General features: G+C 40.0%; 1 protein-coding gene across 1 annotated transcript; it reads left to right on the top strand.

Moving 5' to 3' along the window:
- Positions 1-15,021: 15,021 nt before the first annotated feature.
- Positions 15,022-67,834, top strand: TXLNB (taxilin beta). Its single transcript, XM_009242305.4, has 10 exons — positions 15,022-15,220; positions 18,234-18,671; positions 30,009-30,100; positions 36,303-36,473; positions 44,137-44,331; positions 46,456-46,575; positions 51,252-51,326; positions 58,909-59,001; positions 63,209-63,304; positions 64,581-67,834. The coding sequence occupies exons 2-10, from the start codon at positions 18,248-18,250 to the stop codon at positions 65,367-65,369; spliced, it is 2,055 nt and encodes a 684-aa protein (XP_009240580.3). The 5' UTR covers positions 15,022-15,220; positions 18,234-18,247; the 3' UTR covers positions 65,370-67,834.
- The last annotated feature ends 4,255 nt before the right edge of the window (positions 67,835-72,089 follow it).

Raw genomic sequence — 72,089 nt, 5'->3', positions numbered from 1 at the left:
GAGAACTAGTAGTGTGCTCTGGGTTCTCTGCTCAACCTGTCTTGGTCAATACTTTTGTCAGTGAAGATACAGCCATAGGCTTATCAAAAGTATAGGTGGCAACAGTGTGAGATTTAAAACGTCTAATAGTAGACGTTTTAATGTCACAATAAGCTGGAATAATGATCCAAATAGAGATACCAGTTAAATCCTTAGGTTCAAAATAGCAACTACATAAGCACAGAATTATAGAATCATGTTTTAAAACATCACAGAAAGAAACAACATAAAGAAAAACACAGGGGCTTGCGTTGGCTGCAAGTATGGTGAGAATCAAGAACATGATAAGGCCACCAAGCAGATAATGGCTGTTGGCTGCTGTAGAAGTGCAGTGCCCAGAAGCAGAGTAGGGTCCCCTGCTGCCTACCTTGGTCAGGCTACGTCCCACATGCTGTGCTAGCTTCTGCATCTTTGCAACAATACAGGGATGAACTGTAGCAGGAAAATCAGGCTGAGGAAGGGTTTGGAGACTATATCATATGAGGAACAATTGAAGAAAGTGGGAATATTTAGATCAAAGGCCCATATGGTTTTCAGACATGCGAAGGGCAGTCATGAGGAAGTCGTTTGAAATATCTTATCTGTGACTCCTGATGACAAATGCTTAGGCAGGGTCTGAAAGAAAAACTGTCTTCGTGCCTCAACCATTTGCCATTCAAGCCCAGTTGCTGGCAGGCACATTTTGTATAGCACATCCTTTCACAGAGAATGTCAAGGGCTGTGTCTCTGGAGCGTCCCAGAAGTTTGACCCTTTCCATCTGTGAGCATGCCCTGGAATAAACATCAAAAACATCAGAGAAAACTTTTCCTCTGTCTCTAGTACTTTCTGAAATGGCTGCAGGAGGGAGCATTCAAAAATAGGAGCAGCTCAGTAGGACTGGAAGGAGACAGACTTTTCTCTGATCTTTGTGGAAGGAGACGCTGATGGAAACCAAATCTCGTTACAACCTTAAGGACCTCATTTATTCATTCATAGTTACTGGGCACTGACTCTGGGCCAGGCACTGTATTGAGTATACTGAGATAACATACACCATTCTTGTTTCTAAGGAACTCACAGTTTCCTGGGGATGTAGGCAAATAAATCATTGCAATGAAAATTGTTGAAATGCTACAATCAGGGCTATTTTCTAGGTAGATCTTCTAGTTTCCTACTTTACACAAATATTAATAAATCATTTTCATTCCTTTAAATTGTTCTATACTTAATTCCAAATGTTCTGTGGATTAAAAAAAATGCAAACTCATTAAGGAAGATGAATATCTTCCTAATTAATTGAGATTATTTACTATCAGAGACAGATGGAGGATCTGGATCCTTTCCCAAGACCTAATGATACATGCAAAAGTCTACTCATAGTTATTATGTTAATAATTCCACAACTCTGATAGAAGTTATCACTCAGCCCACTTCCTTGGACTTACATTATACATAGTACCTAATTCTTCTATCTTCGTATAGAAATCTACAGCTACTGTCCAGGATGATGCATTCAATGTGTTTGGGATTTTTTTAAATATGTGAATATCTTTCTGACTCTAATAATTTATAAACTGATAACATTGTAAAAGATTTAGATGGCTTTTCCTTGAACTGTTTTTTATAAATGAGACTTTGTTCCATGGTCAATCCACAGATGTTATATAACTATGTGGAAGCAATTCTTAATACAAATACCAAAAAAAAAAATTAAATGCATATGGTTATAATCCATAGCAATTTTTCTGGTGGCTTTTTATCTTAAAACTTGTAGGCAAATTGTCCTTAAATAAAAGATTGTAAATATCAATATTTTAAAATATTGGTAAGCTGTTAGATCTCATTTCCCTCCAATTTATGTCTTAATACATATACACCACATGCTCAAAAATTTCCAATCTTTCACAACACATCAATCAAGTAATAAGAAAAACTGGAACTACCACTACCAAAGATGTCAAAGTTTCAATGGGAGAGTTATGAACAAGGAGAAGGCTTTTGGGGGAACAATTCTACTTAAAAGTGAGTGGAAAAGGTAATTTAAAATATTTAAGTTACACTGAATTCATGATTATGATTTCAAATTGCTATTTAGTTATATTTCACATTGCAGGCTATCAAAATTGCCCTTCTGCGGCCTGTGGAATGTTAAGTTGACAAACGAGACAGTTATTTACCTCTTTAAAAAACAAGATTTACACACAAAAAAGCATCCACCTAAATATGTTTTATTAAAAAATGGAATGAGGTGGTATCTTCTCCTTTAAGTTGTTTTCCTAGAGCTACCAAAAATTTGCATTTATAGGAGAGTGGACACAAATACCTCTGGGTTGATACAAACAGATACATGGAGACCAGCGGTGAGAGTTGGTTTATGACACTCATTGGACTTCACTTCTTTTTCATTTGGCTTCATTAGAGGCTGGACTCTCTTCATTGTTAGTTTCTCTGGTTTCTGCAGGAGTCTTCTTAGGTTCTTGGATAACCGTCTCTACCTGTTTTACTTTTGTTTGCCTATTCTGTTTTGTTTGCATTCTTTTTTGTCTGAAGTTTGGTCTATCCTGTTGCCTGTTGCCACTTGTTTCAGCTCACACGAGCAGGCTTGGTTGATAACCTTGCTCGTACCCTCTTGAGCCCTTCTTTTACTGCTCTTTTAGTGGAAGTGACCCCCTTTTGTGCATCGCGGTGGTGATTGCCTTTTCCATTTATTTCTAAAGACGTCTGTACAGGATACATTTCTTCCTATTTCTTTGCATCATTTAAAAACTGATATAATCGAATTTTTGATACTTTCCATGGCTTTTGTCTGACTTGTAGTCACAAATTATGGAGTCTTTCTACTGATATTCTCACCTTGTGTCAGAAAATGCCTTTAACTCATGTATTTATAGCATTATTCATTTCTGTATTCTTTATGGATACAATCAATGAGCCAATAATGCCAAATAAATAACAAAGCTCAGCAGTAATAACTTCTTCACCTTCTTTTCAAATACTTCCTGTTATTTATTTTCTTTTTGTTCATTGCTAGGGAATCATGGCTGTTTAATAGATTTCAGTTGACTGGAAGATTTATTATAATTCTTAGTGATACAACTTTGGCTAGTGGTAGTTTCTCTTAGGTAGGTTCTTATGTCTTTTTGATAGTACTTTAGAAAGTTTTGAAAGCTTTCTTGCTTTCTAGCACAAGGCAGTTCAAGCTATCTTGTGCATTTCTGGGCCAAAGAAAGACTGAGATGTTTCTCTTAAGAATCCTTAGTTTCTTTTAGCTAAAAAAAAAAAAAAAAAGACCAGGAACTGAGTGATTGGCTGCAACATGGATTGACATTGTTCCTAGATTATTTGTGTGTCAAAACTACAAATGTTTTCTTTTAAATTTTATATTTATGCTAATATTTCTAATTCTGTTCTAAAATTACAACATTCCTCATTAATTTGAGGAATTCTATAGTTGTAGCACATTCTCTCTTATGTAAGAATACTTATATTTACTTTATATAAATGTTAAGTAATTTATAATTACTTATATTCTTCATTTGCCTAAGAGTGCCAAGATGCTAACACCAACATCAGTATGAGCAATAAAGTACTGAATTGAGCTTAAACTTTTCTACATAGTTACTTTTGTTTTTAGAAGGTTTTCCAGAAAGAAAATGCATTCCATCCTTTCCTGAGCCATAAACATTTCCTTGTATATAGCATGCATTTCCTTATTCCCTCAGGAACCTAATATATCATGGAATGTTTTATTTGCATTTCATGAACACAAGTCATTTGCCTAGTTAATACTATGTATATGTGTACTTCCATCCAGTGCCAGACCAGTTCAAAGTGTTTCATTTTCTTGCAAGAAGATCCAGGAGAGACTTTGTAAGCAAGTAACATTACATGCAAACTCAGGCTTTTGAGGTTTAAACTGAAAGTCTCTTCTTTGACCCAGGATCCAAAATTCATATATTTTAAATATGTTGTCTGATTATCACTTATCAAAAACATATTAGTTAATTACCAATGACACTACTATAGAATTCTAATTTTTCAGAGGTCTTTGGATAAATCAAAATATCCATTACTTTAATATTTTATGAATTCAAAACTTTCAAAAACCACTTTGGAATATCAGAAAATAAGCAGAATGTGTCAAAATAAGTCAGTTTAACAGAAATATTATGTACATTTACATAAGATAATTGCTTAATTCTCTGTCAATTTTTATGCAGAAATCTGAATTTGTATCACTTATCCTTATACAGAAAAACCACAAAATCGCATTAATTTTCTAGTTTTATTACACAATATAAATGTAGTTACCTTTCAAAGCTTAACAGGGTTTTTTTTTCTTTTTTCTTTTTTCTTTTTTTTTTTTCAAGACATAGTTTCACTCTTGTTGCCCAAGCTGGAGTGCAATGGCGTGATCTCAGCTCACTGCAACCTCCCCCTTCCTGGGTTCAAGTGATTCTCTTGCCTCAGCCTCCCTCGTAGCTGGGATTTCAGGCGCCTGCCACCATGCCCAGCTAATTTTTTTTTTTTTTTTGTATTTTTAGTAGAGATGGGGTTTCACTATGTTGGCCAGGCTGGTCTCGAACTTCTGACCTCAGGCAATCCACCCGTCTCAGCCTCCCAAAGTGCTGGGATTACAGGTGTGAGCCACCACACCCAGCTAACTTAACAGGTTTTTAATACAAAATCACCCAATTTTGGAAGAAATATTATAGAAAACCCACTAGATTCATTTTTGTGTTTGCTGTTTTTCAAACTCTGTCTTTCTAGATGGGTTTCGCTGTTAGGGACTGATTTAAAACAGCTACTTTTTTTTTTATTTTCTCCTCTCTCTCAGACCTTTACCCAGACCCAAGTTTCTAATCCCTTTGTTGGCCTTATTTTCCTCTTACTAACACAAAACTAAATTTCTCTTCTGCACTTAAAATCTGACTTAAAACGTATTTGTTAAAACAGCTTAATTCATATGATATTCAACTTTATATACCTACATGTATACTACCATCTTATTTTTAGATAAATATACAAAAATTCATCTAAGCAAAATATTCAAATACATTTTTTATCATATGCTTTTACACAATAAAGTATCGTAGTTTCAATTAAGCATATATATATATTTTTGTTTGCTTTCCACCCCAAAGAACATTCATTCTTTAGATCCTAAGATCTCTGAATTTAAATTTTTGAATTCTAAGAACTTGTAATATATTATCAGCCTGTCAAGGGTTCTTTGCTTTGCTTTGTTTTTGTTTTGTTTTGTTTTAGGGGACGGGACAAGTCTTTTTTTATTAATAAACACAGAGTTGCTTACTAAGTACTAAATGAATACTAAAATATGTACCATGGTCGGGGGGTGGGAATTAGTTCATTATTATCTATATCAAGTTACTGTGAAAGTAAAGGTCAGGCAGTGGAAGCATTGATTTCTGTGCACAGACTTGGTGGGGGCTTGTTGCCCCATTCAGTGTGGGGCACTAGAGTACAGCACTTTCTTCGGTGAGGACTCTGATGATTCCAAACTCATTATATCTTGGGTGTGCTCTTCTAACCCATGGAAGACTTAGTGATCACATCTCAAGAGCTTACTCTTTTTTCCAGACCATCTATAGAAGATTTCCTGGCAGTCCTAGAGGAAAGATATATGGAGGTTTATGGGGACTTCATAGGAAGGTAGCTTTGGAACTCAGGGGACAATGGAGGTTGCAGAGGCTTACTCAGACACTCACGTCACCAGTAGCAGGTATTATTACTTTTAATAATAGTAATATTTTCACCCCAATAAGGTCATCTAAGATGTCATCTTTTGTATTTGGTGGCACTATACAGATACCCAAGAAAATTTCCCTGCAATTTTTCCTTCATATTTTTTAATGATTTTGCAACCTCTCTTGGGTATGTATGAGAAAGACAACTAGGAGTTTGTCCTTCCCACAGAGACCATGATTTCACCTAGCCATAGTTTCTGGTATCAAGGTCCCAAGTTGAGTCTAGGAACTCTATGTTCCACAAACTCAGGGGGTCCCACTTCTATTTTGTTTGAACAGTGACCCCTGGAGTTAGGTAACAAGGCATCTCAGCCAGGATCCATCTACAGTTTGGGCTCCTAACTGGCACAATTCCAAATTTATACAGAATGGGGGCCCTGAAACAGTTTAAAGAAGAATAGAAGAGATGTGGTGCTTCCTTTGTAGTCCTTGAGCTTGAATTAAGGAACACACAAGGGAAGTTATTCTCCTTTTTTTTGAGATGGAGTCTCGCTGTGTCACCCAGGCTGGAGCACAGTGGTACAATCTCGGCTCACTGCAACCTCCGCCTCCCTGGTTCAAGTGATTCTCCTGCCTCAGCCTCCTGAGTAGCTGGGTTTACAGCCGCGTGCCACCACGCTGGCTACTTTTTGTATTTTTAGTAGAGATGGGGTTTCACCATGTTGGTCAGGCTGGTCTCGAACCCCTGGCCTTGTGATCCACCACATCAGCCTCCCAAAGTGCTGGGATTAGAGGTGTGAGCCACCGCGCCCAGCCGAAGTTCTCTTCTAAGTACAAACAAGTCATATAAGATATATTAGGAGCAGAAAGGCTCTGAAAGCCTTTCGAAAGGCAGATAGGTTCAGGTAATGGGCTCTCTTTAAGCCTATCAATGGACAGTTAGCCTAGGCATCCCCTTACCATGAAAGGGAGGGAAAAAAGAGACATAATTGGGAAGATAAAGAGGCAAGGTAGCAGGAGTCTAAGCATTTGCTCACTCAGTCCCAATCCTGTTGACCATCTCTGCTGTTCCCAGTTTGTGTTGTTCTACATCCTATCAAAGCCACACCAAATTATTACAGAGAAAAAGACCACACATAGAATTGAAAAATTAGTCCATGCTCTTTGATAAGAACTGCATTACAAGAAGGAAGGAGAGGAGTGTCCACCAGCTCAGAACTAGGTGACCACCACACACCTGTTTTCTAACACATCAAAATGATAGGCTTTCCTTTCAACACAAGTTCAACCTTAGACCCTTCCTGAGAATTGCTTTGTGATCAGCAGGGGAGGAGGGGCTTCATGACACTCACGTAAGGGAGAGAAGAACTTCTGACCCTTAGGGAGGGGAATCAAAAGAACTTATCATACTAGACAGAGAAGAGAAAAATGAACCTTATAGTTAGTTAGAGAACCTCAAAAAGGCTATTTGAAAGGGATGCTTTTATCAAACCTCTGAAAGGAGTCACAGTGCTTGTATGGTAAAACATCATGGATCTATCATCTTTGGAGACTTAACTATTGGCAAGTAGTACTGTCTTATTTAAAAGAGCCAATTTTTTTTTTTCATCAAATGTCATCTACCTAAGGACAGATCAGGGTGGCTCTAGACAGGACCTCTGAGTCCTGTCTAGTATCAAGGTCCCAAGTTGAGTCTAGGAACACTATGTTCCACAAACCCAGGGGGTCCCACATCTATTTTGTTTGAACAGTGACCCCTGGAGTTAGGTAACAAGGCATCTCAGCCAGGCATCTCCCCAAGTGGGGAGATGATCTGTGAGGTCCCTTCCCTCACCAAGATTCTGCAGACCCCATGATAGCTGGCAAACCCCAGGACAAGGAGGAATGAGAAGAGGGGAGGGAGGGAAGAAACATCCCTGTCCAGGAGGTCCCAGTCCAAAACCATGGGTGGCCTGAGGACTTCGAAGTTGGGACTATTAACATTTGACATTTCAGTTAATCTGCATTATTGCCTTCTTCTTGTCATTAGTGAGGTTCATTTGGGTATCTTGTGGCCAGAGTTCTTTCAGGTGGGATATGTTTCCCAAGTTTCTTATAGGGAACATGAGCCAAAGGAAGCAGGATGCCACAAAAAGGGTGACATGAGCCCTTCGAGTTCAGCAACTTTTGCTTCCAGGGTTGTTGACTATTCACATGCCAGCTGGGCTTTCCTATCCATGTGCAGCAACAAGGCGATCCCTCCCCAGGAGCAGCCGGGGGCAAGCCAATGGGAACAAGCCAATGGCAACACAGATTGTCTTAGTCTGTTTGTGTTTCAATAAAGGGACACCTGAGGCTGGGCTGTTTATTTAAAAGAAGGTATTTATTAGGTTCACAGTATTGCAGGCTGCACAAGACACATGGTGCCAGCATCTCCTTCTGGGGAGAGTTTCAGGAAGTTTCCACTCATGGTGGAAGGTGAAAGGGAGCAGGCATCACATGGCAAGAGGGAGGAAGAAGGAGAGAATGTGGAGGAAGGTACCAGGTGCTTTTTAGCAATCAGTTCTTGTGGAAACTAGTTGAGCAAGAACTTGATTCCAAGAGACTGGCACCCAGCCATTCATGAGAGATCCGCCTCCATGACCCAAAAGCCTCCACCTCCAACACTGGGGATCAAATTTCTACATGAGACTCTGAGGGAACAAATATCCAAACTATATCACATACTTTAATCAGGACCAATCACTTAACCTTCACGTCCTCTTGCTGGCATGCGGGGGTTGGAACAGTGGAGTCTGCTTTAGGGGAATGTCGTTGCTGCAGCCCATAGTAGCCACTAAAATCCAACTCTACCCTCAGTGGACACTCTGGATGAACAAGTCAACATGCAGTTCTATGCTTCTGAATCTCTACTACATCCAGCAATGAGATAAGGAGGAGCTCTTCAAAGATGGGGAGGTCCAATATTCCTGCAAAATAACACACCTTATTCTGATCTTCCTTGAAGAAAATATTGACATGAGCCAAATGTCCCCTGTAGAATGCATGCAGCAATGTCGTATTAATTTGAATTCAACAGAGAATTGGTATAAAGGAGCCTATCCTAGAATCGTCTGCATTATTTATAAGAAGACTTTCATGATGAAATTGTTAATATAAAAATGTAAGAGTAATAAGGCTACTTAAGAGGTGGGGCTCTTTGCAAGTACAAGTGTGGCACCCAATATTTATACAAATTTCAAACCATTTATTTTATTTATGCAAGTCCATCTACTCTTTACTAGAAATAATATTTGCCTGCCTAATTTTGCTGAAAAGTGATAAAACTAAATTCTTTTCACAGGGTGGGAATCATATTTTACTTTTAGTACATATTAAAGAGTTGTCACCATGGGAATTGAATATTGTAACTTGCTGTATGGTTTTGCATTTGGATTAATACAAAATAATCTCTGTTTGATTACAAGCCGACATTTCCCTCCATTTTAGAAAGACAAAGGTGATGTCTGCTGAGTAGAAGCAGTATTGAATGATGTGCCCCCGCTACCCCAAGCCAGATCTAGCCTAGGTCAAGAATATAAATACCACAACCAAGAGATGATACAATAGATTCCTTCAACTTGGTCCTAGGCAGCAACAATTTGAAAATGTTATTGGTGTAGAAAATATTAATCCCCATTCACAGGCTTTATTTAAACACATAATTATTGGAATTAATTAACAAATATTATGTGTTTGTATTAAACCACATTTACTGTGTTAATTTCATAAGAGTCATATACAATAGGTAGTCCCCATTCTATGGAGTAGGAAATTGCAACTAAAGAAATTAAAATATAGCCCAAGTAAAAGACAGATCTGGAATTCACATGGAAGCTACTTGATTTTAAGGCTCATAATCTTAATTATTTAATGATTTCTGCTTCCTTTCAGCCCATGGTAGAATAGTACAGAATTTATAAACTTGTATACTTGAAAAAGATCTTAAGTGAGTCATTTAGTTTACCCCTGCCCCCTTTGCAGACATTTCTTTATTAGTATTCCTGAGAGAAAGAACAACCAAGTCTCTACTGGATATTTCCAATGCTGACGCTTTTTATTTTGAGGGATAGGTCATTTCATTACTGGACTGCTACAATGGTTAAACACATCTTTATGGTAAAAATCAGAAAAGAAGACAATTCTGACTTCTTTCTTCTTTAAAATTCACCAGTAAACAAGAAGAAAAAAGGCAGAAAAAGGGAAGCTGTAATGTTAGGGAAACCAGAAGAATTGAATCCATAAACCCCAAACCACAACGGATGAGGACTAGAACACAATACGTAGTGGTAAATGATTCAACAGGAAGTGTGCTTCACAGGGATGAGTTGGATGTAAGTGGGACAGGCTAGCAGTGAGGGGCAAGCTGATTTCCCTGGTAGACTGGAAAGACTAAGGAATTTGAGGTTAATACTCTGCAAGTGGAGATACTATTGAAATTGACAGTAAAGCAGGAGACTACAAATAGTAGGATGGTTTGATGGCTGTTGGGTTTGTTTGTTTGTTTGTTTGTTTTCAGAGGTGGGGTCTCACTATGTTGCTCAGGCTGGATTTGAATTCCTGCGTTCAAATGATCATCTTGCCCGCCCCTGTCTTCCAAATAGCTGCAACTACCAGGTGCGCACCATCACACCTGGCTTGTTTGTTTGTTTCCAGTTAGGAGAAGGAACAATTAGAACAAAGGGTCCTAAATGCCACCCTTCAAAATGAAGCCCCTTTCAGCATACCTGAGGATTGTTCTCTGAAGAACCTTAACCAGAAAGGCTCTGAACTGAGTGATATGAGGCTCAGAGGAGGACAAGGGTGAGCAGCAATGACAAAAAGGAGAAGAGGTTAAACATTTGAGTCTCCAGACATTAAAACCAAGTAAGCATCCAAAATAATAAATGAAAAAAAATCTACATCAAATGTAATCATTGTGAAACTTCAGAACATCATGATAAAGATGCCAAATGGTTCCAGAGAGGAAAAAAATGGATCATATCCAAAGGATTAGGAATAAGAATGATCTTGCATTTTTAAGAAACATTAAAAACTAAAAGACGGGAAAATAATATGTCTTAAGATTTTTAATAAAAATTATTTTCAACCTAAAAGGTTACATCTAGCCAAACTATCAATCAAGTAAGTATAAGGGTATCAAAAAGATATTTCAGGCACACACACAGTCTCCCATAAATGCTTTCTCAGGAAGCCACTAGAGGATATGTTTTCCTAAATGAGGAATTAAATCAAGAAAGAGGAAGAATGGGAGCCAGGCAACAGGAGAGAGGTAAAGGGAATTCCCAGAACGACAGCAGGGGAAGTGCCAGGACCACAGCTGTGTAGCAGGCCTAGAAGCCACCAGCCCAGGCTGGAGGAGGGGGGTCAAGGTTCTAAGAGTGTTTGTATGTGGGGATCATATCTCCAAAAAAATACTAGAATACATAAATTATTTGACACATTTGACCTTTGGGAATATTGTATAAAAAGATTTATAGGCCTCTTACGCTGTTTGGGAAGACAGAGTATTCTCAATACTAGGCAAATGAAAAGAAAAGGAAATTATCAACTCCAGGAAAAACAGAAAGTTGCATATGAATAGAACTATAATCACAATGCTCCACCTGGTTTAACAGTAAACATTATTTCAATAAAGACAATATAGGATATGAATTAAACATTGAGATATAATTTTATGGGGAAAATGAAGAGAGGAGAAAAAGGGGAGTGTAAATAATGAAAATCTTCATTTACCATTATGAGAAGACAATAAATAATGTCAAAAATTGGTGAGCTGACAGATAGTAATCAAGGCATCTTATTTACAAATGATAAAGTAAATCCCCAGAAAAATATCTACAATGGTTTTATGTTATTACATCTAGAAAGCATCACAAGGTTGGAGGAAGGTGGAGGAACAAGGAGTTATTGTTTCTTGGGATAAGCTTTTTAGCATCATTTGAATTTTCAAATTATTTTCCTGTGATATTTGTGTAAACAGTTAAATGTATTTTCAAAAAATAAATGTATTCTTTACAAAAGTTCAAAGCCTTAGATGAATAATTTGTGTTCTCTTAAGGTTGATTTTCCAATAAAACACTGAGCTCTATTAATTTGCTGTCTTTATTAACCTATCCCAGTTTTTTGGGCCCCTATCAGACCACAGATAAATTCTTGGGAGTCACAGTTTTGCATGTTTGTATTCTTTTCAATTATACTTAAAAATGCATATGCCTGTTTTGGAACTGGGTAGCCACTGTGTAAGTGTCATTTTGATACGTCCACTATCATGTGTGTATCTATTCAAGTTAGGGCCAATTAGCACTACTTTAATAATTGCGGGACAATGAGAAAGAATAGGGCTTTCATCTGTTCAGGCTGCTATAACAAAATACCATAAACTGAGTGACTAATAAACAATGGAATTTTTTTTTTTTTTTGAGGCAGAGTCTTGCTCTGTCGCCCAGGCTGGAGTGCAGTGGCACAATCTTGGCTCACTGCAACCTCTGTCTCCTGGGTTCAAATGATTCTCCTGCCCCAGCCTCCCCAGTAGCTGGGATTACAAGCATGTGCCACTACATCCAGCTAATTTCTGTATTTTAGTAGAGATGGGGTTTCACCATGATGGCCAGGCTGGTCTTGAACTCCTGACCTCAAGTGATCCACCTGCCTTGGCCTCCCAACGTGCTGGGATTACAGCCATGAGCCAGCATGCCAGGCCAACAATGGAAATTTATTTCTCATAGTTCTGTAGGCTGGAAAGTCTAAGATCAAGGTGCAGGCGAATTCTGTGTCGGGTGACTTCCTCGTACAAGGCCTTCTTCTCACTGAAACCTCACATGGCAGAGGGGTAAGGGGTTTCTTTCAGACCTTTTTTATAAGAACACTAATCCCATTCATAAAAGCTCTACCCTCATAATCTAATCACTTCCCAAAGGCCCCGCGTCCTCATACCATCACCTTGGGGTTTATGATTTCAACACAAGAATTTTGGGGGGACACAAACATTCAGACCATAGCAAGCAGTAAATGATGCAGCCGTATCAAATGAGAGCCCCATGAAATCATAGCAGGCCATATGAATAAAAACTATGTAATAATCTGAATGAATCAAGTGTTGAGGAAATTCCCAAACCACATTGTGGAAGAGTACCAGAAACTCAAAAAACCCATCAGTCAATAGAGTATTCATGTTGCAAGTAGCAATTTAAGTTCAGCAAAACAATATCTGTCACATAAAAGTAGTGTTATTAATTTGAGTCGCATTTATTGATTTTGTAGGCTTTAAAATATATACATTTTAAAATTTATATAACTACTGTAAGCATAAGGAGTTTATCCTATTTTCTTTTTAGTACATGTAGGTTCAAATAATAATATAATCCTTCAAATAATTTCCACATTATTTAAGTTATTCTGTTAAGTGAATCTGTACATTATTTAAATTTGAAAAGCACTGACTTGTTTATATTTACTAAGAGATGTGATCGGGTCAGTTTGCTACAATCCAGGATAGAATGCCACCCAATTTGTGGCACTCACCAAGTATTCATTAATTTAGAAGAAAGTACTTTTCTCTTTCATCGATTTTAATTCACTAACTTAATTATCAAATAATATAGTGAACAGCTTCATTGTCTTCAACACTGGAATTTTTTTTATCCTGACTTCTGCTTGTTGGGTGCACTCATCTATATATAACTTTTGCCTTCCCTAAACTCAGAGAATAAGTAGGACAAAACTGGGGGTGGGACATTTTCATTTCCTTTTGTTGCTATAACATCTTATCACAAATTTAGCAGCTTAAAAACAACATAAGTTTGCTATTTTATATTTCTGGAGGTCAGAAATCCAAAACGAATTTCTTTGATCTAAAATCAATGTCGCAGGATTGCATCCCTCTGGAGGCCGTAGAGTATAATCTGTTTCCTTGCCTTTCCCAGCTTCTAGAAGCTTCCTGACCTATGCTGAGGTCATCAAATCTCCTTTTCTGCCTCCAATCCTACTGCCTTCCTCCCTCATTTATAAAGACCCTTATGAGGCTGAGTGCAATGGCTCACACTTATAATCCCAGCACTTTGGGAGGCCGAGGTGGGCGGATCATGAGGTCAGGAGTTCAAGACCAGCCTAGCCAACACAGCGAAACCCCATCTCTACTAAAAATACAAAAATTAGCTGGATGTGGTGGCGGGCGCCTGTAATCCCAGCTACTCGGGAGGCTGAGGGAGGAGAATCGCTTGAACCGGGGAGGTTGCAGTGAGCTGAGATTGCACCACTGCACTCCAGCCTGAGTGACAGAGCAAGACTCTGTGTCAATAAATAAATAAATAAATACCCTTATGATTACATTGAGCCCACCCAGATAGTTCAAGATAACCTCCCTACCTCAGGATCCTTACTCACATCTGCAAAGTCTCTTTTGTCATGTAAAGAAATATATTCACAGGTTCCAGGGAGTAGGACGTGGAGATCTTTTGGGTGGCATTATTCTGCCTCCTACAAGGGATGCCACTATGCCTAGCCTGTCCCCAGAGCAGAAACCGATGGAGGAGTCTGCTTTGGAAGTATGGGAACACAAGCTCCAGCAAGAAAAATAAAAGGCGAATGGATGTAAATTAATAGAGAGGCATTTTATGGTGAATCAGAAGGAATTTCTTTTTCTGAAGAGGATCAAGGAGCATGCTGAGAATTTACAAAATGTGGGAAAGCCACCAACTAAGGAAGAAAAAGCAGACTGCTTCCCTGAGGGTTTGTTTGAGATGGGAACAGTTACCTGGGAAAGACTGTGCTCCAAGGTCACACCAATTACCACGTGCATGAAGATTATATTCAGTTCAGCTCCAAAATCACCATCTACATGTTTATTTCGAACTTTGCAAACAAACCAAACAATGACATCAGAATTAAAATGGTTCCACCACCTCCCTGTTCTTATGCCATTGTTTTTCTTTTTCCATGATTCCTGTAAGAAACCTGACACCAATTAAGCTAGCGCAAGAAGAAGAAAAAGAAGATGAATCATCCACCACACTGGAGATAAACCAAGAAGTAAGAAAAACTGGTCTCTACCCAAAAAGGACAACAATGGTGAAAGACTGCATTTGCAAAGGGGGTAATATACTCAGAGTTTAAATTTCCGAAAGGACAAACAAAACATGGAGAGTCTGATGAGATCTTCCAGCTGCTTCTCTCTGCTAAGATATTTCCCCTGGCAACAGCTAGGGAAGCTTGGGTGTATTTTCCCCTTGCTGTGTCATACGATGTTCCTTTCCCTACCCCCACCTCCTCCAGACTGCTGCCTCCATCAGTGCCTGTGGCGTGTGTGTGTGTGTGTGTGCGCGCACACGTGTGTATGTGTGTGTGTGTATTGGGTTTCTCTCTCCCTTGTAAGAACGCAGCCAGCCCGCCCTCTCCTGCTGTTGCTGCAGCTCTGACTTGCTTTTTCCTGCCTCTTTCCTCTCCTCTCTCTTCTTGCTTAGCTTCTTGCCTTCTGGTAAGTATGACAAACACTCCCCCAAGCCCTGTGAGAAGGTGTAGGGTGCGGTTTGTGGTGTTCGAAACTTGCAACTTTGAGATTGCCAGTGAACTGTTGGAGAACTTTTCATTGTTGTATTTATAAATAAAATGTGTTGCTTAGGGGGGGATGTGTCTGTGATAGTCATCTGGAATAGCCAACACAAGTTAAAAGTTCTCTCCCTGGGGAGGGGAAAATAAGGCAATAAAGTTTATATAAGATAAAATTTAGAAATAATTTCTTTGCCACATAATATAAAATGGGTGATTGAAAAGTAACAAAGTTCTCTGACTTTGTTTTTTTCCCTCTTGTTAACTTGTCTTGAGGCTACTTTTAGGAATTGAATTGTCCTGGGCTTTATAATGACTGTTCTGTTTTAAAGTAAATGTGGAACAGGAGTTTAAAGAATAGCCATGGAATTAAGAATTAAAAAAATCAATGATTGTGGCATCTCATAAGGAATAAATCAAATACAAACAGCCACTTGCATTTAGACTAACCGAAGTAAAACTCCTATGGACAGCTTATCTTAAATTAATTATTTTGAAGTTCATTTTACTTGAGATTTTATTTCATCCTAAGATAGTCTCCCCGACTTTAAAACCCACGTATGGATTTAAGCCAGTAAATGTTTACTGTTTTCAATTTGATTGAGAAACGATTCTCTTGATTTTCAAGGATGAAGTGCTAAATGGCATGACTCATTTTAGAATAGCTTAAAATAACTTCTGGCTGGACAGCAGGTGCCCTGTGTCTTTCTCCGTGTTCAGGGGAGGCCTAAGTTATATATAGATGAGTGCGATCAACAAGTGAGGTCAGGATAAAGAAATCCCAGTGATGAAAATAATGAAAGTGTTTGCTGCATTATTTGATAACCAAGCTGGTGAATTCAAATCAGTGAAAGAAAAAAAGTACTTCCTCTAAGTTATGAGTGTTTGGTGAGCATCACAAGTCAGTGGCAACGTCTGTGTGTTGAATTTTCTGTTCTTGTTGGTGTCTGAGCATTCAATTGACATCTACTGACCTGAGAACAGGAAAAGGAAGCTGTGCAGTTGTAGAACAGTATGCTTTTGTTTTCACTTTCATGTTACCACAACAGCAAAACCTGCGAATTATGAGGATCTTGCCATATTTTTATGCTGCTATTTAGCGGCATCACTGTTAAATATTATTTACAAATAAAATGCACCATAACTTAAAGGCCTAAACCAAATCTATTGCAACTCTAGAAGTGGTAATAGTCAGAAACCCTGGAATCTCTGACTCAGTTCCATCTCTCACCCTTTCCTAAGGGCCCTTATTATTGCTGAATTATTTCTCGAGTTGGTCTCCTCCTTGTTTATGAAACATTGCAACTTCTTAAAAATCATTAAGTTTTTCTAGAGCTTCCTGACTTAGAAGAGAAAGTTGTAATCTGTTTTTCTCTTTTAAAAAATTGGTTTATATATTGAAATAAAAGAGTATTATAGAAATTTAAGGAATTGTTGTTATAAGTATCATCATGCTTTTGTTTTGTTTTGTTTTTGAGACGAAGTCTTGCTCTGTCACCCAGGCTGGAGTGCAGTGGCACAATCTTGGCTCACTACAACCTCCGCCTCCCAAGTTCAAGCAATTCTCATACCTCAGCCTCCCAAGTAGCGGGGACTACCGGTGCCTGCCACCACACCTGGCTAATTTTTGTATTTTTAGTAGAGACAGGGTTTCACCATGTTGGCCAGGCTGGTCTCCTGGCCTCAAGTGATCCACCCGCCTCGGCTTCCTAAAGTGCTGGCATTACAGACATGAGCCACAGCACCTGGCCCATGTTTCCATACTACTTTGTTTATTTATTTATTTATAGCTTCCCTCATTCCCTGTCTTAATCTAAAAACGATGCCAGTTTAAGCCTCAAAAAAAGCATCCGTGTTGCTTATCTGAAAAAGAAAATGCCAGAAAAGTGAGAAATGTCTCCTCTATCCAGTGTAATAATGCATTTACATCAAAATATTCATACTAAGCAAAATATTGATTTATGGATCAAATAGAGCTTAGAGATGTTATTGTTATGAGTCATTTAAATAAATTCAATGGCTCTTCTATTAAATATTTTAACTTTGAAAGAAAACTAATACCACTTTAGATTTAAACATTTTAAATATATACAGTCATGTACCCCCAGTGATTGTTAATCTACATAGAATTATATAGGAAAATGATAACACAAACTGACTAGTGTAAGCAAAATGACAAATATGGCCACAAAAAAAATAGCATGAATTACTTTCTTAATGTGAATAATAAGGAATACTACTGAAAATTGAAGATCAAAACCAAAAATATGCCAGTAGTGTGACTTGATTTGGAAAAAACAACTTTCCACTGTCCCTATTTTAATAATTGTAATGTAGCAGGACAAGCCGCAGACAAAACCCTTCAGACACCCAGTTAAAGAAGGAAGCAGTTTAATCGGCCGGGAACATCAGCAAGACTCCTGTCTCAAGAGCTGAGCTCCCCAAGTGAGCAATTCTTGTCCCTTTTAAGGGCTCACAACTCTAAGTGCGTGCACGTGAGAGGGTTGTGATTGATTGAGCAAGCAGGGGGTACATGACTGGGGGCTGCATGCACGGGTAATTAGATCGAAACAAAACAGGATAGGGATTTTCACAGTGCTTTTCTATACAATGTCTGTAATTTATAGATAACATAACCTATTAGGTCAGTGGTCGATCTTTAACTACCAGGCCCAGGGCACGGCACCGGGCTGTCTGCCTGTGGATTTCATTTCTGCCTTTTAGTTTTTACTTCTTCTTTGGAGGCAGAAATTGGGCATAAGACAATATGAGGGGTGGTCTCCTCTCTTAGTAACATCAATGGTTTGTGAAAGGACGTTCACTCTATGTTAGAGACTATAATTAGTTGGTATTCACTTGGGGGATATCCTTACCATTGAAATGTAGCATTGATATGTAGCAACTAGGTTAGCTATATAAAGCCTAACTGTGCTTACCACTAGATACTACTCCCAAGATGGAGGCTAATCACTCTGAACAGCTCTCAGCGGAACGACAGTCAACACCTCCAGGTGACAGTTCATCATTACTCAGCCACAATGGCCTGGAGAAGGAAGATGGCCAGGATTCTTCAACCCCAGTCCAACTACCAGAGAAAGAGGCAAGTGTGCACCCCGATATCTCTGAAGAGCTGAATCGACAGCTGGAAGACATCATTAACAGTTATGGGTCTGCTGCCAGCACAGCAGGGAAAGAGAGCTCTGCTAGGGCCAGTGAGCAGCCTGAGAATGCGGAATCACCTGACAACGAGGATGGGGACTGTGAGGAAACAACTGAAGAGGCTGGAAAAGAACCCGTTGCTTCTGGAGAGCCACCCACTGTCAAAGAGCCCGTCAGCAATAAGGAGCAAAAATTGGAAAAGAAAGTCCTAAAAGGATTAGGCAAGTAGTTATGTTCAAATCTGTGACTTTTCTGTATGGTATTCCTAAAACAGGGGCACTTCTTCCAACCTTCACTAAAAGCCACATCCAATATTTGGACGACTGTAGTGGCCTTCTATATTTTCCCTTGTTGTATTTGTCCCCAGCCCTTACCCCTCAATGGAGCTCAGGTGAACTTTTCAGTGTGTTACCCGTCGACCCTTTGTTCCATGGCCTCCTACAGCTCTTAGGATGAAGACCAAAATCTTTAACATGTTCTCTAAGATCCTAATTGTCTAACTCCAACCAGTCCCAGTTTTATCTCAGATTACTCTACCCTACAACGTCACCTTCCAGAACACTCTGCCTCTATGACCACAGCCACCACTGCTGCCTAATAGCTAGTCATTCTGATCTTGTCTTTCAGGCCTTTGAACATGCTATGCTCCATCGCCCACAAGGCCTGTGCACATCCTAGTTTCTTTACCTAGAAATCTGTACCCATCTTCAAGTGCCCAATGAGTGTTTATTAATGCCTAATCTTTGTAAGGCACTGTGCTAGGTGCACAAAGATAAATAAGTCATGGTCTTTTGGTCAAGGAGCTGTAAGTATAGAGAAAACAGAAGACATGTAAATTAATTATATAGGAGAAGTGCAAAAACGGGAAAAGGAAAATTTTTTAGGAGAGCATGGGAGATTGGTGATACCAATGATGGCTGGGAAAAAAGGGTGAGAATGTTAATTTTTTTAACTATGAGTGAAGCATGTTACTGTACATAAGAAAGTCCCTCTGCTTGTCTTCCCTGGTGGAAACACTCACTACGAATACCCCCCTCCTATGTGATACTTTCCGACATGCCCAGGTAGAGTTAGCATCACCTTCCTTAGTTTTCCATTAAATTTTCTGCAGCAATCATTTGTTCCAGAAACATATTATTTGTTTCTGGAAGACTGTGTAGTAGAGTGAAAGATCATGAGCATTGGAGTCAGAACTGGGTTCAAACTCCAGTAACCAGATTATCTATAAACCCAAATATATCACAAACTGGAGTAGAATATTTTTCTGCAGTGAGCAGGTATATACAAACCTACCCACAAAGGCCAAGGGAGCTGAAGGCCAAAAACAGAGGCTGACAAATCCACTTTCTCAGAAAGAAATATTTAATAGGGGCTTACAAACAGTAGTGCTGTCTTGGGCAGCAGTGAAACAATGAATTCCTACACCCACTCTCCAGAAAGTGTCCTTCACATAGCAAGCTTTTAGGTAAAGTCATGTGCAGCCGGTCACATCTCAGACTTTCTTGCCAAAAGTCATGACCACTGGGAACATTAGATAAGCATCTTTCTGAGGGATTGTCTATGTCCCAGGCATTGTTTAAAGACCTTGCTGCAGAACAGCGGTCAACCTTTTTGGCACCAGGGAAGACAGTTTTTCCATGGACTGGGGAGGGATGGTTTCGGGGTGATTCAAGTGCATTACATTTATTGTGCACTTTATTTCTATTATTATTACATTGTAATATATAATGAAATGATTATGCAACTCACTGTAATGTAGAATCAGTGGGAGCCTTGAGCTTGTTTTCCTGCAACTAGACGGTCCCATCTGGGGGTGATGGGAGACAGTGACAGATCATCAGGCATTAGATTCTCACAGGGAGCATGCAACCTACATCCCTTGCATGTGCAGTTCATAACAGGGTTTGCACTCCTATGAGAATCTAATGCCTCCACTGATCTGACAGGAGGTGGAGCTCAGGTGGTAATGTGAGTGATGGGGAGCAGCTGCAAATACAGATGAAGTTTTGCTCTGTCGCCTGCCACTCATCTCCTGCCATGCAGCCCAGTTCCTAACAGGCCATGGACTGGTACCTCACCCTCCCAAAGTGCTGGGATTGCAGACGTGAGCCACCACGCCCGGCCCCTAGTCTTCCTTTGAACGGTCCGGTCACTCTCCCAGATAGTCTGTTTCATCTGTTTTAGCTTGATTTCTAGTTTCTCTGAGAGAGTAATAACCTGCTGCTTTGATATTTTCTGAAGGAGGTGGTATTTTTTGAAGGAGACTAAATTTTCTGAAGGAGATGGTAAGAAGACCAGAGAAATTCAAGGGAAAGAGGAATAAGCAGAGAAAAACTTGACAAGTAGATTCATAGAGAAGCGAGAACCTAGACCAGACATTGACAGGGAGGAGAGTTTACAGAAGCAGATGGAAGGGGAGAGAAAAGCCTTGAGGAAAATTATTAGTACTCTCTTCTGACCAAGGTAGGGAGTGGATGGATGAATATTTTACTGTTTTTTCTAATATTTTTATTTTTATTATTGGTAATAGTATATACATATCATCGCTGTTGACCTAATAAGAACTCCAGATCCACTCTCCTACTGAGTGAGAGGCCAAAGTTCCCCTACAAATATGACAAGGCCACTGAAAGATAAGAGAGAGAAAATGTCAGCCAAAGGGAACAAAATCTGACAAGAAAACACAGGCTAGGTGGTATTTTCAAAACTGATAGAGGCCTCTCGTGGGTAAAATCTCTCTCGTGGGAAAAGTCACTTTCCCCTTGGCATCTGAAATGAAAGAAATGAAAACAGATTTCCCATTATGCAGCCCACAATGACTGGTACCAGTCCGTGGCCTGGGGGTTGGAGATATCTGCTGCAGAACACCTTGGTATGGAGGAGTCAAACATTGGTCATCATGGCAGGTTTGCTTTACGATGGCATCACTCTTGCCATGCAAGGGGCTATTTTCCTACAGATATCGCTATGATACTAAAACCATTGCTACAATGCTTTCAAGAAGGCCTAAATAATACATTCAGATAGCATACTTGACCCAACTAGGATAAAATTAAAAGAACCCAGATAATAACTTTTAAGTATCTTCAAGTTCCAAAGTGCAGGGTTGGAATCACTCTAGTGTTTTGGAACATGGAGAAACATAATAAAATTGCTCTGTGTTACAGAGCAATTTTTTCTTCTCTGACCAAACATCTCAAATGTGTCCCTTTGCAAAGTTAGTCATTATTCAAGTTTCCGTAAGACAATATACAAAATCTCATTCCAGAGGTAAGCAACTTCAAGTGTTCCTAACCAGAAAAGTTATTTTTCAATCACCCTAAAACTTTTACATTAAGAATTGGGGTGTGTGTGTGTGTGTGTGTGTTGAGGGGAAAGATATGAAGAAAGTAGGGATAAAGTTAAAATAACCAATTTGGGTTTCTACTCTCTTCCATGAGTTATTTTGTAATCTGCATTAACCTTACAATTACCAAATAGTCAGGATGATGTTTTTAAAAATTCCAACTCCCTAATTCTGCCGCTATTTACAAATTACCAAATTCCAACTGACTGTGTTTGACCAAAATCAATGCTTGTGGATTAGAGTATCTAGGTGTGTCCACTCTAATTGAGTGTGTGTGGGCTCATGACCTTTCTGTGCCTTCCCACTCATCATCATTAGCATATTATTGTAAACACTGTATTATTTAACAGCTACATTATGCATGAAAACAACATTTTTAGGCTAACCTCAACTTGTAACCACCATTTTAAACTTTCAGTTGTTTGCAAGTAGCTTTGGCAGCCTTCTTAGCTACTTTTCAGTTAAATGGTACTGTGCTATTGTCTAGACTAATGGTTTTCCAACTTAACTGTTTATTAGAATCAATTGCAAAATTTGTGAAAAACGCTGCTCCTGAGGCCCCACACACAGATATTTGGAGTTTGTAGGCCTGGAGTGAAGCCTGATCTAGTTTCTCAGTTCTTTGAACATGCTATACTCTATCTCCTACAAGGCCTGTGCACATTCTAGTTTCTTTGCCTAGAAATTTCTACCTATCCTCAAATCCCCAATGAGTACTTATTTATTTATTTACTTTTTTTCTTTGAGACAGAGTCTCACTCTGTTGCCAGGCTGGAGTGCAGTGGCGCGATTTTGGCTCACTACAACCTCCAACTCCCTAGTTCAAGCGATTCTCATGCCTCAGCCTCTCGAGTAGCTGGGATTACAGGCATGCGCCGCCACGCCCAGCTAGTTTTTGTATTTTTAGTAGAGACAGCGTTTCACCATGTTGGCCAGGATGGTCTCGATCTCCTGACCTCGTGATCCACCTGCCTCGGCCTCCCAAAGTGCTGGGATTACAGGTGTGAGCCACCGCACCCGGCCCACAATGAGTATTTATTAATGCCTAGTCTTTATGATGCACTGTGCTAGGTGCACAAAGATAAATAAGTCATGGCGTTTAGTCAAGGATCTCTAGGTAGAGAGGAAAAAGAAGACACATAAACTAATTGTCATATAGTGTAAGTGCAAGACCAGGAACAGGAAAATTTTTAGGCGAGCATGGGAGATGTTCACCCTGGGTAATTTTGACACAAACAGATTGTGGAAGCAATGGTTCTGATTCTTCAGAAAGTGTTTTCTCTGCTCTTTTGGAGAAAATATAAACATCTGGCTGTGGTCTCCTTTTATAACCTATTTGGACCTCTTAGAGAATTTTAGTAAGTCATTCAACCCGTATCTGAAGATATATTCTTAGATTTTGCTTATGTACTTGATCAAAGATGTCTTTAATCATTGCATTTATTAGATGCTATTTGCTTTATTGGCACATTTGAGATGCTAAAATGTTTTGACTCTCTATTACAACATTTTCCAAAGTATGTCTACTTTGGGACGCTTGAGATTTCACAAAGTTAAACAGTTTCTTTACTGCCAGAATTCTCTGACCTTTACTGTATGCACAATGAAGATCTAAAATAGTGATGGGTATAGTTTCCATCATTTCCAAAACTTATTGACTGATTGGATCAATGAGAGACTTTTTTTTTTTTTTTTTTTGAGATGGAGTTTCGCTCTTGTTGCCCAGGCTGGAGTGCAACGGTGCAATCTCGGCTCACCGCAACCTCCACCCTCCAGGTTCAAGTGATTCTCCTGCCTCAGCCTCCCAAGTAGCCGGGATTACAGGCATGTGCCACAACTCCCGGCTAATTTTGTATTTTTAGTAGAGACGGGATTTCTCCATGTTGGTCAGTCTGGTCTTGAACTCCCGACCTCAGGTGATCTGCCTGCCTCGGCCTCCCAATGTGCTGGGATTACAGGCATGAACCACCGCGCCTGGCCAAGAGCCTTTTTTTTTTTTTTTTTTTTTTTTTTTTTTTTTACAGAACACCTTGAATATTTGGGAAATGTCTCTACAACCTGAGCTCCCAGGACTTCTTTTTCCTTTTGAGGCTGCACTTTCTCCTACAGTAAACGCAGTACTTACCAGAGCAGTTGGGGGAATATTTAAAAATCTCTCTCTTGGGTAAAGTCACTTTCCTCTTGGCATCTGAAATGAAAGAAATGAAAACAGATTTCCCATTATGCAGCACCATGCCACGTTCACATCTAAAGTATCCCCTTTATTCTCCTACTCGCATCCTCCAGGCTCAGAGGTATCTCTCATTTATCACTTCTTTGACAACATTATGTGGGCTGGGAGAAAAACAAAGCTCATTCACAGGGCTATTCTGAGCTCAGAATCCATCTAGTGAACCTACTAATTTTATAGACAGGGAAATTGAAGCCTAGGGAGTTTCAGAATCCACCAAAAAATGTTACTCATCTCGTTGATGTGATTGCGAGATTAGTCATAAAGCAAGGGATGGACCTTGTGTCACTGACATCACAGGACCAAAGTGGTACAGAAGCAAGCATCATATTGGTTAAGGAGCATTTATTACAGCTCAGTTAATGAATTTTGTCTTTCTAGTTACAAGTGAGCTTCAGTGGTAGCTTCTGAGAGGCTCCTGACGAGGACATCAGTATTCTGAAATGTCTTCAGACATCCATTTACATAGTCTTCCTTTATTTTTTGAGACGAAGTCTTACTCCGTCGCCCAGGCTGGAGTACAGTGGTGCGATCTCAGCTCACTGCAACCTCCACCTCCCAGGCTCAAGCGATTCTCCTGCCTCAGTCTCCCATGTAGCTAGGATTACAGCCACGTGCCACCATGCATGACTAATTTTTATATTTTTAGTAGAGACGGGGTTTCACTATGTTGGCCAGACTGGTCTCGACCAAAGTGATCTTCCCACCTCACCCTCCCAAAGTGCTGGGATTACAGACGTGAGCCACCGCGCCCGGCTCACCCTCAAGTCCTGACCTCAAGTGATCTGCCCACCTCACCCTTCCAAAGTGCTGGGATTACAGACGTAAGCCATCACGCCTGGCCCCTAGTCTTCCTTTGAACGGTCCGGTCACTCTCCCAGATAGTCTGTTTCATCTGTTTTAGCTTGATTTCTAGTTTCTCTGAGAGAGTAATAACCTGCTGCTTTGATATTTTCTGAAGGAGGTGGTATTTTTTGAAGGAGACTAAATTTTCTGAAGGAGATGGTAAGAAGACCAGAGAAATTCAAGGGAAAGAGGAATAAGCAGAGACAAAACTTGACAAGTAGATTCATAGAGAAGCTAGAACCTAGACCAGACATTGACAGGGAGGAGAGTTTACAGAAGCAGACGGAAGGGGAGAGAAAAGCCTTAAGGAAAATTATTAGTACTCTCTTCTGACCAAGGTAGGGAGTGGATGGATGAATATTTTACTGTTTTTTCTAATATTTTTATTTTTATTATTGGTAATAGTGTATGCACATCATCACTGTTGACCTAATAAGAACTCCAGATCCACTCTCCTACTGAGTGAGAGGCCAAAGTTCCCCTACAAATATGACAAGGCCACTGAAAGATAAGAGAGAGAAAATGTCAGCCAAAGGGAACAAAATCTGACAAGAAAACACAGGCTAGGTGGTATTTTCGAAACTGATAGAGGCCTTAAAACCAAACGAAACAAGCAAACGAAAACCCTGACAATGAGTGGTGACAGTGAGGAGTAAGAGAACCTTTGTAAATTTAGAAAGTGGACCGTAATAGTCTAAGATAACAAATATGCCATCCAAACAATGTTGCTTTTGTTTTCATTGTTATCTGAATCAAGCTAAAAATGGTGAAAGCTATTTTAGTTGTGAAATGACCAAATCTTAAAGGTTGAACTCAGAATCCATTTAGTCAACCCACTAATTTCATAGATAGGGAAATCAAAGCCAGAGAGTTTGAGAGTCCACAAAAAAACCAAACAAACAAAAAAAATCACTCAACTAGTTGATGGCAGAGTCGGTTCTGGAACCCAGGTCTCCTATCCTTAGTCCAGTGTGAATTTAATAATACTTTCCTTCCTATCCCCTGCATACATGAATTTTACTTCCCTTAAAAGATATCTATAGATGCTCAGGAATTATTTATCTCATGCTTATTTTTAGAAATCATATCATATTAGAAGAAAAACAAAACTAACAGTGAAATATGAATCTAGGTCTAACATTTGAAAGACGGACATTCACAGTCTTTTCTGGCTTTAAGTTTCTGCCACAATTCATGGAAATCAGGAAGGTGGTTAGAGAGGTACACAAGTACATATTCATAATCAAATTTAACCCCAAAGTTCTAAAAAAAAAAAAATTTTGGAAGAGAAAAGGCATACTTTTGTTTTTGAGAGATGGAGTCTCGCTCTGTCCCCCAGGCTGGAGTGGAGTAGCCAATCTCAGCTCACTGCAACCTCTGCCTCTCAGGTTCAAGCGAGTCTCGTGCCTCAGTTTCCCAAGTAGCTGGGACTACAGGCGTGCGCCACCACCCCCAGCTAATTTTTGTATTTTTTAGTAGAGACGGGGTTTTACTATATATTGGCCAGGCTGGTTCTCCTGACCTCTGGTGATCTGCCCGCCTTGACCTCCCAAAGTGCTGGGATTACAGGTGTGAGCCACTGCACCCAAAAAGGCATAGTTCTGAACACATTCAATCTGCATAAGTTGTCACCAAACTTAGTATAAACAATCATTACTATGCTAAAAGTTTCAGAAAAATCCTGGTCCACACTTCTGCAGCTGGCCTAGTTGCCTTTAATTTCAGGTTTTTTGTTTCTTTCTTTTTTTTCTTTTTTCTTTCTTTTTTTTTTTTAGAGAGAGTCTTGCTCTGTTGCCAGGCTGGAGTGCAGTGGCACAGTCTCGGCTCACTGCAACTTCTGCCTCCCTGGTTCAAGTGATTCTCCTGCCTCAGCCTCCAGAGTAGCTGGGATTACAGGCATGTGCCACGACACCAGCTAATTTTTGTATTTTTAGTAGAGGCGGGGTTTCACCATGTTGGCCAGGATGGTCTCGATCTCCTGACCTCGTGATCTGCCCGCCTCGGCCTCCCAAAGTGCTGGAATTACAAGCATGAGCCACCGCGCCCGGCCAATTTTTTTGTTTCTTTGATATAAAAATAATTCCTCCATCTTCCAATAAAACTGTGCCAGTGACCACAGCCTTATGCGACATCGCTGTGTCTGCTGCACAGGTGGTTCCACTTTCATGTAGACTTCCTCCACGCTGAGCATTTCGCAGTGTGGTGGCTACATGCCCACATGCCTTCCTAGCTTTCATGAGGAAGAAATGAAGCTTGCTTTGGAAGGACACATTAGGGAGACGGCAGGTGATTCCTTCCTGATAAAGCGTCCCTGAATAAAGTCAGTTTTTCCTCTTGTGTTTGACACTGTCGCCAAATGACCCTATTTCCATGGAGATGTAATGATAGCCTTTTGTAGATGATGAGCAAGTCTCTTTCTACTCCCCTCCTCCATGATTACTTCACATAGCAACCTAGTCCAACAACACCAATGGAAGTTTAAAAACTGAGGTCAGTGATGTTGTAAATTTATTAATTCTGCACATGCCCATCTCCAGTTTCCTGGATTTTTTTTTTAAATTAATCTCCAGTTTTAGTGCTTTTCCTGTGAGACTTACAAATAGAAATTCTGTTTCCTGGATTTTTTGTTGAAGGGAGGAATAATTTTTGAAGGCATGTTGATGCACCTGGATGTTAACCTTCTATACAAAATAACAGACTAGAGCAGAAAGAGACCTCAGTGAGTGTGAAGAGTAAAAAACAAAACAAACAAAACCAAAAAGAAACCTCACAGTTGCAGAAAATAAAACCAAACAGGAGAAGATACTTAATGTGGGAAGAAAGCAAGAACCTTTGGACTCACTCATTTCTATCTCTCTCAAACAAGACATGTAATGGTTTTACATGTCGGTACACACACTGAGAGGTATCCCAGGATACATAAAACATCACAGGTGAGAGAGTAAGACCTGTTTTTCCTCTAGTTGGTCACAAAAAATTGTTTTCATGACAGTGTTTATTTGATTCACATGATACGAGTTTGAGCTAGTTGGCTTTGATTTTTTTTTTTTTTTTTTTTTTTTTTTTTGCAGTGGAGTGCAGTGGTGCAATCTCAGCTCACTGCAATCTCTGCCTCCTGGGTTCAAGCGATTCCCCTGCCTCAGCCTCCCGAGTAGCTGGGACTACAGGCGCGTACCACCACGCCTAGCTAAGTTTTTATATTTTAGTAGAGATGGGGTTTCACCATGTTGGCCAGGATGGTCTTGATCTCCTGACCCCGTGGTCCGCCCGCCTCAGCCTCCCAAAGTGTTGGGATTACAGGCGTGAGCCACCGCGCCTGGCCAGCTTTGTTATATTCTATTATTATCATCATTTACTGAGCACTTGCCATGGGCCAAACACTGTGTTGCAAGCTGGGCCAAGAATGATCAAGAGTACAGTCTCTTGACTTTAATAGATGACACTCTAACTTGGGATTGTAGTCTTCACGTGGGCACCTTCCCTGGACTGAAGACAAGGGTGAAGGGATGGCCTGACCAATGCAAATCCATCCCTGTCACTAGAGGGATAACCCAAAGCACATGCCTGGCAAGGGCGAGGCGTCAGTGATTATCAGCTGCAAATGCCACAGGCCATAATTGGAGAGCTGGGAGGGACCCTACTCACACCCACCTTCCCCTGTTTTAGGCTAATCTGAACTGACTCACTAGGCAAAGATAGAAAAAACTAACTGTTGGGAATGAGGTCATTTAAAAAAAAAAAATTCCTTCTATTTCTCTAGGTTTCTCTAGCATCAGAATTCCACATGAGAGTGGAGTGACTTAGAACAAGTAGGCTAGCCTTGGATTCAAGCCTTCGCTCTGCCAGCACTAATCATGTAACTTTGGACTTTTCTGGGCCTTAAATACTAAAATGCATAAAATTAACCAGTTAGTCTGGATGCTCTTTGAAATTCCTTCTAGACCTAAAATTCCTTGATTCCATGTAAAGTTGCCAGATTTAGCAAAGGAAAATATAGGATGTCCAGAAAAATTAGAATTTCAGGTAAACAGTGAATCATTTTTTAGTACAAATATGCCCCATGTCCTATATTTCATCTGGCAATCCTAATTTCATGACATATATGCCTCTCCAAGATGAAAGCAAGTACTGTAGCCAAGGGGAAATGTCTGTTCTTGGGGGAAAGGTTGTCAAAGTTGTTAATTTTCTTAAGCAGATTTATATCAGGAAGTGTGGGCCTTGTTGTGTGGCTTGACCACCCTATTCTGATTAAACAGAGTGGTTTTCATAGATAGGTAGGGATGGGAAAAATGCCCCACCTCTTCATGATTATTTAACAGGGTTAATTTTTTTTTTAGTGTAGCATAAACTCCAACTGGAAACAAAATGAAACTGCCAACGGATATTAAGGCCTAGGTGGGGGAAAGGAAGGCCAGAGAAGGCTGCATCCATTATCACAGAGACACAAAAAGGCTTGTGGAAAGGATCTCCATGTCTTCGCTTGGTTTTCCTTCTATAATGATTTTTTTCTATTTGGTAGGAAATAGGATCAGAGTTATTCCCACTCCAACGCCACGGAGTGGGTTTATGTACAAAAAAGAGAAACTTGGTTCCCCCTAAAAGAGGGAAAGAAGTACCAAAAGAACAAAAAACACAGGGGAAAAAATGGGCAGGCTACTTCATCAAGCTTCTCTGCTTTTGGCTGGAATCCTAGCAACTCCGTGTTGCTGTTTCATACTAGTCGGAAATTTTGTTTGGCTCTTTTGCTTCCTTTTTGTTAATTCAAGTGGGAAAATGGGTGACGTATTCTTTCAGAAAGTCAGTATTTTTGATGTATAAAATCTTTTGATTCTGAAGAATACAGGGAGGAGAAATAAGAATGGATTCTTGTGATGAAAACTGGGAGATTTCTGTTACAGCAAACATTTGAGAGTCTGCCATGAACCTCACACCGTACCACACATTCACAAACTTCTCAACTAACATTCACTCTGTAAGGTAGGTGTCATCATTTCTATAGGAAAGAAAATTACATCTGATAAGATGAACGGCTTAGCCAAGGTTGGGAATAATTGCAAGTAGTCAATCTGAGACTCCAGCCCTTATCACCTGACTGTAAATTCAACACTTATTTTTTTCATGTCTTTTTTTTTTAAGGCAAAGAAGCCAACCTGCTAATGCAAAATCTGAACAAGTTGCAAACACCTGAAGAAAAGTTTGATTTTTTATTCAAGAAGTATGCTGAATTGGTAAGATCTTGGATTAGCTTCTTTTCTCAGAACGATTAGTGAGCCCAGTGCCTCTAGCTTCAAGGAACAACAAACACCTGCCAATCCGAGAATGAATTGTAAACAGCAACATCTGAGGTCTGTGCGCTAACCCTGCAGATTATGAAACCCACAGCTAAGATGTGGCATTCTCTCTAGTAAAGCTAGGCAGTGGCCTTCTCCTTTATTTCTGCTTCTTAAAAAATTCTTTTGAAGGAATGCCCATCAGAATCTCTATCTGTTCCATTTGGTTATCTAAATCAGGGAACGAAAATAAACCATATCACCCAATCCCAGTGACATAGGTACCTCTCCCTGAAATGCACTGTGACCAGAATCACTGGGTTAATTCTCACATGTTAGCACCTCACTAGCTCCTTTTGATTGTGTTGGTGTCATTTTGAGAAAAAGGTAAAATAAATCTTACCATACATTAAAAGTTCATACTAATAGTAGTGAAGTTAGATGGAGCAAACAATTGAACTTATTTTTATAGAAGTTATTGAGAATAATCTTTCTTTTGTACATATACGCATTTTTAGGTATATTGACATAGTTTGGGAAACTTTATTAAAGTTAGTCAGTTGCCTGAGTTTTTAATATTGGACTTGGCATTTATATATGTGCATCAACTCTGTTGGATACCGGAATACTGTAGGAGTGGATGAGCTGTTCTAGCAACTTTCAGCATGTACTATATGGGGCATATTTAAGTTATTTATAAACAAGGAAGTCTATTTTATATCATTGTTGTTTAGAAGAATTTCATGAAATCATGTAGTTGCAAATAAAAAGTAGTTTGAGGCAAAACAAAAATTCTTTCACTTACTTCTTTTGGAGAAACAGTGACAGGAGAATGCAACTTAAGAGACTACATATAGCAAAAAATCCCTCCAGGCAGTAAGTTGAACTGCCCCCAACAGTAGATTTACCACTGCAGCTAAGGAAGCTTAAACCTCAGGACATCTCACTTGCATGGGCCCCTTTGAGGCCCGGGGCCTAATTCTCTTTAATTTTTTATTTTGAAGAGGGCCTCCAAAACTGAATAAGCTTCAGGCCCACAAACTCTTCATCCCTGTTGATGGAGTACACTTTAGTAAGTGACTTGTTTTCTTTGTTTTTCACTCTGAATCTAGTCCTGTAATCTTTCTGTCCTTCTACCTAATGTGTCCTGTTATGCTGAACTATTATGCAGTAGATACAGAAAAATTCTGAAACTCTACGTGACTGGCTGTTTGCTTAACCCTGCTAACAGTATTTTTAAATTATTTTTTAGACACACAAACTACATCATGAAGATATATAATGCTGAATACACAAAATAAACAAAAATATCTCTAATCCCTCAAGTAAAATACAAACTTTGTTTTATGCATATTCTTTTCCTGTTCTACTGTGTATGCAGATTTTTATTGTAATTACAGTCATAAGGTACATATAAGTTGATATCTGGTTTTCTTACATGACAGGCATTTTTCCCTATAATATATAGTCTTCACAAATATATTTTGTAAAAGTTGTGTCATATTCCATCAAGTGGCTGTATCTATTGATTCAATAATTTGAATATACTTAAATTCCTCTCACTGTTTTGCTTTACCAAATATTTCTGCATTGAACATCATCACGTATTAGCTTTGTTCTTTTTCCTTCTTTTTTATGATTTTAAGAAAAATTTCCAGAAATAGGATTACTAAATTAAACAAGACGAGTGCTTTCTGGTTTTTAAACTTTATGGCCATATTGCTTTCCAAAAGAGCAGCAGAAACTCACAAAACAAGTATCAGTGTATCAATTTTCTTGCAACTTGTATTGCATTGGCTATTAACAATTTCAATACCATAAAATAAGTTACGTGTCAAAAATAATATTTTCTCCACAAATCTGGCCCCCACTCTCACGTTTCCATGCGATTCTCACCTATCCATCCTTGCTCTTTTTAGTATTTTCCGAGTCATTTTTCCTTTACCCCTTCAATTTACCAACTCATACCAAGGCCATTCATGTTTAGTTTCCAGTACCATGTTCTATACTTGAGGGGACTGGGAAGCATTCTAGACTAATACAGGAAGTGATGTATGGTGTTACATTCCCACGACAGTACACTGGGGAAGCATCACTTTTCCAGACTTACCGATATCTTCTCCATGAGCCAGGGTTGTTCATCCTGGTCTCAGGGAACTCCCTGTACCTACTCATCCTCCTAGCAAAGCAGTCACCCCCAATAAACAAGAGACTGTTTTTCCAGAGACCATGTTCAATTCAAGCCTTACTTGCTATACTTTGGCATTTGTATCATCTCTTGTAATAAACTTTCAAACCTGAGAGATCATCCTAGAAAAAATGAATAGGAGAAAATTAACCCAAAAAACTTATTACATTTCCTTTTCAGAAAAGAAAAATTATGAGGAATTTCAATTTTTTACGTGGAGACTAAAGCCTATTTCCTTGCTCACTGATTTGGATATTAATGTAGAAAATGACTGAAATATAAGTGTTCACATAGAATAAATCATCAAATTCAAAGCTGTGAATCAAACTGCCACTCTAGCTCACTCATCCTTGCAGAGTCTAAATCCTGTAATATTATCTGACATTGTATTCATTAATAAATAAAGATAAGCTCATTAATAAGTAAGGACATTTCATGACTAAATTAGGAAATGGCCTGGCAGAAATATTTTTCGCATTTAATTTCCTCAATTCTTATGTAGTTAAGACAACATCAGTAATAGGATTTTAATTTAGTACTTAGCATTAATTTTACTTTTTAACTTAGTAAAAAAAGAGAAAGAAAACGAGAAATTATAGACAGAAATTCTATATGCCTATTACAATTGTACAGAAGAACTATGCCTAAGTTAAATCACAAAGCCAGCATTTGACTGAAGCTAGGCAGTGAGAACCTAGAGGGCAGGGAATGTGTATTTTTCATTGTCTTCGATGCCAAGAATCACTTGAATATTGGCTGAATTACTTTGTTAATAATTTAAAATTTTTTAAATATAAAGGAAAGTTCTGGAGTATTATCTGGCTTAATATTAGAAACAAAATAGGCCAAGCACAGTGGCCCGTGCCTGTAATCCCAGCACTCTGGGAGGCCAAGGCAGGCAGATTCCTTGAGCTCAGGAGTTCAAGACCAGCCTGGACAATATGGCAAGAACCCATCTCTACAAAAAAATTAGCTGGGCATGGTGGCACACAACTGTTGTCCCAGCTACTCAGGAGGCTGAGGCAGGAGGATGGCTGGAACCAGGCATTTGAGGCTTCAGTGACCTATGAATGATTGTGCCACCGCACTCCAGCCTGGGTGACTGAGCAAGACGCTGTCTCTAAAAAAATTAAAATTAAAAATAAAAATAAAACATTAAATGGATAATGAGCAAGCACAAATTATTTCTCTTTTCAACTTATGAAACACCCGTAGGGTGTCTTCCTCCTGACACTCAGATAAAGCCACACAGTACAGAGTTCCCTAAACAGGGACAGTTTTGTTCACCAGGCGACAATAGGCATGTCTGTCTGGAGATATTTTGGGGTGTCACAATTGGGCAATGCTACTGGCATATAGCAGGTAGGGGCCAGGGGTGGTGTTGAACAACTTACAAGGCTTAGGACAGCCCCAACAACAAAAAATTGTCTGGCCCAATATGTTACTTGTGCTGGGGTTCAGAAGCCCTGACGTATGGTTTAATCTTCAGAAGGTAAAGTCTAAACCAGAATGGCAATAATAATAACAATGTATACATTTCTTTTTTTTTTTTTTTTTTTTTTTTTTGAGATGGAGTCTTGCTCTTGTGGCCCAGGCTGGAGTGCAATGGCGATCTCAACTCGCTGCAACCTCTGCCTCCCAGGCTCAAACGATTCTCCTGTCTCAGCCTCCCAGGTAGCTGGGATTACTGGCACCCGCCCCTAGGCACAGCTAATTTTTGTATTTTTAGTAGAGAGGAGGTTTCACCATGTTGGCCAGGCTGGTCTCCATCTCCTGACTTCAGGTGATCCGCCCACCTCGGCCTCCCAAAGTGCTGGGATTACAGGCATGAGCCACCGAGCCCGGCCTACAATATATAAACTTCAAGAAAGGACAATAGTCATTTAAAATCCAAATATATGTACAAGAAATTTCACGCCTATCTAATAACAATGGTGCAAAATTAAAGGCTCACATCTATACTATGAGCAGCTTAGCATGAGAAATATTTAATAACAGATTATTTATTTTCCAAGGAGGATATCTATTTCAATCAATATTTTTAGTAATATGGGTTTTGTTTTTACAATGCTAATTTCCACTAGTAGCTAGAAATTGCACATAAGTATGAAGATAGAATATCATATATACATATCCTTAGCTTTATCTGGCAAGGGTTTAAAATGCTTATTTTAGGGTGGCAGGAGGGAGAGAGGAAAGAAATAAAATGTGAACTGAAGAAAGTGTGACAGGTGTTCATCTTGCTCAGAAAGAACAACTGCTTTTTATTTATTTTTTTATTTATTATTTTTTGAGACGGAGTCTTGCTCTGTCACCCAGGCTGGAGTGCAGTGGCACAATCTTGACTCACTGCAACCTCCATCTCCCTGGTTCAAGCAATTCTCCTGCCTCAGCCTCCCAAGTAGCTGGGATTACAGGTGCATGCCACCACACCCGGCTAATTTTTGTATTTTTAGTAGAGATGGGGTTTCACCACGTTGGCCAGGATGGTCTTGATCTCCTGACCTCATGATCCGCCTGCCTCAGCATCCCAAAGTGCAGGGATTACAGGCATGAGCCACCACGCCCAGCCCCAATGGCTTTTTTAAAATGGGGAAACTGAGGCACGTGTCAGGGCTCATGTGGCATCTGTATCCATTTGCATTAGGCTCTGTGAGGCACCAGAACACCTGAGGTCCAGAAGAACCAGGGCTTTTCCTTTCTGTTCACCAACAAAGTCGTTATTAGGACTAGTACTTATCTGACTTCAGCACCATCTGGGCCCTACAGGAACTGAGGCCAGTGGAGGAAATGGCTCTGGACAAAGGGCTGCTGCTTGAATGTGGCCCCAGCGATGGTCAGTCTGAGATTGACACTCCTAGAGTCCACCGATCTCTCTCTGGAGGCTTCTGAGGTTGATCCCCATACTCCCCACACCAGGTCTAGAACTCCATAATAATGTTGCCAGATGTAACAAATAAAAATACAAAGTTTATGTTTCAGATAAACAACAAATAACTTTTTGGCAAAAATATGTCTCATGCAATATTTGGAATATATTAATACTTATGCTAAAAATTATTTCTTATTTATTTGAAATTTAAATTTAACTGGGTGTCCTGCATTTTACTGACAACCCTACCCTAGAACTTCAGCATCCAAGATGGAAAGTACAGTGGTAAGTTGGTTTCATGTTCCAAGGCAGTCCTGATAGAGTACTTCAGTTGTGGCTGCTGGAGGAACATGAGAATAGTTCACCTGGGCTCAGCAGAAACCAGCAGAATGATTTATTTGTTATAAGCACAGAGCGGGTGTGGGTGGCGAGCAACAAGGCATGTTACAGGTATTTGCTATTCATGCTGTTGAACCATGCAGTAGCTATTTCTGATGCTTTGGTGAAAACTTGTCAATGCTTAGGTAGTGGAAGGGTACTTTCTCTTCTCCTTTCCCACACATAAACAATCCACACTCAGAGCCCAAAAGTATAAAGAAGAGGACCTCATCTTCTGTTTACCAGGAGGCTGCATTTCTCTTTCCTATTTTTAAAAATAGCGCTAGAAGCTTGTTTCAAGGAAGAATTAGGAAAACTAAATGCAACCCAAGCAGATGGACTGTTGATCATTGCCTCAATGCAAGGCACCGTCATGAACTCTGGCAGTTTACAGATTCTGACACATGCCTTTCTATTTTGTCTGGCTATTCAATATTGGTTAGATAGACTCAGGAAAAATATTTCTAGACCATCCAAAAATAGATCAAAGTAAAAAGAGACTAATAATAATGAAAAACCTATCAATGCTATGCTCTAAAAACTATATACCTTCAAGTACTACAAAGGTGACATTTGTGAATTTCGTTTACTTCCAGAGGAAGAGATAATAGCAAAAAATGTTTCCAAACAACCACAGAGTAATCTTCAGGTTTGCTTTTTTTCTGTCCACTCCAAGGAGATCCCTGCCATTTTCTTTCATGTTTGTATCTCCATGCGTACAGCTGGATGAACATCGTACTGAGCAAAAGAAGTTAAAACTCCTCCAAAAGAAACAGGTACAAATTCAAAAAGAAAAGGACCAGCTACAAGGTGAACACAGCAGAGCTATCCTCGCCCGAAGCAAATTGGAGAGTCTGTGCCGGGAGCTGCAGAGACACAACAAGACTCTGAAGGTATGTCCCCGTGTCTCAGAATGGGGCACAGAGAAAGGCCTCTGCTACTCATGGAAAGAGTGTGAATTTTAGAATCAGAGAGGCTTGGGTTCAAATACTGCCTCTGCCCCTTGCTTGCTTGTAACCTTAAATAATTTTACCTCCTTGAGCTACTTTCTTCATCCATAAAATGGGGATTAGACCAGCTTCACTGTGTGGCTGGGAAAAAATTAGATGAAGTTGAATATGTAAGGTACCCGCACAGTACCTGACACAGTGCAGGCCCTTGATAAAATGCATACCATTCCCCTTACCTTTCTATTATATTGTTTCTAAGGTGGGCCTTAGTTCTTTTTAAAAAATACATTTGTAAAGATTCAGCATTTTTGGTGTTATAATGAATTCTGCATGACATGAGATAAATGGACACACACCAAATTGACACAATGAAGTGAGATTGAGAACCAAAATGTCAATAGTCATCTGAAAAAAAGGAAGCTATTGGAGAAAGCACTAAAGCTCTTCAGGTTTAATTATTCAATCTAAAAATAATAGACTGATCACTTCATTTGGTCTGTACGGGTTTCATTAATTACAGCGTAAGCCCTAGCCGTGTAGTTAATTTGATTACACAGAGACACTAGCTCCATTCAATATAGCAAGATGCAGAGCTCTCCAAGATGATACTGTGTGCATCCCCAATCCCCTTTCCAGCTGAAGATCCTAAAGCTTTTGACAAATAATAATTAATTAGACACCAGTGTTCCTGTGAGGCAGTTATTATAAGCGTTTAAAAGGAGATACTTCAAGAAACAGAGTACATGAAAATCATTGCTGAATTTGTACAACTGAGTTAGGAAGAAAAATAGAAGAGAATCATGGTTCTTCATTTTCCAAATTGTTTTTTGATATCTGGGAAATGGAGAACCAGTGTGATGAAGTCAAAGTCTCAAATGGCAAGTTTTAGGAGATGGGCTACTGGCGTCTTGTCAACAATGGTACTGAAGACAGACACCCAGGCTGAATGGGGGCCTGAGGATGGAAGCATCGTCCTCAACTCAAGGTTTGGATTCAAAGGATGCATAAATCTCTTGTGTGCCTACTTAAATCCACTGTCTCTCAGTAATGTTACACAGTAAGGACATAAAAATTAAATCAGATAGGGTGGAATCATTTATCAACAAAGAGATATAAAGAGTAGAATGATACAGCATGGTCTTCTTGGGTAGTACTGAAAGACAGAATGTTCAGCTGGTCACAGTGGGTCACATCTGTAATCCTAGCACTTTGGAAGGCCAAGGCAGGAGCATCACTTGAGCTTGGGAATTCGAGACCAGCCTGGGCAACATTTATAAGAGCGAGACATTGTCTCTACCAAAAATCAAGAAAATTAGCTGAGTGTGGCACGTTCCTGCAGTGCCAGCTACTTGGGAGGCTGAAGCAGGAGGATCATTTGAGCCCAGAAGTTAGAGCCTGCAGTAAGTTATGATTGCTCCACTACACTCCAACCTGAGTGACAGAGCAAAGTCTCAGAAAAAAAAAAAGAGAGAGAGAGAGAGAGATCTTATTAATACCATCCAACTGGCTAGAGACCCTCCCCCACCAAAAAAACAAAGACAGAATGATCAAGGTAGCAGGAGACTCTGTAAGTGTGCCCATATGCCCTCAGTAATGGCTTATTATGAACAATGATATTAAGTATCATTATTATGCCAGAAGTTATGCTAAGTGCTTTACATACATTATTTCATTTAATCTTCATGATAACCCAGTGAAGGTTAATATCTCCACTTTATTGATGAAGAAACTGACATTCAGCAATCCAAATCAGTTGTCCAAGATCAAGCATATTTTAAATGTCAAAATCAGAATTCGAATTCAAAATATTTTCAAATTTTCTTTCTATTTTTTTCTTTGACCCAGGGATTATTTAGAAGTGTTATTTAATTTTTATAGCCTATCATACATGGTCTGTCTTGATACCATATGTACTTCAAAACAATGTTTTTCAGATGTTGGGTGTAGTGTTCTGTAAGTAACAATTAGCTTTAAATCATTTATATTTTTTTTGAATTTTTTTATCTATCAATTGCTGAGAAATGAGAGTTAAAAATCTCCTCATATAATTGTGGAATTGTCCGCTTATTTTAATTATGTCAATTTCTGCTTTATGTACTTTGAAGCATTAATATTAGGTGTATATACATTTATGATTATTACGTCCTCTTGATGAATTGGTGATTTTACCATTATGAAATGTCCTTTAGTAATCTTTTTTTTTTTTTTTTTTTTTTTTTTTTTTTTTGTGAGACGGAGTCTCGCTCTGTCACCCAGGCTGGAGTGCGGTGGTGCAATCTTGGCTCACTGCAACCTCCGCCTCCCGGATTCAAGCAATTCTCTGCCTTAGCCTCCCGAGTAGCTGGAATTACAGGCACCTGCCACCATGCCTGGCTAATTTTTGTATTTTCAGTAGAGACGGGGTTTCACCATCTTGGCCAGGCTGGCCTTGAACTCCTGACCTTGTGATCCGCCCACCTCAGCCTCCCAAAGTGTTGAGATTACAGGTGTGAGCCACCACGACCAACCAATAATAATCTTTGTCTGGATGTCTACATTATCTGATATCAATTTAGCCACTCTAGTTTTCTTACTCTCATTGTTTGCCTGGTGTATCTCTTTTCATTCATTCACTTTCAGCCTGGGTCTTTATATTTAAAGTGCATCCTTTCAAGATAGCATATAGCTGGATCTTACTTCTTTTCATTCCTACGGTATCTGCCCTTTAATTGCAGTACTAGTCCATTAACATATAATGTACTTATTGATGTGGTTTGATATATGTCTACCATTTTATTATTTGTTTATTATTTGTCACCTCTGCTTTGTTTATCTTGTTCTTTTCCTGCCTTCCTTTGGATTATTTGAATATTTAAAAATTACATTTTATCTCTTGTATTTTTAAATTATAACACTACACGTTATCTTTAGTAGTTGCTCTGTGATTACAATATACATTCTTAATTTTTCATAGTCTTCCTGGAGTTAATGTTGTATTACTTCACTTAACATGTAGAAACACTGCAACTAAGTAGATCAATTTACTCCCTCAGCCTTTAAGCTATCATCATTATGTGTATTATATTTATATACTTTTGTATAGCCGATGAGACATTGTTATAATTTTTACTTTAAACAATAATATGTATTTCTTCTTAAAGGCAAAACTATATCCCTTTTATCTACCCAGATGTTTACCATTCCTGATACTTCTTATTCATTCTGTAGCTTCACATTTCTGTCTGATGTCATTTCCCTCAGCCTGAAGTACTTCTTTTAGTATTTCTTATAGTACAAATCTGCTGGTAATCAATTCTCTTAGTTGTCTTTTATCTTTAAAACATCTTTATTATTTTTTTAAATTGAAGGCTAAATTCATTGGATATAGAATCCTGCATTGAGAGAACCTATTTGTGGGTTTTTTTTTCCTTTTAGCCTTAAATAAATGTGCCACTATACTGGCTTTTAAAATTTCTCATGAAAATCAACAATCATTTGAATTATTGTTCCCCCATATGTGATATGTCTTTTTTCTCTGCCCTTTTCAAGGTCTTTGTATTGATCTTTGGTTTTCAGAACTTTTACTGCTTTATGGCCAGGAGCGGTTTTTTTCATATGTACCCTACTTGGTATTTGCTAAGCTTTTTTGTACCTGTAATTATATGTCTTTTACCAAATTTGAATTTTTTTCAGCCATTATTTCTTCAAATAGTTTTTCTTCTCCACTTTCTCTCCATCTTCTTTCCTTCTAAGATTTTAACTCTATGTGTGTTAGACCTTTTGATATTGTCCCACAGGTCTTCGAGTCAGTCTTCACATTCTTCACCAATACTTTTTCTCTTTTATTTTTAGATTATTTTATTTTGATTGGTCTATCTTCACATTCAGTGATTCTTTTCTCTCTCATTTTCATTCTGCTCTAAATCCATCCAGTGATGTTTACGTTTCAGATTTTGCAATTTTTAATTTCAGAATTTCCATTTGGTTCTTTTTTTGTACGTAATCTCTCACCTGAGATTTTCTACCTTCTCATTCATTGAGATAATATTTTCCTTTACATCATTGACCACAGTTATAATACCTGTTTTAAAATACTTGTCTGCTAATTCCACATTTGCAGCATTGTAGAACAGGCCTCCTCTAATTGTCTTTTCTTTTGAGAATAGGCCGCATTTTCTTGGTTCTTCATATGTCAAGCCATTGTCTATTGGATCCTGGATGTTGTGACTATTATGTTGTGGAGAATCTGGATTCTACTATATGCTGAATACTTTTTTTTTTTAAGGAGACAATTAATTTGGTTAGATTCAAACCATAAACTTTGTCTCTCGAGCAGCAGCTGAAATCTCAGTTAAGTTCTTTTTTACTTAGCTAGACTGCTTTGCACATGTGTGGCTCAAGGCCAATCAGATTTGTGTAAAGTTTATTCACAGGATCTGGGCTCTATTTCTCTGACTCTCTCTTTTTTTGGGTGATCTTCCCCTCATTGTTGAGGGACTATAGTTGTCCAGAACTCTGTATTCTTATTCTTCCAATATGAAAGATGGTATGTTTTATATGAGAATTTTGCCCACCTCATACTCCTGCCAACTGCAGACTTCCCTCAAGCTAAAAGCTATAAAAAATAGGAAACTCATGTACAAGTGCCAACTTCCCTCTAGAGTCTGTCTGATTTTGTTTACTCTCTAGTGTCATCGTTGTTTCTTGCATTTCATCCAGAGTTTATAGTTGTTATTTGCAAAAGGGTCAACTTGATATGAGCTTCCTTGGTCATACTAGTGAAACAGCTTAAGTGTACCTAAATCTAAAATCCATGTGCTGGGAGCTTGGGAAGATATAGAAAGACAATGTATAACTAGGTATTTCCACCATCACAAATTTTAGCTTTTACTTTTCTTTATCAAAACCGCTTCTTTAATGAGTCAAACACACACACACACACACACACACACACACACACACAGAACCTCACAATTTAGGATAACTTAAGAAAGGATTGATGAAAGTCTGAGACATGGGTTTGTTTCAACAAAATGATACATATATTCGAAGTGATAAATCTGAGCCTCAAACTATGCTGAAAAAGAACTGCCTAGTAAGAGAGGGGTAAGTGTTTCAGGGAGCATGATTCTCCTAAAGAAATGAGAAGCATTTGTTATCAGAATATCACAGAATTTTAATATGGAAAGGACTGTAGGAATGATCTAGTCCAAGCTACTCATATGTCTGCACATAAATTAATAATTCATTAATTCATTAAATAAACATTTACTGAATACCTATGGATTATGTGCCAGGCACAGCACCAGTTGTAAGATGCACAATGATGCTTGCCAAGGTTTTTTTGTTATCTCAGACTTCATCCCTCAATTTTATTGACATTATTTTGACTTTGAATCATGTATTTGATAAAGAAAAGATAATTTTATCTCAGACACTGTCCAAATGATTGAAAATCCTTTAACAGTGGACTCAAATTTTAAGATTTTGCTAGATTTCTTTTGGTCTCATTGAAAAACAATATAGGCCAGGCGCAGTGGCTCGACCCCCGTAATCCCAGCACTTTGGGAGGCCAAGGTGGGCAGATCATCTGAGGTCGGGAGTTTGAGACCAGCCTCGCCAATGGTGAAACCCCATCTCTACTAAAAATAAAAAAATCAGCTGGGCTTGGTTATGCGTACCTGTAATCCCAGCTACTCAGGGGGCTGAGGCAGGAGAATCACTTGAACTCGGGTGGTGGAGGTTGCAGTGAGCCGAGATCACGCCACTGCACTCCAGCCTGGGCGACAGAGTGAGACTTCATCTCAAAACAAAACAAAACAAAACAAACAACAACAACAACAACAAAAAAAAATATATATATATATGCAAGACTACATCTTTTGGGCCGGGACTGGGGGTTATGATTGTTTGTTTGACATTTATTTAGTGCCATCCTAACATCTGTACCTTCTTTCTATACCCAGTTCCCAATTAAAAAAAAAAAAACCTCAGACTTGCATGGGGTGGTTCATTTATTCATTCATGGAATATTTATAAATACAAATGGTATTCAAATCATGGTTTGTAGTTTTGATTCCAAACTTGCTGACTTCTAAGCTAATCAGGACCAGTGAGGAAACAATCATAATCACACATATATTTAGTTGCTCCTAACTGGTAACCATAATTATTTTTAGCGAAACACGTGTAGTAAGTGTTAGTATACAAAGTTCAGGGAAATAACATCTCGGATAGTTTATTTCTTCAGTTTAGGAAGTATAGATATCTTCAATACCCCTGAGAAGTTGTTGCTTAATAAAGGTTTAGAACATAAATAAATTATGATTCTGACATCAGGAGTCACATTAGAGTTAGGAAATGTGTTGTTATTGTAGAGGAAAGAAGAAACCTAATGATAAAATATTTTCAGAGCATATATTTTCAGCATCAGTTTTTATTTGGATCACATTATTCTGTTATGATAAAGGTCTGTACAATTACTTCTGTTAAAAATTATTATTTCTTTAAAAAAAAATCCTGTTACATAATTTGAACTTGGTAGGCAATCAAATTCAGTATAATTTTACTTGCCAACAACGAAGCAAGCTTTCATATTAACAATTAATCAGAACTGAAAGGAATCCTAAAATGTCTGTATCATTTGTCAGCCACGTAAATGTCTCTATCTTTGGTGGGATGTAGCAAAATTAAACCCTTTTATTCGAAAAGAATAAGAATAACAATCACAAAGCAATTCTCAATATAGATATGGAGGAAATTGGAGCTCATTGTTAGTGGCTAGCAATGAATGGAGAGTTTTGATTTAGGAGAAAAGAGAACAGAAATGATATAAAAGTTAATTTGCAATTCTTCAATGTTAACAAAGCGGAAGAAGGAAAATTAGATGTTTCACTTTAGAGTTAAAGAAGATTTGAAACTTAATATTGCTTTCAGATTCAAAATTTACATCGAACATTTTAATTACCGTATGTGACACATTTAATGATTGTTCTCAAAAACAAAATAATATCCAGCATATTTGGAAAGATTCCCTTTTATATTCTTGAATGGCTGTAATTGAGCTATGCTATCTTAGTTTCCTTTTTTAAAGCTTTTTGATGAAAGTTTTTTCTCACAAAGAGAAAATTTTTATTGTGATCACTTATATTTACAAAACTTGGTAATATAATTATGTGGTTAATATGCCATGGTTTTTATAGGGAAATATAAGATCTATTGTTCTCCCTTTACCAAACCAGAGAAACACATGATCTGTCTCATCTATCAGTAAACTCAAGGGGCCTTTTCTTCAGGCCATAGCCAAGAGATCAAAATCGTGTGACTGTGTGTTTGTTAGAAATCGCTGCAGTTCATTCACTCAGCAAGAGACCTATCATCTTTAAAACAAGTCTATTCATCACTGACTACAGATTCAAGGCCTTCACAGCACCTGTTCTGAGTAACTATGTACTCACAGCTGAAACCTTTACTCATACATTTATTTTGGGCTGAGCAGCTTTAACTCTAGAGAACTGAGAAAAAACATCCCACCTACTCTGCACACTAATCTCCTTTAGGTGACCTAATGCTGAGTTCTATAAACCCAGGGTGCATTTAAACAAAATGTTTTGCTTTTTATCCGCAGGAAGAGGCGCTTCAGCGGGCACGTGAGGAAGAAGAGAAAAGGAAGGAAATCACAAGCCATTTCCAGAGTACCCTCACGGATATCCAGGGCCAGATCGAGCAGCAGAGTGAGCGAAATATGAAGCTCTGCCAGGAGAACACAGAGCTTGCAGAAAAGCTGAAAAGCATCATCGATCAGTATGAGCTCAGAGAGGAGGTGAGAACCACATCAAACAACTTAGAACAGTATATAGATCCGGATCTGGGTGCTAAAGGTGGGAACTTGGTTAATAATACAGTTACGGCCAGCCCTCTCAACTGATTAATATTTAGGATTGGATTTCCTTGACTAGCCAAAATGAAGACAGATGGTCTTACAAAATACCTGACTGAAAGTCATATGGGATTTCTTCAAAACTGGCATCACTGCAAAGTAAAGGCAATAAATAGAAAGTGATAGGCTGTGGGCACAGTTTTCCTTGAAAATAATATTTCTCAGCCTTTTAAAAATCCTCTCTGTATAGTCAAAAATAACTCACGCACTCCCTCTTAAGAATTGTCATGTCACCTAAATTAAGAGTCTGTATTCTGGCCGGGCGCGGTGGCTCACGCCTGTAATCCCAGCACTTTGGGAGGCCGAGGCAGGTGGATAAAGAGGTCAGGAGTTCGAAAGCAGCCTGGCCAACATAGTGAAATCCCATCTCTACTAAAAATACAAAAAAAATTAGCCAGACGTGGTGGTGGGCGCCTGTAATCCCAGCTACTCGAGAGGCTGAGGCAGGAGAATCTCTTGAACCCCGGAGGTGGAGGTTGCAGTGAGCTGAGATCACTGCACTCCAGCCCAGGCAACAGTGTGAGACTCTGTCTCAAAAAAAAAAAAAGAGTCTGAGTCTGTATTCTATGTACCCTACCAGGCCAATAATAGTATTAATAATGTAATCATTGTAATAATAATGATATCATTTATTCAGTGCTTTGTATCAGGCAATGTGCTAAGTGCTGTACTTTACATACCATATGGCATTTAGTTGTCTCAACAATCTTATGCACTAGATAATAATATATTATCCATATCTTATAGATGAGAAGCAGAAGCTAAGAGATTAAACCACTTACAGTCACAAGAGGCAAAAGCCTTTTACTTTGAATAGGTTATATTAGGGGGATGATCAGGTCTTTTGTTATCCCAAATTATATTTTAATATTTAATATATTTTTAAGATTCCAGATACCCTCTCAGGATTTTGATACATCATATTCCTTTCCCTATCCCACCCAAATTTTAAATCTCTGCTTTCAAATGTAACATAACATAGTCAAAGCGGCTCTGTTGGCAACATGCTAAGATTTTATCAAGCACAAAACTGAGCCAACAGCATATGGTTGCGGTGGTTAGGTAAATCAAGAAACTCCTCACAGAAAGCCAAAATGCCATGCTACCATTTTATCTCGTCACAAGGATCAATCCCGCTCCAGAATGGAGGTTCAGACTAAAGAAGAAAGGAAGGAATGAAAGGAAAATGTCCATATTCTTCAGAGAGATCTCAGATGGGAATGGGCTGCTATACTAGTTGTATATTCCTGGGACTGGTTCTAAGTAAAGCCCAAGGGTAGAATTCCATGTCCTGTTTCTGATTGGACCTCCCAGTGACCAGGAATTTATCCATCCTGAGGTAGAGTTGGAAGTTTCTCTTCACCAAACTAGTCCAGAGGTCAAAAGGTGTGGCGAGCTCTGCACATTTCCGAATCAATTTCTCTATGACCCTTGGCCTTGTCGTCCCCACCAGAGCAACAGAGTAGAATTCAGGGGGACTCAGGCCTCATTCCGAGACCTCGGACCACATGCTGGCACCCCAAGGCTTTCTCACAACGCCAGAGGCAAGAATGCAGAGAATTCATCATGATAAATTGCACAAATGTTGCAATTAAAAGTGGTTTTATATTCACAGAAAGAGCCAAAATACCAAATGATACAACTGTAGCCCCTGTATATTGTATGCTGATACATCATTGTCTGTGCTGTCTAGCATAATAAATAGCATCATATCTAATAATTACCAAATGTAGAAAAATATTGTATGGATCTTTTGGCGTTGACACTGCTGAACTCTGGTGCCTCTACCTTTTATAGCTAGCTTTGTGTGTGTGGTACAAAGTCGGGGGGAGGGGTTCACCAATTTACAGCTTTAGTATAAAGCTGTAAGTGATGCCAATGCATTTATCCCTCTCTTCTTTTAAATCTTAAAACCTGGAGAATGTGTATTAATGTGAATTATTTTACTTTGCATTTTTAAGCACCAATAATAAACCAAGCTTTCTACGTATACTTTATTTTTCTTAGCATCTGGACAAAATATTTAAACACAGAGAACTGCAGCAGAAGCTGGTGGATGCAAAGCTTGAGCAGGCCCAAGAAATGATGAAGGAAGCGGAGGAGCGACACAAACGAGAAAAGGAATATGTATTTATCATTTTAGTCATTATGCATATCTGGTCTACCTCAGTGTCAGAGACACTCGGAGCAAGTTGTTTTGTATTTATTCATTTATTTATTTGAGACAGAGTCTCGCTCTGTCATTCAGGCTGAAATGCAGTGGCGCGATCTCGGCTCACTGCAACCTCGCCCTCCAGGATTCCAGTGATTCTCCTGCCTTCCGAGTAGCTGGGATTACAGGTGCCCACCACCACGCCAGGCTACTTTTTTTGTATTTTTAGTAGAGACGGGGTTTCACCATGTTGGCCAGGCTGGTCTTGAACTCCTGACCTCAGGTGATCCGCCTTCCTCGGCCTCCCAAAGTGCTGGGATTACAGGTATGAACCATCGCGCCTGGACACAAGTTGTTTTTATAATGGTCAAAGAGCACTAGACTGATGGAGAAAGAGCCCCAGCTTCTATGGAGAACTAAATTAGCCAGCCCAGTCTGAGGCACTGTGTCTACACTACTTTCTACATAAAATATTCAGCCATTCCACACATATTTTTCAAGTGCCTGTTATCTACTAAGCACCGTGTTAGGTGCTGGGACATAGCTGTGAACAAGACAGAGAAGGGGCATCTCCCACTATGGAGATTAGTGTCTAACTGGAAAGAGACAGGCAATAGACAAGCAAACAAGGAAGGGTCATTTCAGACAATAATCACCACTATTAAGGAAGTAAGGAGAAACTGAGAAGGGGCCAAAGAAGGGGATGTACTTTAGATTGAGTGACCAGGAAGTCCTCCTGGAGGGGAGAATGCTTGAGCTAAGCCCTGCCTGATGAGGAGCTGCCACTTGGAGCATTGTCTGCAGCATCTGCAGCAGCAACAAACGCCCTAATGCTGGAACCAGTTTGGTGTGCTCCAGAAACAGGAAAAGGTCAGGGAAGCAAGAGGATGGGGGAGAGGTTCAAAATTAAGTTGGAGAGGTAAGCAGGGGCCGAACTGTGTAGCTTTCTTTGTTGGGCTTAAAAAGTCATTTGGATTTCATTCTAAATACAATGGGAAAGTACTGGGTGCTTCTGCAAAGCAAGTGATGGCATGATCTGCTCTGCATTTTCTAAGATTAATTTGGCTCCTGGATGGAAAATAGACTGCAGAGGGACAAGAGAGCAAGAAGACAGGAGGTTACTATAGCAATCAGATGAAATATGACGATGACTTGGTTTAGGGATATGGCAGCAGAGAAGAGGGGTGGAGATGGATGAAAGTTGTTTTCAATGTGAAATCAACAGACAGTGCTACAGACCTGAAGCTGGTGACAAAGAGAAAAGGAGAAAGTCAAGGATGACTCTTAAGTTTTGGGTTGAGGAAACTGAGTGGCGGTGTTTATTGATATCTCATTAACCCCAAGCACTCCCCAAAAAGCTGTAGGGTCATTCTACAGATGAGAGAATTGAGGCTCCAAGAAGATACGCAACTTGTTAAGGTCGCACGCTGCTGACTGAGCAAGATGTGTTTTGATCTTATGTGCGTCTGTTCCCAAAGCCCACACTCTCTGTGACGGTGCATCACACTCAGATGTGTGTTTCAGAGGTATGAGTTGACGCATGTATCTGTTGCTGGGGTGAGAGAGAGGTAAAACATGGTCCATGGACCAATTATTCAAATTTGGCCATTTCACATTTTGATCTTGAGCTCTTCATTTACCTAAAATCAGACCAGAATCAATTCAATTGATTAGAATAGTAATTTTAAAATAATTTTTCAAACATGGCAACAAAAAGACAAATTTTGGGCAACATAATCTGGTGGACATTGGATAATTTCAAATCAGAAGTCCATGTTCTCTTAAGAAAAAGATTAATTTATGAAATCTATCTACAACCTAGCTCTGAAAGCAAAGAATAAAACGTTCAATTATTATTCACAATCCAAGAGAATAGAAATTCCACCATTGGTGTAATTACCCTCTTGGGTAAAATATGCTTCCCACAGGATATCGGTACTTTGCTATATAACACGAGACATGAAAGAGAAAGAACTAGACAAAGATGCACATGAGAGACATTGGAGAGCAGGTTTGAGACGACCCAGCCTTAGCAAGAAACTAGCACCTGTTTTGGTTCAGCAAAACAGATTTGAGTCAAAGAGAGGGAGCTCATCTCAGTTCTTCCAAGCTAGCCACCTACCTGGGTTGCAGCTCGGGCACCTCATTTTGGAAGCGATGAGATATCAAGTCATCCAGGCAGAATAGGCAGCCACCAGCCTCCCTCGAGGTTGGGGGTCACCCATCACAACAAAGCTGCATAGCCAGCTCACAATAAGCAAGCACAGTGCCACCACTCCCCTCAGATGGCCAGAGGGGACACTGTAGGGCTTCTATTCCACAGCTGCCCCAGTCCTCTCATAGGACCAGTTGGTTGCACTTCTATGAGAATCAATCGTCATTGCACCCTGGGAGGCATAGAGGAACAAATGCAACCCATTTTACAAATGGAGAGGTTGGGTCATGGGAAAAAGACAAACTTAGATGAGGAGAAAGAAGCTCTCCAGTTTTTAAAAATAATGATTTTATTGTTAGTTTTTTTGGTTCTGATTATATAAGTAATACATAGACCTCATGGACTTTTTTTACAATAGGGATAAACTAAAAGTAGGAAATTTTAATCAGCTTATCTTCAAATACAGGAGAAACTTCTTAATTGATAGCCTCCAGACTGACTAGCCAGATTGATCTCTGTGTTCACTATTCTCTCTGTAAAACGCACTGACCGAAGCCCACAGCATGCTGACTTGCAGGTCTACCAAGCCACTCTCTGGAAGGGCTACAAAATTTGCCCCAGTTTAATAAGGTGGAGCTTACCAAGAATCAGCTCTTTGCACAAACCTTTTCTTTCCAATTGCACTTGCTTTTGTGTAAATCAACAGGATGTTACATAAACTGATGAAATATAAGTATGAAAACAAAAAACTGTTTGTGCAAATTATGCTTAGTGCTTTGAAAGAACAAATGCAAGCAAATGGCAAAAAACAACCATCAAACTAGATATGAGTAGCTATAAAAGACTGGGGGGAAGTGGAAAACTCTAGAGAATTATCCAGACAAGCTGCTTCATAAGTATTTTTAGGTTCTAGCACTATTGCTAAACACACACACACACAAGCCTAACAACCTAGAAATCTTATATGGCACACTGTGGATGTGATTTTTAAAAATAATAATAAAAACTAAACAAAAAACCCTCTGAACTCTAATCAGAAGATCCATACCCAAAACAAAGACCACAGCCTTACCTCAAAATTGATAGACATTCATCTTAAGTTAAAATTACAAGCTTATATATGAATGTGTCATTGTATGCCCAAATCACCTTTCCAATTTAACCCATCAGCTCTCAGGGGCCAGGATTTAGACCAATAGTTCGAACTTCTAACCCATATTTCTCAAAATGTAATCCATAGGCCACCGATATCCATTTTGGGTATTTTCTTTAAGCACAGAATTCAGTCACACTCTTTACTTCCTAAATCATATTATCTGAGAGGCATCTGCATTTTAATATGTTCCGTAGGAGATTCTGATGCATGTTAGAAGCTCTGTGTCAGGAATCAGGGACAAAGACCAAGGACATACATATTTCTTATTGTATCACATGTGCTGTGGTGGAGAACAGTGGTCTAGGAGAATGATTCTGGGTGTACTCTAAAGAAACAGTTGTTGGCCGGGCGTGGCGGCTCACGCCCATGATCCCAGCACTTTGGGAGGCCGAGGCGGGCAGATCACGAGGTCAGGAGTTGGAGGCCAGCCTGGCCAACATGGTAAAACCCCGTCTCTACTAAAAATACAAAAATTAGCTGGGCGTGGTGGCAGGTATCTGTAATTCCAGTTACTGAGAAGGCTGAGGCAGGAGAATTGCTTGAACCCAGGAGGCGGAGGTTGCAGGGAGCTGAGGTCACACCACTGCATTCCAGCCTGGGCGACAAAAGAGAAACTCCGTCTCAAAGAAAAAAAGAAAAAAGGAAAAGAAACAGTTGCTGACAAAAGTGCACCAAGTGGGGATGTTCTGGAGAGGTTCCAGCAGAGGCTGAATGATTGTTGGCCAGGATTGCTAGAGAAGGTTCCAGAATGTGGTGGGAAGTTGAATTTTTTGTGATTCATACTTGAGCTGGAGACTTTTTTTTTTATTATTAAAACCACTAGTTTATAGTTGAGAATCCAACTTTTTTAGACCAATTATTTTCTTAGCTTTCTTTTTCTTCCTTTATTTTTTTAGAAATGGAGTCTCGCTCTGTTGCCCAGGCTAGAGTGCAGCAGTGCCATCATAGCTCATTGCAACCTGGGATTCCTGGGCTCAAGTGATCCTCCTGCCTCAGCCTCTCGAGTTGCTGGGACTGCGGGCATGCACCACCACCCCTGACTAATTTTTGTATTTTTTTTTTTTCAGTGACAAGGTCTCCCTATGTAGCCCAGGCTGTTCTCAAACTCCTGGCCTCCAGCAATCCTCCCAGCTCAGCCTCCCAACGTGCTGGGATTATAGGCATGAGCCACCATGCTGGGCCTGGTTTTTTAAGCTTTCTTAGATTCTTTTCAAAGTTCCAAAAAATTATTCAAGGAGGTTAATGAGCAGGTTGTTAAGTTTTGTAGACAAATTACAGCCAAATAGTAATCTAAAAGGCAAATCTGACCATCTTTACACACACACTCTCTCTTCTCATAGTTGCTGAACCAGGCGGCAGAGTGGAAACTTCAGGCGAAAGTGCTGAAGGAGCAAGAGACAGTCCTGCAGGCTCAGGTGAGGCCAGCTGGACGAGGCATGGGGATGCTGTCCTCACTGCCCCCAGATAAAAAGGCTGGGGCCAAAGGTGGGCAGCAGAAGTCCTCCTATGTGGCAGGGGATGGGGGAATGGGAGTTGGAAATGAATAACAACTTCACATTTATTCGTATTTTTAAGTAAAAATAAAAGCACAATATTATATCTATGAAAAAGAAACGTTCTGCGCCAGCAACATCCAGTCAAAGGTTTGTTGACAGACAATGAATGACAGTACAATGGTCAACAGAGTCAGCCAGTGTCCAGATTCCCATCTAGCGCTTCTTATTTCCACTGTGTTTCGCCTCTCATTGCCCTGTTAAGGTAAGAAGAAAACAAACTGCTCAGATGCACCATCTATGACTGGCGATTCTTAAAATGTCCTCATGTTTTGATATTATTTATCATAAAAAGAAAATGAGGCCGGGCACGGTGGCTCACGCCTGTAACGTCAGCACTTTGGGAGGCCCAGGTGGGCGGATCTCCTGAGGTCAGGAGTTCGAGACCAGCCTGGCCAACATGGTGAAACCCCGTCTCTATTAAAAAAATACAAACATTAGCCAGGCGTGGTAGCATGTGCCTGTAATCCCAGCCACCCAGGAGGCTGAGGCAGGAGAATCACTGGAACTCAGGAGGCGGAGGCTGCAGTGAGCCGAGATCTCACCACTGTACTCCAGCCTGGGCGACAGAGTGAGACTCCATCTCAATTAAAAAAAAAAAAAAAGAAAGAAAAGAAAAGAAAATGAGAAAAATAGTCACCACTCAAGTTTTTATGCCCAGAGGTTGGCCTTGTCAGTGGTGAATGGATAGAAGTGGCAGGCAAGTCAGGAACCATTTTGATTTGGCTGTGTGGCAACTTTTATGTGCTTCTATTAGACTCTGGGGGTTCCTATTTCAGACTCAAAAAAAGGGGGGACCATTCTGGATATTTATGCCACAGCTGACTCTGGAAGAAAGCCAGACCTACCCATCTTCCCCCTACCTGGGGCTCTGCCTGTCCTAAATAATGGTCCCTGTGGGTTCCAGGAGTACCATCCTGCCACAGGCCACAGACTTCCACTGCCCTGGGAAACACCCAAGTGCTAAACAGACTGTGAGGTCACAGGGAGAAATTCACCGAAGGCAAGGAAATCAGAAACCTTCCAAGTTGGGCAGCATTAATTTAAGATTTGCAAATGTTTATATGCTGACAGCTGAGTACTTGTTCATTGTACACACACACACACACACACATCGTGTTCATTGTAAAAGAAAAAAGCAAATAAGAAATTTAAAATCACAGATTATACTACTACATAGACAAAAATACAGGGAACATTTTCATATCTAGCCTTCTTAAAGTATATTTCTGCAATGTATATATAGCAAAGCAATAATAAATTATTTTCTCTGGCATGAACTACTCTTGATAATAAAGAAGAATTGTCTTAGTACACTAGATACATAGAGGTTAGAACCATAACGTGTCTGAAGCAAAGGGCCCAGAGTTACAAACTCAAGATCATCCTCGAGGCAGTCACGGAACTCATCACATCATGGTGTAGGGTGGGTGGCTGACTGCTGGCTGCCTAGCAGAAGGAAAGGGGGTGTGACCTCAAGGAATCAAGCCAAGGCCTCTAATTCTATCTGTGCCTCATTCACCACACAGAGCCTTGAGGGGAACAATAAATAATACTTGAAGCTGTACACTGTTCACATCATCTGCTACATGCAATCTCTACTCTTCCATGCAAAATGAAGACAATTTACTTGAGCAGAGTAGATTACATTGTTAAACTGTGGGCTACAGAGTGATTCACTCAGCTGGCATCAGAATCGAGGCCTTTAATGACCTGTACAATACAAATATTAAATTTTTGATCTAATTTCCCCCTTATACCCCCTCAAACTTAAAAAACCATCAACCAGGGGTTCTAGATTCGCTGTTGTTCCTCATTCATCCCTGAGTCCAGGCACTGGGTCAGAGTCCTGGCTCTTTGACCGAGAAGCTGTGTGACCCTATGCAACTCACCTAAACCTCTATGGAACTAAATTTCCTTGTCTGCAAAATGAAAATGCTATAATGAATCAATGACCCCAGACTGGAGTCCTGAAACCCCTGAGAGGCCTATGACTTTTCAGTGTTTCCAAAACATCAGCACGTAAGGTAGCAGCTACTATCTAAAATGTAGTTGTGTCTGGTATTACTTCACTTCTTGCTCAGCAACTGCGGATGGAAATTATGCCTATGTTTAAGTTTTTAAAAAGAAAATCAGTTAATGCATATGTAATATATGTAGTTGGTTTTCAAATCATGCATGCAAAGCATTTTGCTCAGTGTCTGGCCCAAAATAAGCATAATTAATTCAACCAATATTTACTGAGCATCTACTAAGTGCTAGGCATGGTTCTAGGTTTGGCGATATAATCATCAATAAGAGAGAGAAAAATCTCTGCTTGACTATTAATTAGTGTATGAACTAATAGTATTATTTCATAGGTAAGGATTTCATATAAGGAAATATGGAAATATGAGAAGGAAATATGAAACAACAGGAGTCTTTTTCTGTTTGTTTGTTTTTGAGATGGAGTCTCACTCTGTCGCCCAGGCTGGAGTGCAGTGGCATGATGTCGGCTCACTGCAAGCTCCACCTCCCGGGTTCAGGCCATTCTCCTGCCTCAGCCTCCCAAGTAGCTGGGACTGCAGGCACCTGCCACCATGCCCGGCTAATTTTTTGTATTTTTAGTACAGACAGGGTTTCACCGTGTTAGCCAGGATGGTCTTGATCTCCTGGCCTCGTGGTCAGCCCACCTCGGCCTCCCAAAGTGCTGGGATTACAGGCGTGAGCCACCGCGCCCGGCCCAACAGGAGTCTTAAGTTGCAAAAAAGTTGAAGAACCGCTGGAAAAGATGATCTCAAGATGCTATTCGGCTGTAGTTCATGAGCATAGAGAACTTCCAGAGCTGAAGAAGCGTGGCCCTAAGCTAAGTTGACCCCGCCTTCTCCATTGCCCGCAGTGTTCCACAGTGCAGGCAGCCTCACTAATTGCAAGAACCCTCCTTTGTCTTTCTTTTTTGTCTCCAAGTTACCTTTGAAATTCCAATAATTACTTAAGCCTCAAGAATAAAATAGAGGTCCTGAATCCCTATGTGTAACCATGTTTAAACAAGCTCCTCATTAAAAAGTATCAACATTATATTTCTAAAACTTCTAAACTTTGAAAACAAACTCTATCACAGATTCTTTTGCATAACACTCCAACACTTCCTTTGGTTTTACACTGTCTTTAAAGGGGTGGGAGTAGCAGGAGGCCAAGGCCAAGGCCCCATTTCTAAGGTCTGGGCAACAGAATTATCAAGGACAGATTGTGTTATTTTCCTAGAGAAGTCACTTTTCAGTCATAAGACAACTGCTGGCCAATTGGGGGCAGGCTTCTCACTTAGGAAAGCGATGTCTGGCTTTCAATTATACAAGCCAAGGCAACAGAATAAATGTCAGAGATGATCGATAGGATACAATTGTCACTACAAAATAGAGTGTTCATTGGATCAACAAGGATGAAGACAGTAGCAGATGTGGGAAGTCAGCAATATCTGATGTGGACACAAAATACTACCCAAGGGGAAAGATGAGTGGGTAAATTGTGGAAAGCATGTAATCAGAGTCTTTAAAGTCTGAAATCCTCCGCATACCTCTACAGGGTGAGAGGAGAGCACTGCTGCACCTGTTCTTGTCATAGGACTTACTCCCAAACCAAATCTCACAAGTTCACCAAGACGATTCCTGGACACAGTTGTTTCCCATCTGTATGAATGTCTGTAATTAAAATTTGGTGCTCAGTGAAAAGACTGTGTTTGTCACTTGGCCCATTTAAAAGTGAAATATTGAGGCAATTTTTGTTGTTCTAATCATAGAAGAGTTTGTTTCTATTTCTGCCTCTGGCAGAGGAAATGCTGTGCATGACCTCTGGATGTCCTTCCCTGGCTCTGTGAAATACCAAAGTGAGACTGGGAATATGACACATGAAACCAAACATGTATCCTGTCAGCACGATAGTGAGAGGGAAGACGCTACCAAACAAATATCCATTTAGTAAACAAGAAGCACAAACATTTAGTAAGTAGGAGAGTGTTAGAGTTATCTGAGAAATCCACAGTTTTTGCCACCAGACAGGTCAAATAGGAAGAAAAGCAAAACGTTAGACTGGTCACTGGAAGGAAGAAATAGGGAATTGTTGTTTAATGTGTATAAAGTTTCCATTTTGCAAGATGGAAAAAGTTCTGGAGATTGGTTGCACCACACTGGAAATATACTTAGCAATTCTGAACTATATGCTTAAAAATGGTTAGGATGGTAACTTTTGTGTTATGTGTATTTTACTACAATTAATTTTTTTAATAGAAGGCAAAAATGAAAACCATAACTAGAAAAAGCACAGAAGAGCTTGTGATGAATCAAGACATTACTTCTCAGAACTCTGGGTGTGTCTGTCTTCTCCACGCTCATGAGCCAGCAACAAGAAAACATAAGAAAAGGAAACAAAATCTGCCCAATTAATATACCACAAAGAACATTCTGCCTTTTTCTTTTTTAAAGCCTTTACTTTGAGACATGGTGAAAAACTATAACAGGTACACATGGAAAAGTAAGACATGGTGACAGCCTTACCCAGTTAAGTGAAGACAATCAAACCTGAGGGCTTTTAATGCCTGTTAGCTCATGTTGAGGCTGAAGTCCTGGGGGTGGTTGTTCTTGCTGATTCCAACAAGGCTGCATCTGTGAGATGGACCAGACATGTGCTCACTCCTGCCCTGTCTGTCTGCAGCCTGCAACTACAGGGCTGCAAGAGGGATCGGGAGGACCAGCTCAGGAGACCACAGTGTCTGTGGCCTCTATGTAACTCTGCTAGAGTTACTGATAAGTTGGAAAAAGAATGGGGAGAAATTAAGGAAAAAAGCTAACAAAAGAGGCTGGGTTGAGAATACAAATGAAAAGATTTTGTGATAGAAGGTGACCAGGATCTGCTGGGGGTAGTTGTTCCCACCCTAGGCCAATGGATGATGTACAGGATAGGTAGCCAGTCCCCAAGAGCTAATCCAGGGCACAGTGTCTCAGACCAAGAGGTCTGACCCATTTGTGGGCCCTGAAATTAATTCTGGCCAACAGTGGATTCCAGCCAGTATTTTGGAGAAAAAAAAAAAAAAAAGAAAGAAAAACACAGTTGAACAGAATAGGTCAGAGTGCATTGCACATGACTGGCTGGGTACAGTGGCTCATGCCTGTAATCCCAACACTTTGGGATGTTGAGGCAGAAGGACTGCCATGGTGGCATGTGCCTGTAGTCCTAGCAACTCTGGAGGCTGATGCAGGAGGATCCCTTAAGCCCAGGAGGTTGAGGCTGCAGTGAGCTAGGATCACACAATTGCACTCCAGCCTGGGTGACAGAATCAGACTGTCTCTTAAAAGAAAGAAAAAAAACCCACAGTGAATATTGTCTTATGCACCATGCATGTGTGTGTGTGTATGAGAGAGAGAGTGTGTGTGTGAGAGAGAGTGTGTGTGTCTCTGTGTAAAACCCTAGAGCCCCTTCTTGGCCATGAATTCCTTGATGCCCCTTTACTCTGTCTTCTTTAATCTGTGTGTCAAGGAATCATGAGAAACAAATTTCGGTTCTGTCACATCCTCACAGTACTAATGAGAGATTTCAAAATGATGATCAGCTGTCATTTGGCTTTTCTTTGGATAATCTGTATTCTACCGAAATGATTTATGTTATTGCTGTCTACTGCAGTAAAATCTCTACTACTCCAAATTATTGAGGAAAACCCATTCTAGATAAGCAATTTTCTGGGCTCTAGGGGTTGACTCATACATACTCCCTCTCACACCCACACCCCAAGACTGGAAACTCTCCAATCTGCCAGCTTTCATTCAGGGTGCTTTCTGTACTTTAAAAAAGACAGTCTCACTGATAACACCGGTCGGTGCCTTCCTTCCAGCTGATAACCCAGCCTTCCTGGTCTATCCAGTGCAGCCAGGGCCCTTGTTTATTGATGGATGCTGCAAGTCTGCTTCTTCATACAAAAAAATATGTTGTATGAAAATGTTATACCCATTTGAAGACTTGGGACTATTCTGGACACTCAAGAGTACCAAAGATTCATTTGAAAATTGAGGCTTGACCAATCCGAATCATCCATACTAAATCCTCTCTCATTCAAAACATGCTACCCTAATATTATTTTCAAAGACAAGATTTTATTAATCACTGTCATTAACGATCAAGTATTTACACACTTTCATTCCCTGTGTTGCCCCATTTCCACCCCGAATGCAAGCACTGGAATTAAGGACTTGGCGATACAAATGCTCTTCGCTATGTCTCTATGGTGAGCCACACACTTGGCAAATGCTAATCCATACAATGCTTCTCTGCAAATTAGAAAAAGGCATCTCTTTTTCAAGACTCATTACTTCCATCTGTGGAAAACTGATGTAATAAACTGATTTTGATAAAAAGGGACATTTAACTGCTATTGGCTAGAATGATGTATTCATAAACATACAAAACTCTGATGTCTGAAACAGAAATGGCAACTGCCTAGAGTAGTGTACAACCTGCATCATGGCAATGGCCCTTGTCCGTGTCCAGCCCACATTTCCTTTATCACGTCTTTTCATTTGTCTATTTTTTCTTCCTTCAAGACCAAGTTCCAGGTTCACCTTCTCCATAAACATGTGGCTCACATGATCACCTGCCACGCTCACCTTCTCCGATCAACCACTGTCCTTAACTGACTTGACTTTGTAGCCATTGTCCCATAGTCAAGTTGTCTTCGAGATGGTCTTCCCATTAGAAGTGCAGGTCCCTCAAATGCAGATCCATGTGTTAAATACTTTTGTACATACAGTCCATGCACATAGTACTCAATAAATGTTGATAAAAGTTTTAATATAATGAAATAACATATTTTCTTATTTTTTTTTTTTGGAGACAGAGTTTTGCTCTTGTTGCCCAGGATGGAGTGCAATGGCGTGATCTCGGCTCATTGCAACCCCTGCGTCCTGGGTTCAAGCGATTCTCCTGCCTCAGCATCCCAAGTAGCTGGGATTACAGGTGCCCACCACCATGCCCGGCTAATTTTTGTATTTTAGTAGAGACGGGGTTTCACCATGTTGGCCAGAATGGTCTCAAACTTTTTTTTTTTTTTTTTTTTTTTGAGACGGAGTCTCGCTCTGTCGCCCAGGCTGGAGTGCAGTGGCACGATATCTGCTCACTGCAAGCTCCGCCTCCCGGGTTCACGCCATTCTCCTGGTCTCAAACTCTTGACCTCAGGTGATCCATCTGCCTTGGCCTCCCAAAGTGCTGGCATTACAGCCGTAAGCCACTGCGTCCGGACTATTTTTCCATTTTTCTTTAAAGAAGCATTTCAATCATGCTCACTGGCCTAGGTTAATCTTGTAGTAAATAAAATAATTAAACATATTACTAATACTATATTGAGAATTCCTTTAAATAATGAACAATGACATGTTTTCTTCTGGAAGTATTCTGAAAGATCCACTCTTTCCTCTGTTTACAGCTCACTCTCTACTCAGGAAGGTTTGAAGAATTCCAGAGCACACTAACTAAAAGCAACGAGGTGTTTGCCACGTTCAAACAGGAAATGGACAAAGTGAGTATTGCTTATCACCAACAAAATATTGACATTTTCTATTTTGACAGGCAAATTTCCTTTGGTTTCCTTTTTCTCTCACTAAGATATTTTGGTGCATTTCACGAAGTAATGAAATGTTTATAGGTAGGAATGAGGTTTGGGCTGTATTTTTTAATTGGTAAGTATCTAGTGAATTAATCTTAGCGGAGTCCAAAAATTCTAGGTTACATTTTCACTCTGAGAAGAATAGTTCTTTTTCTAACCCATGGATAACTTACAAAAAAAAAAAAAAGACCAGAGCTAGCAATTTAACATTATGGTGTATATACTGAAGTCAAAATACAACCTTCTAAGAATTAAAAAAAAAAAAAAAAAAAAACTTTTGGCCAGACGCGGTGGCTCACGCCTGTAATCCCAGCACTTTGGGAGGCCGAGGCGTGTGGATCACAAGGTCAGGACTTCGAGACCAGCCTGGCCAAGATGCTAAAACCCCGTCTCTACTAAAAACACAAAAATTAGCCAGGCGTGGTGGCATGCGCCTGTCGTCCCAGCTACTCAGGAGGTTGAGGCAAGAGAATCGCTTGAACCTGGGAGGTGGAGGTTGCAGCGAGTGAGATCACGCCACTGCACTCCAGCCTGGGCAACAGAGCGAGACTCTGTCTCAAAACAAAAACACAAAAAACCAAAAAACTTTTATATAAATATACAAAAGTAGAATGTTAGAATAGGAAATACCACCTTATAAAAACCTTCTTAGAAGAGAATTTAACTTATGTAATGTAATATAACTGACAGAGCCTTGAATGAGAAGATGAAAGCTTGAATTGAATTCTGGTGTGTTCTTACTCATCAAGTGGTCTTACTCATCAATTCACTTAACTTCGTGAATCTAATTTTTTTTTTTTTTGGAGATGGAATTTCGCTCTTGTTGCCCAGGCTGGAGTGCAATGGTGTGATCTTGGCTCACTGCAACCTCTGCCTTCCGGGTTCAAGCAATTCTCCTTGCCTCAGCCTCCCGAGTAGCTGGGATTACAGGCATGCACCACCATGTCCGGTTAATTTTATATTTTTAGTAAAGATGGGGTTTCACCGTGTTGGTCAGGCTGGTCTCGAACTCCTGACCTCATGTGATCCACCCACCGCGGCCTCTCAAAGTGCTGGGATTACTGGCATGAGCCACCATGCCTGGCCTCTAATTTTTTAAATCTATGCAGATACTACTTTCCCTGCCTAACTCACAAGATTGTGAAGTTAAATTAATACATTTTGGAAGGGATTTTAACTTTTTACGCGTATTTTTCAAATATAAGGTGCCAGTATTATAATTCAATGTAATGTTTAAAGCTTGTTCAGTGTCTTCCCAATACAAAATCAGCCATCAGAACTGTGTTTCCGAACAGGGATTGGCATTAATGGTTTTGAAGTGTAGAAAACATCCTCTTAAAATATATTTTTAAAATATTATAATAAATTTTACAATGAGCAACCTGAAGAAGATTGACATTTGTTAAATGTTATAGTTCTCCCACTTCAGAATGGAACTATCCATTTTCTTAATTTTTTTTTGAAATTCTAGCATTTTAAGATTGGAATAAATTAGAACAGAAAAAATGTTTTTCAAAATTATGTAGTTTTAAGAGTGGAATAAATATTAAATCAGGAGTTCTTAATCTTGGGTCCATTTATGGACGTTAGTAGTTGACCTGAGAACTGTCTAGAAATTACAAAAAAAAAAATGATGCACATATGCACATTTTTGTGAAGTGTGGTCCCATAGCTTTCACAACATTCTTAAAAAGATTGATGACCTTAAAGTTTACAAACAACTGGCTGGGCGCAGTGGCTCATGCCTGCAATCCCAGCATTTTGGGAGGCTAAGTCGAGTGGATCACTTGAGGTCAGGAGTTCAAGACCGCCTGGCCAACATGGTGAAACCCTATTTCTACTGAAAATACAAAAAATTAGCCGGGTGTGGTGGCAGGCGCCTGTAATCCTAGCTACTCAGGAGGCTGAGGCAGGAGAATCTCTTGAACTCGGGAGGCAGAGTCTGCAGTGAGCCGAGACCACGCCATTGCACTCCAGCCTGGGCAAAAGAGTGAAAAACAAACAAACAACAACAACAAAAAAGAAGAAAACAAAGAAGTTTACAAACTCCAAACTAAATTAAAATATGATCAAAATTTAAAACCTAGCTTGTCTATAGAGCCAGGGGCTGACAGTCTCGGGCCCAGCCTCTGGCCTCTGTGGGTACCCAGCTTCAGGCAGCTTGGCACCAAGCAGCGAGTGCCCAGCTATGTTTCATCCAGGAAAACTGCACCTGAGTACATGCCTCGTTCTCTACTTCATCCAACCAAAGAAGAGATCCTACAAACAAGAATGTGAGTAGCCTCAGGTTCGAAAAAGACAGGCTGCATTTTATTCACTTCTTACTTCCTCGCACCCAGCCCAGGGCCTGGTGACCACCAGACATTCTATATGCTTCATTAAATGAAATAAAAGAATGGCAGCCCCGCTATTCTGTTAATTCACCTAAATATTACTCTACCTCTCCGAACTTCGGTTTCCCCATTTATAAAATGGGGGTGAAAATAGAACCTTCCTTGTGGGACTGTTTCAAGGATGAAACAAATAATGCATGTAATCACATTTTGTGAACTCTACCTCCATAAATGTAAAGACCCACTCTTTAATTGTATCAGTGTAAAGACCCACTCTTTACTTGTGTCAGTGTAAAGACCCACTCTTCACTTGTGTCAGTGTAAAGACCCACTCTTTACTTGTGTCAGTGTAAAGACCCACTCTTTACTTGTGTCAGTGTAAAGACCCACTCTTTACTTGTGTCAGTGTAAAGACCCACTCTTTACTTGTGTCAGTGTAAAGACCCACTCTTTAATTGTATAAAGGTAAAGACCTTTATAAATGTAAAGACCCAGAAAATACAGAGACTGCTTTTGTGCAGCTACTTCCCAGATGTGCCCAGATATTATCAACATTTTATTTTTTTAATTAATCATTATTATTATCATTATTATTATTATTATTGTTATTATACTTTAGGCTCTATGGTACATGTGCACAATGTGCAGGTAAGTTACATATGTATACATGTGCCATGCTGGTGCTCTGCACCCACCAACTCGTCATCTAGCATTAGGTATATCTCCCAATGCTATCCCTCCTCCCTCCCCCCCACCCCACAACAGTCCCCGAAGTGTGATGTTCTCCTTCCTGTGTCCATGTGTTCTCATTGTTCAATTCCCACCTATGAGTGAGAATATGCGGTGTTTGGTTTTTTGTTCTTGCGATAGTTTACTGAGAATGATGATTTCCAATTTCATCCATGTCCCTACAAAGGACATGAACTCATCATTTTTTATGGCTGCATAGTATTCCATGGTGTATATGTGCCACATTTTCTTAATCCAGTCTATCATTGTTGGACATTTGGGTTGGTTCCAAGTCTTTGCTATTGTGAATAATGCTGCAATAAACATACGTGTGCATGTGTCTTTATAGCAGCATGATTTATAGTCCTTTGGGTATATACCCAGTAATGGGATGGCTGGGTCAAATGGAATTTCTAGTTCTAGATCCCTGAGGAATCGCCACACTGACTTCCACAAGGGTTGAACTAGTTTACAGTCCCACCAACAGTGTAAAAGTGTTCCTATTTCTCCACATCCTCTCCAGCACCTGTTGTTTCCTGACTTTTTAATGATTGCCATTCTAACTGGTGTGAGATGGTATCTCATTGTGGTTTTGATTTGCATTTCTCTGATGGCCAGTGATGGTGAGCATTTTTTCATGTGTTTTTTGGCTGCATAAATGTCTTCATTTTAATGGCTAAAAAGGCCATGCCAGCTTTCCCACTGTGATAGTCTTCCATTCAATACAGTAAATACCCTAAATTACAGGCTTGTTCATGGAACTCCATAAAGATATTCTTCTTTTAAATGAAAGAAAAAGCAGTGACAAAACCATGTGCCCCTAAGTCATTTCCCATTTCTTGAATTGGCTCAGGTGCAAATAAGTTTGCTCACCACTGCCCTAGATTGCTCAGAAATAAATCATGACTCTGCTGCAATCTTCATTCTTGATATTGAACATTTGTTTGCTTCAGCATCTGGTAACAAAAGGGCTTCTCCTGGTCTCACATAAGGAGCTAATAGCTTCCTTGATATATTAACTTTTCAAGATTAACACACACTCACTCTAATTTCTGTAGACAACTAAGAAAATGAAGAAGCTGGAAAAGGACACAGCCACGTGGAAAGCCCGATTTGAGAACTGTAACAAAGCTCTGTTGGACATGATTGAAGAGGTGAGGAAGTTTCTCCCTTAGCTTTAATCCCCTCTGTCTAGTCAAAACATTCAGACTTACGATACAATTATAACCTGGTAATAGTACAAATGGTTATGTGTGAAAAAGAGTTGAATTTGGGGTGGCAGGATGTGACATTTTAAATTGTAATAAGTATAATAAGAGCAAAGGTCATTTAGAATCAGGTCCAGACTCACAAAGAGTTTTGTGACCCTAAGTCACATGCTTACCTGTTGATTCAATAGCTGTACCCAGGGCAGCTGTCCCCTTTAAGGGCTGTGAATTCCTTAAAGGTAGGATGAGTGTCTTATTTTACTTTAAATTTCCCCAGTGTCTGACACATAACAGGTGCTGAAAAAATTAATTAGTTGATTTGAACATACTGCGAGAAGACACCAGCCCAAGCATCCAGTGCATGTGCTATTTTCTAATATAAACAGATATGGAGATATCTTTTTAATTCCTCCAATAGACATTTAAACACTGATCTCATGCCAGGCTCCAAGTAAGTTTTGAGAGTCCAAAGGCAAAGATACATGGCCCCTGACCTGAGAGGTAGGACTTACAGATGAAGGTCTCTCCATGTATAACGAGTGGGGAAAAAAAGGTCTCAAAGGGACAGAGTAGCTCAGAGGTGAGGTGAAGGAGTGAGATAATTAGGAACATTTTCATGCACAAATAGACATTTCTAGAGGAAGAAATTGAACCGTTTGAGCAGCCAGCATCATGAATTAGTATATGGTGAATTTCTATGGTTATAATTACTGTTCTAACAGTTCTTCTCAAATTGCAACCAATTCCAAAGAGATATTACTCATCAACATAAATCAAATGGCTGCCGGGATTAGCACATAGCCGTTTATTCATAGAATAGATAAGGAAGGCACTGCTGAAACCCAAGTCCCAATCCATCTCATTTATCTTTCAAGTCTTGCTTCTACCTTCTAAGTCTCAGAAACAGAAAATTCATCCATAAGATTTGAGAGGCTATGGACCAAAGCAGAAGGAAGCCTGACCATCTTTCTTTCCTAATGAACAGGCTATGGTGATTAAAAATCTACCAGTCTAGTACACAATGACAAAAAAAGAAAAAATAAAAAAAGGAAGTGATATCCATGACCAAGCGTCTGTTCAGCCCCTACTCTGTGGCCAGGTCCCAGAGCCTAGTAGACAAATTCTGGGACAAATAGTTTTGCTTGTTTCCAGAGACCATCCTGGACATTTTGCTTATGTAATTTCATCTGTGTGTGTATGTGCGTGTGTTTTCACATCACAGAAAGCACTGAGAGCTAAAGAATATGAGTGCTTCGTGATGAAAATTGGGAGGCTAGAGAACCTCTGCCGTGCTTTACAAGAAGAGAGAAACGAACTCTACAAAAAAATCAGAGACGCAAAAATATCTGAAAAGGATGACCAAAGTCAGCACACCTCCGATGAAGAGCCAGAGTCAAACGTCTCTGTGGATCAAGAGATTGACGCAGAGGAGGTTAATAGTGTCCAAACCGCTGTGAAAAATCTGGCCACAGCCTTCATGATAATTCATCATCCAGAGTCAACCCCGCACCAGTCCAAAGAAACCCAACCCGAAATCAGCAGTTCTCAGGAGAGCGGTGACACCGCTCTCAAGGAGCCAGAGAAACCCCCTCTGATTCCTTCACGGGATTCAGAGAGTCCCCTGCCTCCCCTAACTCCTCAGGCTGAAGCCGAAGGAGACAGTGAGGCTGAACCTCCCTCCAAGGCTAGTAATTCTCCTGTCAGGTTGGGAGCAGAAACCCAATGTGAGGGTCTCCCTGTTGGAGCACAGGCTGATCAGCAGTCCTGGAAGCCACAGGCAGAAGCTTCCAGTCAGGCCCCACAGGCTCCCACCGAGGCCTCCCTACGGGAGATGGAGGCAGATGTGCCTGCTCCAGCAAGCACAGCAGAAGAGCACGTTGCAGCCACGGTGCCTGCATGCGAGCCCAGTAGGGAGCCCCCACGAGCAGCAGCAGAGGAACTGCCGGTAGGGGCCTCAGCTGGGCCCCAGCCGCGCAACGTGGCTGACACCAATCTGGAAGGCGTCGACTAAGCCTCACTGTGCCTTCAGAGGCTTCTTCCTGCCTCTTTGCATATTCAGCATAACAGATTGTCTTCCGAAAAAGGCATTAAGGGCTAAAGATGTCAAATGGAAGAGAATTAGGATCAAGACATTTTTTAATGTTAGGCAGAACACATTCATTCAGACTTTGCTATTTGTTGTCAATTTATAACTGATTTGAAGGTTTTTCTATTTAACACTGGTTGACAGTATAATTTTCCCAAAGGGCAACAAAACATACAGATAGCAAATTTATATTACTTTTCTGTTAAGATAATACTTAAATTTGTTAATCACCAGTAAGATTTGATATTTAAAGACTTCCACTGCAATATATAAATACTGAAAATGTGATGTTCTGCTTATTTGGACATATAGTTTAATAAGTTCCATAGTAATTTATGGACGCCCAGGTTACATTTAAACTATACATATACATACCATATATGTATGTGTGTATTTATATGTATATATACATGTATGTATAGATGTGTGAATATGTGTTTATATACATATATGCACGTATCTATTTATATGTATATATAAATGCATTATTACACATACATTTCTCTTACCCCTTAATGCATTTTTCTCAGTGCAGAATATTTAGATGCTAGTCAAAAAAATGATCTCTTATTTGCACTTGGGACTATGGTTGACTAATGCTCTATAAATCCAAAGAGAGTTCGGACTATAAGTATTTAGGCTATCATTATGTTGGGCAAAAATAAGTAACCCAGTGGTAGATAAATGAATTCAACCAGTTGATCAAATGGCAGAAAAGCAGTTAGACTGCAATCTGTGCAGACAGCATGGACACAAAGATGGCCACAAGGGGCCCAAAACAGAAAAGAGAAACACAAGCTCACCTCTTGCAGCTGCTTCTCCTACACTTCTCAGCCCATTGCTTTGCCACCCCCTCATGTGCCAGGGCATCCCATTCCAGGCTTCCTGCAAGGAAAGGGTTGGAAGTGGGAAAGGGAGCTAGGGATTGAGGGGTTAAGGGACCTCACACTAAGAAGGGGCTGTGCTTTGATCCCCTGCCTCTTGCACTACCAATGTCTCAAGACAGAATATTCATCTCTTGCTGTCAGACCCAGTCTATATTCTAAAAGCTTCTGCTCCTTCCTTCCCAATTTCTCCTTTGCAGCAGGAAATTACACCCAGCCCTCATCACAATTAATGCTAAATAAACCTATTGTTTTTCCAAAACAGAAATCTACACTGGGTCTCAATATCAGTGATGAGGCTTACAAACCAACACGTTTTCTGCCATGAGGATTTCTCTTTAGGCCAGAAGTACAAAACAAAAAACCAATGGATTTTAATCAAAATGATTTGAAATATAGGTGAGGATTCAGGAGAAGGCAAAAGCTAGAAACACTTGGGGTTCTCAACATGAGTATTACATTAACATTGCTTGATGAGAACCTCTAATGCTACAGACAACATAAATTACCTAGGGTAAAGGATAGCTGCAACAATGAAACAGGAAAGAAGAGAGGGAGAGAGAGGAAAGGGAAGGAAGAAAGGAAGGAGGGAGAAGGGAAGAAAGAAACAATGTCAAACCCAACCCTATTTTAAAAGTTGAACTCAAGTAGAAAAATGGATAGAAACAAAATTCTCTAGTACTCATCCAGGAAACCATTCTTCAATGTTGCATGTGGCTGTTTGCCAAGGCACACAAAGTGCTTGTAGGCAGCAACCATATGCTACAAGAATTGTAAACTGCATACAGTTTGTTTGAAGTAGACAGTGAGGATAATAACAAAGTTGCTAGGCAGGAAAAAAAATCAGGAAAAAAGCTTGTCGCTATTTGAGAATCTGTATATTTTTAAAGGCTTAAAATATTATAACCACAGGGTATCCAGCCAAATTCAACATTACTGCAAGTCTTAGAGATTTAAACATTCATTTGATTCAGAGCTAAATATTCACCATAATCCAGGAGGGTCTCCTTCCCCACTGCAGAGGCAGAACGTCCAAGAATGGAGTAAGATTAGTCATAGTAAAGTCTCAGTCTGAATGTTTAGCAAGAGAAACAGGCAGGAGAGGAACCCAAAGGCAGTAAATCAAATATTCTAAAACCCAAAGTTCATTATTTTCATCCAAAAGACTTTCACAGAAACACATTACTCACAGCCATGTATATCTTGGACAGAGTTTCAGATGGAATGACTTGCCTGAAATTTGTAAAGCTTAATATAGGTTTTGGGGGAATTATTTTAATATTCAAAGAATGTTTTATTATAGTCCTTTGTGTTAAAATTTAGCCTTACTAATTATAACAATAACTCATAAAGTTCTAAATTCAGAATGAATATCTGTTCTTTATCAAGTGTATGTAACTATTTTTTAGAAATGCCATCTACTTTCTAGAAACACTAAAGTTATTGTTTTCTAAATTAAATAACTATAATTTATATATCTATTAAAAAGGTACTTCTCTTCCCAAATTCTCTAGTACTCATTTTATTTTTTAACTTTGACCAATTTTATTTTATTTTTATTTTTGTTACTTCTATGTTTCAACAATACCTAATGAAAATTATGATTTTATTCTGTAGTTAATTAAGTTTTTGGTCACTAAATAGAATTACGTGTAGTCAACACTTTGAAGACATTGGTGTGTGTGTGTGTGACAGACAGAGAGAGAGACAGAGAGAGAAAGGGAGGGAGAAATAACAATGAGGCTACAATTAAAAATCACGGAGGCCAGGCATGGTGGCTCATGCCTATAATCCCAGCACTTTGGAAACTAAGGTGGGAGGATCACTTGAGCCCGGGAGTTCAAGACCAGCCTGGGCAACATAGTAAAACCCCCATCTCTACAAAAACATTTTTAAAAAAATTAGCCAGACATAGTGGCACACGCCTCTGGTCCCAGCCCCTTGGGAAGCTGAGGCAGGAGGATCGCTTGAGCCTGGAAGGTTGGGGCTGCAGTGAGCCATGATCATGCCACTGTACTCCAGCCTGGGTGACAGAGTGAGACCCTGTCTCAAAAAAAGAAAAAATGTCACTGAGGCCTACAAGAGAGAAGCACTGGAAACGGAGTGCCCAGGGCTAATAAGAAAACAAAACCCAGACTCCTCTGCCTGGCCCTGCAGTGCTGGTGGACAGTGCTCACCCAGCTGATATGTTTCTCAGTACCAACCTCCCACGAGACCACATTTCCACAGGCTTCTCTGCTGTGCGTCCTCCTGGAGGAAGGGAGGAAGCGTAGAAGGTGCCGATGCACTTTTCCTCTCTCCAGACTTCCTGACTGCTCCAAGAATTTCATCGAACAAGACTCAAAGAGGCCCAGCTGCTCTGCGTTTTGATTCTTCTCCCTCTCTCAGTCCACACTGACCTGGGAGGGGCTTCTCAAACACCACATTTCCTAGCATGCTGTGAGAAGAGGACTGTGAGCTAAAAAGGGAGAAAAGGTAAGACCTGCCTGTAAGGTTGATTTTGCTCCTTTTGGCCTGGTATTGACGTACACGTTTTAAATACCCCCTTTTTTGAGATTATAAAAGTAACATGTGTTCGTTGTAAAACTGATGCTGCTTTTCAATAAGACCAACAAGAAACAGGAGAGGCAGATGGTTTCAGGACAATTTTCCCAGCCCATTCTCCTCTAACCAGTAGTTAAATCCAGTATTTGGGAAAGTAAAATAATTTAAAATGTAAAGAATTTGCTAATGGAAGATGTGAAATGAAAATAAGGACTCTGGCCTCCGAAGTTCATTCTCATCATAAAGTGGCGAGGAGGGTTTCACAGGCAAGTGGGGCATAAGGGTTCAATTTTCACAAGGTTTAAATAATTTCCATTTCTGAATTTTAGAACTTGAAAATTAAGGTTATCATCCATGAGGGCACTCTGTTGGAACAGAAGCTTTCATGTGATAATAATGAAGATTTTTCTCAATGCTATTAAGTTGTATCCTCAATACTGAAGTTAAATCTCTTTGGTGGTTTCTCTTGATAAAAGTTCTACAAATGCTAGCTTCTGTCACATGTGCGTGTGAATGCACACACACATAGATATACATAAATACAGAGGTATAAAATTTGACCTAAGTTTAATTCTGGTCCCATAGATGAGTATTTACACCAATATTTTCTTTTCTTTTTTCTTTTTTGTGAGACTGAGTCTCACTCTATTGCCCAGGCTGGAGTGCAGTGGCGTGATCTCGGCTTACTGCAACCTCCACCTCCCAGGTTTAAGCCAGTCTCGTGCCTCAGCCTCCTGAGTAGCTGGGATTACAGGCACCTGCCACCATGCCCGGCTAACTTTTGTATTTTTAGTAGAGACGGGGTTTCACCATGTTGGCCAGACTGGTTTCAAATTCCTGACCTCAAGTAATCTGCCCGCCTCGGCCTCCCAAAGTGCTGGGATTGCAGGTGTGAGCCACCATGTCCAGGCTTACACCAGTATTTTCAAAGGATACTTAGTATTATCTTTTCTGACAAGAACAAACTATAAAAAAGAATCCTTTCCACCGAATAAGGAAATTTGGTAGAAACATTTAACTAGCAAAATAAACCTAGAAATTCGTCGATCTATGGCACAAAAATTATTCACAGAAGCTACTTCACCTTGCCAGGAGATAACAAAAAGGATAAATTATTTCAACAGCACAGTCAAGCTCAAGTAAACCCAAATGCAAGTCCTTCTTCCTGCTGGATTTTAGAGCCCAAGATTTCTATTCATGCCAACATCTATTCCACTTTGACTTTTTTTTTAAGTGATATAATGTTCAATTACCTCAAATCATAACTAAAACATACCGACGTGTAAAACTCATTATTTCAGAACTGACAGTCAGTTGATGACATTTTATGTCAAATAACACAGAAACTACTTGCTAGAAGCCAAGCAAGAAGACATTATGTTACAAGAGGAAAAAAAGGAAATACTTTCAATTTGATAGCTATTGTATCTATTACATATGTATATATATTATAGGTAAAATATCTAGAATAGACACATTACATCATTTCTTTTTCTTTTTTTTTTTTTTTAGATGGAGTCTCTCACTCCATCCCCCAGGCGCTGGACTGCAGTAGCACGATCTTGACTCACTGCAACCTCCGCCTCCTGGGTTCAAGCAATTCTCCTGCCTCAGCCTCCCAAGCAGCTGGGACTACAGGCATGTGCCACCACACCCAGCTAATATTTTGTATCTTTAGTAGAGACGGGGTTTCACTGTGTTAGCCAGGATGGTCTCGATCTCCTGACCTCCTGATCCGCCTGCCTCAGCCTCCAAAAGTGCTGGAATTACAGGTGTGAGCCACCGCACCTGGCCAATACACTACATATTTTCAAAAAAATGTGAAAGAGTTCAAATCTATAAGCTATTATGTAGAGGGTAAGACCTTAAGATAAGATATGACATATAAGATAAAACCATAAGACTATTAAGAACAATGAAAGGAAGAGGGACATAAACTGGTGAGCCCTTTTGGGGAAGCAGAATAGCAATAAAAAGCCCAACCCATGATGACCTTAATACACTTTAACACCACAGCTCCAACCTGGAGAATTTTTACACACAGGGTTTGTAGGGTTGCTGCCTTGTCTTCTTATTCGTGTTTCTTTTAGAATAATAAAGGTGGTCAGGCACAGTGGCTCAGGTCTGTAATCACAGGACCTTGGGAGGCCAAGGCAGGTGGATCAGGAGGATCACTTGAGCTCAACAGTTGTAGATCAGCCTGAGCAACATGGCAAAATCCCATCTCTATAAAAATTACAAAATTAGCCAGGTGTGGTGGCAGGCACCTGTGGTCCCAGCTACTTGGGAGACTGAGGCAGGAGGATCGCTTGAGCCTGTATATTAGTCTATTTTCACACTGCTATGAAGAAATACACAAGACTGAGTAATTTATAAAGGAAAGAGGCTTGACTCACCGTTCTGCAAGGCTTGGGAGGCCTCAGAAAACTTACAATCATGGCAGAAGGCAAAGGAGAAGCAGGTGACTTCTTCACAGGGCAGCAAGATGCAGTGAGTGCAAGCAGGGGAAATGCCAGATGCTTATAAAACAGTCAGATCTTGTGAGAACTCACTCACTATTGAAATGGGAAAAGTTCCCTTATCCCCATTGCAGGGCATGTGATGGGGGTGTGGCTCGCTTCTTTGGTGCCCTACTGCTCATACCCTTAGGAGAGCATGCAGAAGGGCAGGTCGTGGAGAGCACTGACCCCACAGCAGCATCTAGGGTTGAGTGTTTACAGCTCTGGAAGCCCCAGTGGGCGTGTGTTACAGTGCACTCTTTCAGTTTAGCCATCTGCTGGTGGCTTGCGTTAATCAGCTCAATTAGACTCTCTGCCTTATCACAAGGACAGAGGGCTTTCTGTCTCCCGGGTTCTTACCTTAGTGTACCAGAAAAATTGGATCACATGTGGGCTTAGAGAATAAGTGCAAGGTTTTACTGAGTGGAGGTAGTTCTCAGTGAGGTGAATGGGGAGGCCAGAAGGGGGAAGGAGTGGGAAGGTGTCTTCCCCTGGAGTCAGGCTGCCCAGCATCCGGACTCTTCTCTGACCATCCCCAGCCAAATTCCACATTGTTCCACCGCTGATGGCCTACCAGCATTTGCTGGTGCCTGTCGGTGTGCTCTTCTGCTCCTCTGCTCTTCTCGACGTCCAGCTGCCTGTGTGTTCTTCTGCTGATGTGTTCCTCTTGACATCCTGCAGCTGTGTCTGCTAGGGTGTTGAAGTTCTTATAGGCACAG

This window comes from Pongo abelii, chromosome 5, assembly GCF_028885655.2.
Source record: "Pongo abelii isolate AG06213 chromosome 5, NHGRI_mPonAbe1-v2.0_pri, whole genome shotgun sequence".
Lineage (NCBI taxonomy): Eukaryota > Metazoa > Chordata > Mammalia > Primates > Hominidae > Pongo > Pongo abelii.
Note: the sequence above shows the minus strand (reverse complement) of the source record. Positions and strands in the feature narration are given on the sequence as shown.

Bases quoted from the DNA above. Each gene is read 5' to 3' on its own strand.
- TXLNB (XM_009242305.4), top strand. From the start codon at position 18,248: ATGGAGGCTAATCACTCTGAACAGCTCTCAGCGGAACGACAGTCAACA. The intron at 44,332-46,455 runs GTGAGAACCACA...TATTTTTCTTAG, and splicing joins AGTATGAGCTCAGAGAGGAG to CATCTGGACAAAATATTTAA. The intron at 59,002-63,208 runs GTGAGTATTGCT...TAATTTCTGTAG, and splicing joins TCAAACAGGAAATGGACAAA to ACAACTAAGAAAATGAAGAA.